This window comes from Alosa alosa, chromosome 1 (genome assembly GCF_017589495.1).
Source record: "Alosa alosa isolate M-15738 ecotype Scorff River chromosome 1, AALO_Geno_1.1, whole genome shotgun sequence".
In the NCBI taxonomy this organism is placed as follows: Eukaryota; Metazoa; Chordata; class Actinopteri; order Clupeiformes; family Clupeidae; genus Alosa; species Alosa alosa.
In genome coordinates, this window is record NC_063189.1 from 13,521,863 (window position 1) to 13,593,951 (window position 72,089).

The window sequence follows — 72,089 nt, forward strand, 5'->3', positions numbered from 1 at the left end:
TCTCTGTCAGTTCCATGCCGTTTTTAACAGCTATCAAAAACAAAGGTCATTTTTGGATGGATGGATTTTTTGTGAATGTTTCTTCTTCTGCATAAGATTTTAGTCATCTTTAGTTCATGTGATACTTTATTGTCAATGCACAAATTAAGTAACAGTAGTATGAAATGAAATGCTGTTTTACATCTAACCAGTGGTGCAAATAACTGACATGTCCAAATGGGCCTTGATGAAATCGTCGCTAGACTGTTCATACACATTTTAACGGGCCAAAGTTGAAGAGCTGTTGTCCGTTGTTGTTAAAGGCAAATGTAGGCTGATTCATGTTCCCTTGCATTGTGTAACTGAGGTCCATGGCTTGTCTGGCTTTCACCAGACCAAGCTCAATCTTTTAAGAAATCAAAAAATAAATAGCGGGCAGATCAGGCTGGGTTCACCCAGCCTAGTCCATGGGCGCCCGATATTGTTTAATTTTCCGATTGAGATATCCACGCTCTGGCTATTCTAAATGCAAAAATGCATCAGGGAGTTATGACAAAACTGTAACTAACAAACTAGATCCTAATAGAAAGCTGTTAGCTTCCCTAAGCTACAGTAGGCCTATAAGGTAGGCCTATTTACAACATAAATTGTCAATAGGCTATGCTGGCGACACAAATAAAATCTCCTTTGGAAGTCCTTCGGACTTAAACTGCCATATTGTGCGAAAAGTTGTAAAACAATTCACGCAGCTCCATGAGTCAAGGAAAGCGCAAATGAAGTAGCCACTTCTAAATGGGACCCACTACACAGTAGCTTAAGGTGTGTTGCTAAAGCAGCCATAATGAAATGAAGGTGTCATTGTTTGGATACTTCACACACACGTGCTTTTTAATCTCACAGACTACAACTACCAAGCTGGAATCAAAACACATCTATTCCCCTCTCACACCCTGCACGCACGCAAATAAACAGGCGTCTCAGTCTCACACATGTATAGGCAAAACTGTATCAGACTGGTGTAACGCTGGTAAATCTTCCATTGCACAGAATGATTTTTGTAGCACGTGCAACAAATGACAGTCGAAAGATACAATTACAGTGCTGCTATCAATTTGCTTGGTATAACCGCATTTATAGTTTTCTACAAATGCAATCAAATTGGCCTCCATCACTAAACCAACGCTAAAGGTAATATTGTACCTAGGTCCTTATTGATATTATAAGATTAACGTACCTGCAGTAAAAACCAAGCATGTCCGATAAACATTCTCAGATTTATTTCGGCTTCAAGAAGAAATGGGAATTACATGTCAACATCGTCCTATCCTTATTAGACGTTCTCTGCGGTAAACTACAGTCCTTGTAGGAAGTGTCCATTGTTTTTCCAACCCACTTTTAAAATTACATCTCACTGCAACGATGCGCCATCTAGTGGACAAACGACTACTTATCGCCAATACTGGAAATGCAGCCATGATGATGAATATTTGGCTTTCTTTTAATCCTACCGAATTTATAATTATGTTTCGGCCGTTCTAATACCGATAGTATGTGCGTGCCTGTGTGTGTGTGCATGTGTATATGTGTGCACCGCCATCTACAGGCCAATGAGTGTACAGTCACTAAATGTACACATAACCTAAAATTTTTTAGACCCCCCCATGGATGAAATTCTTAGACACTTGGCATACACCCAGAGAATGCCAGGTCAATCATACATATACAATTTGGTGCAGTTCTGAACATCTTAACTGAAGATAGGGGCGATTAAAGCAGAATGATATTGCATTTTCATTTTTTACCGGGGGGGTGCAAATCACAAATGAGTGATTATGGGCCAGGTTGATGTGGGCTCTTGAGACCAACATACCATAAAAGATTCTTCATCCTCAGTGCCACGGTTCAGGTAGTTATTTAGGAAAAACTGCTTTTTTGCGGTTCGGGGGGCCCAGCACGGGGGGGAGTGGCCCCCGGGGACGAAACAAAATTTTTCTGCAAAAGTCTAGTAGGGCTACATACCCACCAAATTTCATGTGCACCGGTGTTTTGGTGTCCCAGGTATCGTTGACCAAAAATTCAGGAAGTAGATGACGAAAAAAAAAAAAAAAAACAACTTTGACAATCATTATATGACCACTTCGCTAGCTTTGCTAGCGGCGGTCATAAAAATGCATGGAAACTAAACTCAATTTAATTCGCAATAATGTCACGTTTTTACATGGCATAGGCCTATATGCAGTTGTTTGATTGCACGCATGTTTGCATTTTGCAAGGTCTATTTTCTTACGTCTGTCTGTCCCGCCTTCAACACTTTACATATTGCCTTCAGGTCTGTGCAGCCTCAAGTCAGCTCACTTCACTTGATCAGTTCTTGGCGAACGGTAGTGTCACACGAAGTTAGCTAAACTGCTAGAATGAGCAACAAAAAACAAGCATCTTTAGCATGTCACTGGCCAGAGTATTTGAGTTGCGAGAGCCGCTGCAGAGATTTCTTACAGAAAGAAAGTCACCGTTAGCTGCACATTTTAGTGATGAGGACTGGGTGTCAAAACTCGCTTACCTGTGTGACATATTCGGGTTGCTTAATGACCTCAACCTGTCACTCCAGGGGAGAATGACGACTGTCTTTAAACTGGCAGATAAAGTCGCTGCATTTAAAGCCAAGCTTGATTTGTGGGGATGACGAGTGGACCAGATATGTTCCAACAGTATTGGGGGTTTTGGGAGAGACTGAGGCAGGGCCCTTTCTCTCGAAGCTGGTGCGCGATCACCTTGTTGCGCTTTCAAATGAGTTTGAGCGTTACTTCCCATCTCCAAAGATCCACGGCAAACCAATGAGTGGGTCCGCAACCCATTTGTCAATATCTCGAATAGTCCTAACTTGTCAGCGCAGGAGGAAGAGCAGTTGATCGAAATTGCAAATGATGGTCTTAAGAGTGTGTATGAGGAAACCTCTCTGGCGGGTTTTTGGATCAAAACCAAAGCAGAATATCCCGAGATAGCCGTAAAAGCGCTGAAAACGTTGCTACCATTTCCCACCACGTATATGCGAGGCCAGGTTTTCGACAGTGACTGCAACTAAGACCAAATTGCGCAATCGACTGGACATTTCAAACACACTGAGGGTGTCACTGTCTTCCATCACCCCCAGATGGAACCTTGTTGTTGCAGGGAAACAAGCACAGGGCTCCCACTGATTATATTCGTAATGCACGTTTAGTTGCCATGTTTTGTTCCCATATTTTGTTAAGCATGTTCACACTTGATAGATGTAGCTTCAAGTTGTTCAATATTCATAGTTAATATTGTTCAATTTTCACTTTCACCCGCCGGTCTGTGAAAAAAAAAATGGGAATCAAACCAGTCCATGATACATGAAAAGGTTGGGGACCCCTGCATTACCACACACATACTATACTGACTGTACTTTCAAACACTGTCCACTAACAATCTATGTAATAGGGGACTACTTATACGGAGGACGGATACGGCACTATACTCTCTCTCTCTCTCTCACACACACACACACACACACACACCTATAACCTTGTTTGCTATTTTTGCTGTTTACCCATCTTTTCTTGATAAATGACAGGATATGCAGGGTTGAAATGATCACCTCTGACCATGTCGTAGTCAAGCAAAAGTGTATGACACATTTTCCATATCAAAATCCATGCCAAGTGGACATCCTTTGAAATGAGGGTGAGTAGACAGTATCAGGTCACTTCTGCACTGTGCTCTAACAAGTCTACAAATATAGAAACCAGAAAATCTTCATCTTCATCCCAGAAGATGAACCCCCTCCTATGCCTCTTGACATTTGAAAAGCCACTTTGGTTTACTGCATGAACTTCGTTCCCATTTGTTTGACACTAGATCAGAATGTAACTTTTTATCTCACCGCAATACATACAGTAGTACTTGCTAGTCAGTGGTACATTGTATGTTATGAATAATCATATACTACAAAGGCAGCGGTGTAATGTCTGATAGGCTGGATCACAGCTTTGCTTTCTTCTTTCTGTCCACAACAACGATTCAGTCTTTCTTTATACCCATACTGTGGCTTCCACATTGGAAGCAGTCAAAATAGTCAAATTTGAATTTTATTGTGCTAATACTGAATCAGTTGCTTTGATGTTGTTTTTCTTCATGTGTGCACCAGTGTTTTTGTTGTTGTTGTTGTTGAAGTACCAATGTTCTTGAAATGAAATAGCAATAGTGTGAAGCACTATTAGACAGCATCTAGATTGTCACAGCATCTAGGTTCTGTCTGAACCTGAACAAAAGCCCAAACCTGTGCACATGCCCTCGAGAATGACATACTATTCATATCTCAATGTATGCCGATGACTCTATATATTTAGCAGCAGCAACAGTAGATGATTTAAATGCAAATTTAGCCAGTGAGATGACTAAGGTGGTAGACTGGATCAGTAACAATAAACTGATTTTGAATGTGTCTAAAACAAACTGTAGTAATTGGTACAAATCATTCTTTAAGTTCAAAACCAAAGCTTAGTCTCACAATAAATAAAACAGTCATAAAGCAACTAGAAGAAGTAAAACTTTTGGGAGTCATCATTGACAATACATTATCATGGGATAAACATATACAAAAGGTTGTGACTAATTAAAGGATGTGCTAAATATTTAAAGGAATTATCAGGAGTAAAATGCACTTTAGATCAATTTACAGATGATTGGGAGTACATACGTTGAGTTGACATCAAAATCATGTCATTCGGATGTGTTTTGAGAAAGTTCGATTTTACCGTTTTTAGTCAAAACTCATTAGCCTGGAAGTGACCCGGGCATGTCATTTCGCCGCTACAAAACGCTATTTTTATACCTCTTCCACAGTTCCAAACAACATTACACTTACGTGGTAGTGAGTAGAGGGTCCCTAAAGCCAAACCGAAGTATCCCGAGGTCTTTATGTGGTCGGATAGAGAGTCTAGAATGAATTTCATCAAGCCAGTATCTTTCCGGAAATGTTGCTGCTGCAGCTGCCATCTTTAGGGGAAAGTCCGTAGGAGTCGATTGCCGAGTGTGGAGTAACACACTCTGGAAATTCACAATAAAAAAAAAAAAAAAAACATAGTCCAGTATTTCTTTCGAAATTGAAATGAAGTTGTATGCAACAGCAAACCCTAGCTTACTAACAGGTTGGAATTTTGAAATGTCACGTGACTTGATGTCTCGTGTGAGGTAGCCTCCTGTTGACGGAAGCAGAGAAGAGCAGGAAAGAAAAAACGTAGCAGGATGGCAGACATCACGTCACGTGACATTTCAAAATTCCAAACTGTTAGTTGTTACTTACTGTAGGCTATGTGATAATGGGCTGCTTCTCTGCATTTCATTTCATAAAACTTGATGATGATGATCGTTCGTTTGTTATACATCACAAACTCACCTTTTCCGACAACGTTGAGTCGTCTCATATGACAATCGCGACAATCTCATTCTAGGGCCGCTTATGCAGGCTCATCTCATGTGCCGGTCCCGTGCAGCGCTGCAGCCACGTAAACAGTTTGCCCTTCCCCTACTGACTTTCACTTTCGGTGCCCGAATGGAAGTGAATGAGGCTTTTTAATCTTTTTTTTTTATCTTTTTTTTTTTTTTTTCTTTTTTTTTATCTAGGCCTACGTGAAATTCTGCATCCATTGTACGATTTTATTTATTTATTTTCCCCATTGGAAGGGCAACATGAGTCAAGAAGGGCATGTGGGCAGTTGCCCGGGCAACCTGAGCAACCCCCCTGTGCACGTCCCTGCAACAAGGCATGCAGTTGGAGGTTGTTTCACCTTACCAAGATCTAAGTCAATGATTCAATGTACAGTTATATATAGAGCAATGCAACAGCGGAACTCACTCCCTTATCCTATTACTCAATTAAATATTCATAGCTTTAAAAAACAACTTAAAGTAATTATCTAAATGTTACCTTTAATTGATGCTGCTGTTATGTCTGTTTGTGTTTTTTGTCCTTTTTTTGTATCTGTCTAGTGATGTTAACCATGTTTTATGTCAAATGTAATGTGTGTCCTCTTATTTTATGTATCCATGTAATGTGTGTCATGTCCGTTGTCATCTGTGTATTTCAATATTATTTGTCACATTGATGATAGACCCCAGGAAGAATAGGCCTAGCTGCTGCTTTGCTAAAGCTGGGGATCTAAATAAAAACAAACAAACAAACATACTGTTCTCTCAAAGCTCATAAGAAAGAAGTTCAGCTGTCTGCATTGTTGACTAAAGAAGCCAGTGCCAGTATGAGTTTTACATGAAGCGCATGATAACAGGGGCATGGCATTGTAGTAAAAGAGCATTACATCATCAATTGAGGCAGTGCCTCCACCCAAATGCATATATGCAGATATTTGTACAGGGTTGCAGATATTTGTGTTTCTGCTTCACTTAAGTGGATGCTGTTTTCCCTTCTCATGATGTGAAGTGCAAAATGTGGGTGAAATCAGTGAATTCTGAAGCAGAAACCAAAAATGGTATGTTGTACACTTGGTGAAAGTGACGGTGAACCAGTGGATCTACACACAAGGTCTCTGCTGATGTTGTTTGGGGGTCGGGTCGGTCGGTCGATGATGACACGAAAACTCATTTAAGCAAGGCGCTTTATCATTGTTGTACTTCTTCATTGTTGTTGATAATGAACAGAGCTATGACAAAGGGAGCATTTGGATTTCACCCTGAGAAGGAGCTCCTGTGGGAGAGGTTAGACCTCCTTCAAAACCACTCAGAAGGTTAATTACCTCCCTTGCTCTTTACAATGCAGGAAGCGATCAGTTGGATTTCCAATGTGTACCTTATCTCAGACCCTCTGGACGGTTGGGTGGAGGCAGTGGCCTCAACATTGAATTCAGATGTTACAAAAACCCATGTTGATGTATCGGTCAGATAATGCAAGGTGGTTTTTAATTGGTCCAGAAATGATTTTGTTGGTTTGTGTTCTGAGGTTAAATGCCAGATGTGGCTGCACACAAAAGACTGATGTGATGGGAGGATGAGTAAATGTGCCTAGGTGATTTATCACCGTGTGGAAAAATGCTGTCAGGAGAGGTGCAAAAGAGGAGAACATTTTCTATGAGCGAGTAATCCACTCTGAGGTTTTTACATTGGCAGGGCCTGTGTGGCTGCTGGTTTGACTGTGTAAGAGTGCAGATCCGAATGCAACACGAGGGAATAATAATAATAATAATAATAATAAAACATTACTCATCTGAAAATATATTTGCTTCCTTCGGAGCTTTATTGAACTGCAACTCATTTCAGATATCTGTGGACCCTGGGCAGCTTTTCTGTGTCATCACACACACACACACACACACACACACACACACACACATACTTACATATTCACAAAAAAAACAGTACTGTACAAAGTACAAATATGCCACAATCTTTAGAAGTATTCAATATATTCGGTGAGTTAAACAAAGCACTTTACCTTTTCAAATCCATGAACATCTTTACAGAGTGCAGTAGCCTACACAAAGACACTGAACATGGAACATAAGACAAGCTAGAACACAAAACTACACATAGCTGTATGTAGTCTATCCAAGACCTCTGTCCAGATGAATCTTCACAGACTCTTTACATACAACCCTGTTTCCAAAAAAACTGGGATGTTGAGTAAAATGCAAATAAAAACAGAAAGCTATGATTTTCAAATCATGTAAATCATACATTCAATTTCAAATAGTGCAACAAAAACATCAATTGTTGAAACAGAGAAAATGTATTGTTTTTGGAAAATATATGTCTATTTTGAAATCGATGCCAGTTTTGAGAATGAAAATGTTCATTCTTGCCCAATATATGGTTGCAGCTGCTTAACAGTGTAGGGTCTTCATAATTGTGTTTTTCATTCCTTGATGTACCCAGTGTGGCAGGTCTGGACTGCAGGCAGGCCATTTTAGCAACTGGACTCTTCTATGTAGCCATGTTGTTGTAATCTGTGCAGAATGCAGTTTGGCATTGCTTTCCTGAAATATTTAGGTCTTCCCTGAAAAATATGCTGATGGATGACAGCATATGTTGCTCAAAACCTGTACATATCATTCACCATTAATTGTACCTTTCCAAATGTGCAAGCTGCCCATATCATTGGCACTAATGCACCCCCATCCCATCTTTTTTTTCCCCCCAGCTTTTGAACTGCGCACCAATAACAAGTTGGATGGTCCCTCTCCTCTTTAGCCTGGAGGATGCAGAGTCCATGTCATGATTTACAAAAAGAATTTGGAAATCCAATAAAAAATTTGATCCAAGAACTGGCCTGTCCACAGGACAGTTTTTCACTTCGCCTCGGCCTATCTTACATGAACTTGGGCCCAGAGAAGATGCTGGCATTTCTGTATCATATATCTGTATCAAAATAGGCCAAATATGGTCTATTTTATGCATGGTAGTTTTAACCAACATTGGTGGATGAAGCGTTAAACTGTGTTCATAGACAATGGTTATCGGATGTTCTCCTGAGCCCCTTTACAGAAACAGTTCTGATTTTAATGCAGTGCCACCTGAGGTCCTGAAGATTATGGCCATCTAATATTGTTTTTCAGTCATGTCCTTTGTTTACAAAGATTTTTCTGGAATCTCTGAATATTTTAATGATATTATGTACTATAGATGATTAAATCCCCAAATTCTCTGCAATTTCACATTGAGGGGCATTACTCTTATATTGTTGCATTATTCACAGGTTTTCATAACTGTTTCTCTGCGATGCTCTTTTTATAGGCAATCATGCTGCCAGTGAAATGTTCCTCCTTTCGTAGCTTTCTCCAACATTACAGAACTTTTCCAGCCTTTTGTTGTCCCTGTCCCAACTTTTTTGAGACATGTTGCTGGCATGGAATTCAAAAAGACCATTTATTTTACATGAAATAGTCAAACTTGTCAGTTTCAACATGTCATATATTATCCTTTATGTATCTTAATAAAGGTTTTACAAGATTTGCAGATCACATTTTATTTACATTTTGTACAGCATCCCATTTTTTTGGAAACAGGGCTGAAGATCCTTTTATGAAACAAAATCATCATGTTACTTCAGCACATTACAACAAGCAGAGCATGCACTTGTGTCATCAAGGATTGCACAAAATATATAAAGTTGTTTCTGCTGTAGATTTCTACAAAAAGAAATTCATCAAACACTTAGAGTAGAACACTGTTGCTGTCCATTTAAAATATAAATCAGTTGCATATGTCTTGATGTGTATTTCAGTATTCTTTTTAAATTATTCTACAAATGAATACTATCATTCTGGACCTGGCTGTTTCATTGAAAAGGCTGTCTCTTTTCTCATACATTAACATGTATAAACCTTCACATGTGTAAAATAGTTGAAATTGCTAAATGAGTTTTGTTTGAGGTAGTTTACTTTTGATCTTTTCTAAATCAAACAATATGGGGATTATATATGGATTTCAAAATCCATGGGTAGTACATTCGAATTGCTGTTGTGTGTGACAGGTTTTATTTTAGTCTATACATGGAAGTAAACAGTGTTTTGTGATCTATTAGTGGGTCTAAAATATACTTTGCTCTTAAAACATCTGTGTGCAATGATAGCGCTTATTTTTAAACTCCACTAGACTTCTAGAGACCCTCTCCCTTCCAAAAACAACAAACAGCATCATTAAAAGAGAAAAAAGGGTGATATTTACATATACAACATATTTGCAATGGCCACTCTTATCACAGATATTCAAAACAAACATATTTCTTATCACGCATTTGAAACATAGTCATACATTATGTTTGCATGGTATCAGCCATTTGCAGTTTACAGTAGAAAATAAATAATATTGATTGAACACAATTATATTTTCTGAAATAATATGTGCTGCAAAAAGCATTGTTGGGATGGTATATCCCCAACTGTTGTTTGAAATATACATGACTGTGATTGTTTATACACTTTTGACCTGCAGAAACAGGTCTAAACAGAGTAATCTGTGCTTGCAATTAAGTAGAAATCAGATCTGAGCATAACACAATTATTTTCTCTGTAGGACAAGATATTTCAAATAGAAATGACATACAAGTGTATAAGAGAGTTCCCTCAGGAGGCAGTGTGTGTGTGTGTGTGTGTGTGTGTGAGAGAGAGAGAGAGAGAGGGGTGGGTGGACACCTGCATGTGTGTATACATGCTTGTTTAGAGTAAGTATGGGAAACGACATGAATCTGGTTGTCCAAGAGCAGGGTTGCTGATAACTGGCATAAGACAAAATGGCATTTGGCATCTTATGCACTTCTCATCATAATCAGAATAAGTAACATAAGAACAAATATTTACAAAATTTACATTGGATGGGGGCGGGCGGACATACATTGAGTGCTACACTAAATACAAATGACCAGTGGTGATCCTAATTGTCAGATTGAGGGGGAGATGGTCATCAGTTGCTTTCTGTGGGAATACTGATTCAGAGTGCCAGTCTTTGGTGTGTTTACTGTAGTTTGGAGACTGGGGTCTATAGAGTTAGTGAGGTTGGAAATGGGGGCAGACAGGAATGTAGTGATTATTAGCTCTTAAGCACTTGACACTCACAGCACTGTCTTCTAGCTATTTGCAAAACACAAAGTCCTTTGATGTCAACATGGCTGCACTCTGTAACTCACTGACTGAAAATATCTGAGACTTTTCTCATCGGAGGGCTACCAGCCACTCTCCTGAGATATGGTCAGGCAGGGCCAGGCCATCACTTGATCTCCTCAGCCAGCTTAACACGTTGGGCCTCCTTAGCAATCTCAGTGGTTAATCAATGAAAAGGCATTTGATAAATTAACAACAAATGGCTGCTGTGGAAAGCATTGATGATGTTAGCGTAACAGTACCTTTAGTAGAGCTCCATTAAGCATGCTGACTAGATGGAATTTTATTAATTTACTTGTTTCTCCCCATCAGCAGTAAGAAAGGGTAAAACAAGGTGATGCATCACTTCTTAACCGATATCTTTTAAAATATAGCAGCTGACAGTATTAACAGTGGCAAATGTCATTTGTTTGAGAATAATGACATACTGGCTTACAATATCTCTCCTGTTTTACTGCATACTGTTTGGCTGTTGTGAGTCAGGGCATCATCAGAAAGAATGTTATGGAGACTATAGCGCTGATAATTTAGAACACTGGGAGCATGCAGGACAGAAAAACTGGTTATAATATACAGTTGTGAAAACAATAGAACAAGGCAAACACTGAGCTGAGGTCAACTTAAAAACAAACAAAGTAAATGCTAAAGTAAAAAAAGTAGCTGGTGGAGCCCAGACAAAGCATTTGATCATGACTGACACAATGTCTTTCTGAATTAAAGTATGGAAGGGATTGGTTCCTCCATAACTATAATTAGTATGGTAATAATTAATTGTTCATAATTGTAGCTCTGTGAATGCATCAAGCATTGAGGGTGGGTTATCTATTAAAAAAAAAAAAAATAGATGGAATATGTTTAACATGTTTTTCCTGTTTCGTTGTGAGCTTGTGCGACTAGTGCATTCTAAAATTGGCTCAGTTATACAAACTTAATAGCAATCAGGAATCCTCACAAACATTAGACAAATTGTTGTTGCTGCCTGTTGCTGTTGTTGTTGTTGTTGGATTCATTTCAAACGGAATATGATCAGGCATAGACAACTTGAAAGAGTTCCATTATTCGGAAACAATCACTATTTTGTCCTCTAAAACCTTTTCCCCTCCAACACAATGCCCACAACTCTGCAATTCATCTTCCCCCTATGTTTTCAGATAGAAATGTGATTGCGTTTTAAAAATGTCCTACTGTTTTCAGAAATATGTCGGTATATGGAGTCACAATAATAAGAGTACACAAATATTTTCCTTTAAAGCATTGAGAGAGGAGAGTCACATGAATGTGTGCCCAACCGTGCACATATCAACAGCGCTATTACCAAACATTCATGTCCAGTCTGTCCTTAGACATGTGCAAACTGCAAAAAACACCATTACACAACAGGATGATCCAAATACAGCCATTTCTCTGTTCCAAGTGTCCTGTTTTCTGCAAACGTGGACAAAAGTGGAGCCGTTTCTGGCCGTTATTCAGTGTAGTATACCACAAGTGATACTTTGGCGGGTTTGCTGTCGTCTGAGGAAGGCGGCCCTTCCAGCTGGTTTGGCAGAGCTGTGGTGGCAGGGCCCGCGGTACAGTTATTGTCGTTTGTGCGTCGCAGGACTCTCATGCTCTGCTTGTACACTCGGGATGTGCTCCTGAAGCTAGAACCACGCTCAGGCGCCTGACATTTCAGCATGGCACGGAAACACCGGTAGAACTGGTGGACACGTGGACACACACACACACACACACACACACACACACACGTAAGAGTATCATCACAAGTAGATACACACAATCATATATAAAATGCATATGCAGATGCATGAGAAAGTTAATGCAAACATACAGTAGGTCATCTCATGGAATAACTGAAATGTCTATGCACAAATGCAAATACAGAGATTATTATTTAGAATAGTTCTAGAGAATAGCTTAATTAACCTGAATTGTTTTTGTTACAACTGTGCCATCTGGAAATGAGGGCATTTCCTCATCAATTTCAGGTCTGTTTCTGGTTCTTATGATAATGGTTAGCAGGCTCATAGATCCATTATTGATCACCAACAGGAGGGGACTCCGAGTCATTCAATGCAATGTATTATATAACCTTAAAGAGAGAATCATTACAGGTCATTAGCTGTGAATAAAATAGCTGAATGTGCATGCCATTTTGTATTCATCTCACTGTGAGGGTCAGCTGCAGCTATCTCTGCACACCCATGTAGAACAATACGAGGTCTCGCTAATTACTTGTTCAGTTTTGTTCTACAGGGAGTTAATCATTTATTCTGAGAACCAAAGAAAGCCATTGTAGCATTTCCCTTTTAGCACTGGTCATGATATTAGTGGGGATAATAATGAGTGATAATCACTGTCAATTTGTACACTTTGGGTCAGGACAAAAAAGGCTCACTGAATTCCATTCAGTGGTGGCAGAGTTGCTGGGGTCCATATCTATAAGTAATGATTCAGGGTTATGGCAAAAACATCTTTGCACAACCATTAATAACAATAATTACCCATTCATATATTCTCATAAATTAGCTCTAATCTGAAACATGCTCTGGAAATATGTGCACATAAAATGTAAGGTATATTTAGGGAAATAGTAGGTAGCTAGTGCCCAGCATTCCAGCTACAGCAATTTTCCATTTATTGCATGCATTATGTAAGCAAAACAGTGTTTTGTGTAAATAAAAAAACAATAAAACTGCACATTGACCACAACCGTGTATTAACAGTTTATTTAACATGACGATGTTGAATTTCACACGATTACCATTGTCAAGCTGTCCACATGTGTGAAACCACTCGTTTGTGAGTGTACATTTACATTACATTACATTACATTACAGTAAAGCCGGAAATTGAACCGACAACTTTCAGGCTACTGCACGCTAGCCCAGCTCCTTAACAACTACACTACCACCGCCCCATATTTACACGTGGAACACTACTTAAAAGTGCTTTAAGCGATGTTACGCAGTTTCTAAGCTAAAACAATTTTTGTCACATAAGGTAAACATCTCCTCACCATCCGCTAGCTGCCTGTTCCCTGAATACACTGTAAAAAAAAAGCGCCCTGCGAAGACAGCTCAGGCTCCAAAAACGCGTTCAGGAGAGTTTCAATTGCACAGGAGGGAGGGGCGAGCTAGCTCTCTGTTTTGTTTGAACGTCAACAGAAGTGATGTTACCCAACATCGCTTAGAGCACCTTTAATATTCAGATAGAAGATAGAAACCAATGAACACAGTGCCTAACAGCAAAAAAGCTCTAATAATGTGGCTGCAATTCTTGCAGGTTGCAGCTTATAAAAGTAGTGAATTATTTCACATTAACAAGTTCAGACAGAAACAAGCATCGCTTCTACTTCTAGGCATGTTAAACTTGAAATAAGTCAAGTAGCCAGTAGGGAAATGGTCTGTAATCACACTTGTCACGCACAACACTTTCATGATAAATACAGTACTGTATATATTGAAGAGCATATGCATTTTATACTGAAAAGGCATAATGCCCTTATACCAAGGAAACAAGAAATATTACTTTCTGATTGGCTGATAGGGGGCTGATTTGTATTGGGGCATCTATAAAGTACATCTTGAAAAACAATCAATCACCATTCCATATGAATGCTAAGAAGATTGTAAATGGTGTATAAGTGGCGATGTGTTCTAAAATAGAATAGAGGACAGATCTCCCAAGTACATTCCATTTGTTGATACTGCTGAAGCAGTGAATATGACCATATTAACAGTAGTGAATGGTGTCAGTAAGGTAGAACATCCCTTGAGAAAACGTAGTGTACTTAGTATACTGTGCTTCAGTCATGTATACTTATAGTTTACACTACATTTCCTTAAGAAAAGTAGGCATACCCTAGAATGTTCCCTTATATGGCAGCAGACCATTGTCCCCACTCATTGAATTGAAAAGTCACAAAAGTACATGACAGGCAAGGTATGCTGAGTGAAGATATCAGAGTTCAATTCTGCAGAAGAATGGCAAGTTTCCTTATACAATGCCATGGCAACTGTGGACTCCAGAAGGGAAAAAAGATAGAAAGTGCTTGGCCACTTCAGAACAGTATCCATTTGAGGGGAAACAAAGCACATTTCCCAACAGAGCCTGGTCTGACCCTGTGGCTTATAGCCATTAATATCTGTCAGGCAACCTTACATTAGGAGGCTCCTCACCATAGGGGGTCATTCAGATGTAAATGAACTGTGGCAGTTCAACTGCTTTATTGTAATAGGTAAGGTAGACTGAGGGGCCGTGCACACGGGTTTTGTTAACGGTTATGCCTTGCATGTACACGACGCCGGCAGTTTAGGAGACTGAAACCGATAGCTTTTGAAACCGGCTTCCGAAGTGGGAACTTTTGAAACCGCCGGCTAACTTTCGCCATGTAGACGCCTGTAGGTGCGAAGCCGGCAACTTTATGACTACATAGCCCCACCTCTCAACTCAGCCACGGCACTCGACCTGACATGTTGCTTGTCAAAACAAACCAAACCATTTATTTATCATATTAAAATGTTTTTCTTTCCCCTGTCATGATTTATGTGCACAATGTAGCCTATCAGCTTTTAGTGGCTAAGTTAGAAGCACACGTTAGCTTAACTTATTAGCTTACTGCATGTTAGTGTTTTCTCCAGTGGTGCTCAGACCTAATGCAATGCGTAGGCAAAGCATTTTAAATTTCACATAGCAGTCACATACCTTGAAAATGAACTTTATTAGTTTAACAGTTGAATTGAAAACCGAATTGTCTGTAGTCTCCTTATTTCATGCGACTGCTTAACCAGAGCACTTATTAGACATTTTCTGGCTTAACAAACACCCGGCGGTGTCGTGTAAACGGCCTCTGAAAGTGTAGGCTACATTCTGCCTTGCATCACAGTCCTGCTGTGGGCCAAGAGCAAGAGGTGAACGTTTTTGTTAACTGATGACAGCACCGTCGGGGAGTAAGAGGTCTGTGTTGATGGTGGCATTGGTGAATTCCGTGCCAAAAAAGTTGATGTGAATTGAGATTAATTTCCGGGACTCATGCCTTAAACAAAATGAGCAGTCAGGAAAACTAGGAAGAAACTGCCGTTTCTCACTTTTCTGTAACATTAACAGAGGTTTTACTGACTAAAAAAAACTCCATCACTTTCACTACAAGCGAAAGTGTTCAAGACTCCCTTAACACTGCTGGATATCAATGTCCTGTGGCTACAAAAAATGCCCTCACTAAAGGAGAGGTGAATAGTGTCTGTGAAACCAATTGCAGAACATTTTCAATTGAATTTCAATACCACTGAATACCATACAGTGGAATAATCCAAGAAACCTCTATGTCTTAAAATTGTATGGGGTTATAGAACATCAACAGACTGAATGTGTACAAAACTGATCTATGTATTTTCTCTTATCATCTGTTTCTGATCCTTTCATAAGATATTTATGGCACATAATTATTATTTTACATCGCACAAATCTAATTTTGTTTTCCGTGTTGCCTTAATAGTCCCATTGATAGCCATCTCTCTCTTAACAAGAGGCAATACAGTACTTACCCATCATCCCAATCTGTCCTGTAGCAGTTTCCACCCTGCTGTCCATGAGGTCTTGGGTGGACACTGAATGCAATTCGTATCTGTACAGCATTTTTAGTCTTCAACTCGCCTCAACTCACTGTTTCCATAGTTACGGGCTGGGAGGAATTGAAGACTGAAAATGACATACAGGAGTATCTGTCTTCAGCGTCTAATTAGTGACATAATTTCCTGAAAATTCAAAATATTGCTTTGGGGGAGGAGAATTCTTAATTGAAAACGAAATTTCATTAATAACCATTAAATTCAATTTTAACAGAACGCTGCAATGAAAATAATGGCAAACGAACCATTACATTACATGCTGTTGCTGTCATCTCAGACAATTTAATTAAACCTGCATGCATACAGTACATAACCCATTCTTTTCACAGTGATCTGTTCACTGATCTCAAACATCATTAATTTGCCTTAATTACCTCCCATTTAATTGTCGCATGTAATCCTCAATTACTAGCCCCAGAATTTAACAGAGCTCAACTAAGCTTGTGAGTACAGTAGCAACAACAAAAGAGTAAGAAGCACTCTGACACCTCTTCCATGTTGTCTACTATCTGTGGTGTAATACTAATAATATATAATAATGTCTTTATAATCTTTATTTATAGAACACTTTTTGGAATCCATGTTACAAAGTCTAGACTCAGTATTTGCAAGAGTCAATGAGGTCTCCTGATAACGCTGTGCTTATCATATATCTGAATCACTCCAACATGTGTACAGTCCCCAGTGGTGTTTAACACATCAGAACAAGAGGAGAGTTCATACATGGAGGGATTAAAGGCTCGCTCTGCTCCTTCCCTTATTATAAAGGAGCGAGAGGCTGAAGCTCCTGAGGGAATGATACTAAAGGCCTACAATTAATGTTAACAAATTCACCATATCAATTATTATTGTTTTTCTGAGGGGAGTAGCCAGCTACTTTTAGCACACGACAGGTCCAGAGAAAGTAAGGGGAAGACAACAAAAATAACCTAACATAATATGTTTTGGCAGAACACAGTAAGGAATACTGATGAGATCACAGCTGAAAGGTGAATGGCCAGCTACTAGACATAGTACAGGGTCTGCTAAAGAGAAAACACAAACTGACAAACCAGAAACTGCTGGCAAAGAGGCCAGCAAGGGGCAACCCTGGTCTGTCTAAAAGTTCTGTGACTACTCACTGACTCTTGGACGAATGGAACACCAACAACCAAGCTGCCCGAAGTTCAAAATGCCACACAAGAGAGAGAGAGAGAGAGAGAGAGAGAGAGAGAGAGAGAGAGATGTATAAGAGAGAGAGAGAAAGAAATAGAGAACAAGTTTGAGACACACTGCGGCTGTCTGAGAAGGGAATTGATTGGGCTCAAGACAGAGTGAAGTATACTGTGGGCCTCGAGATTTCGCCTTTTTCTCTTTCCTAGAGAAATGATGATGATGATGTTCTGCACAAGGCCTTGCCCTCTGGTCCTTTGAGACCTCTACAGGCCTCTACGCTGCTGTCCGAGGGTCAGCAAATCATGTCTAACGCATCTCACACACTGAAACGTAACACACACTACTGGCAGCCCAGAAGACGTAAGACCATGAAACATTTATTTAGCGAGAACATTCAGTATTGATATCAGTTACAAGAGTTTTGCTCCAACTAATCCACAGTTAAGTAAAACCAAATTAATAAAATGTATCTGGCCACGTGTGGCCAACACACTTGCCCTACAGAACGTTTCCTTTTTTTCCTCATGTTCTGATGGTGTCATTCTTATTTGATTTGAATTATCTTGCTCTCACTTTTGTTATCAGTTGCCAAACAGATTTGCCTGTGCACGCCAGACAAGGGACAGCAGGGATAGTCTAGCCCATAATCTCTGCTGAATCACATTACAGAGTTAGATTCCATTTAGTCAACCTCATCACACCAACAGTGCCTTGTATCTGATAAGGCAGTATCCCTGGTGTATTTGTGCATTACGGTCTGCGCTGAGAGTTTGGCAATGGACAGACTACCGCCTGCTCCACGCTGGCTCAGACTACCATCTGTGGCCACACCGGCTCTCTCACTGAGCTGCGCTCACACACACCACAAGGCCAAAGCCTGTCCAGCACTCCTGCAGGTGACATGCAGAAACAACTTAATTTGTTTATCAGTGTCGATGCTCAGACTTGAGTGATTCATCTCCTCTGCTCTCCCAAAGCGAAAAGGTGCCCGGGAATAAAAGTGTTGAATGGAGATGCAAACATAAGCACCATGCACTCACATGCTTGAGCTGCGCACACACTTTCTCACTCGCACACCACAGGTACACCCACATCTAAATAGAGGTCACACAAAGAAAGTTTGTGTCTGCAAGTCCCTTTCTATCGCAGAGCTGATTAAGTTAGGGAGCATGCGAACAGAGTCTGCCTTCTCCTCCCCCCCTGTCGGTACCTTGATGTCCCAGTATAAATAGAAAACCCCTGACAACCCAAACAAGCAGGAGATGTTATTTACAACTGCTGAGAACACTGCTGACACATTGACAGATGGCTTGATGAGCACAACGAATGAGATTACACATGAGAGCGTGCAACTATGTGCCACCAGTAAGTTATGTCCTCAGATTCCCCCAACGACAATGATGCAGCTTAATATGATTGTGTCCTGTGCGTGCGTGTGCGTGCGTGCGTGTGTGTGTGTGTGTGTGTGTGTTGTCTCACATACCATATTGCAAAGACAGGTGGTCCCTGTGTGTTGGCATTGTCTTACCTGTTTGTTCATGAATATGTAGATGATGGGGTTGATGACCGTGCTGGTCTTGGCGAGAATGGAGGGGATGATGCTGGCCTCGGGCGTTATCAGGTCTGGAGGACCAAAAGTGGCCAGGAGAGCCATGATGCCGTAGGGCAGCCAGCAGACCAGGTAGCACCCCACCATGATAATGACCATGGCCAGGACACGCTGCTCACGTTTACGACCCAGCGCTCTGTTCACACCACTCACCTGCACGCATGAGAGAGAGGGAGAGAGAGAATGGACTGCATGAGAAAGGTGTGAAATGTGATATACAACTGAAAGTAGGAGGGAGACAACGCGACAGTAAACAGGTCATTTGGGGGGAAAAGCTGCCAAAGGGAATAGACAGTGGTTGAGAGAGAGAGAGAGAAAGAGGGAGAGAGAGAGAGAGAGAGAGCAAGGGAAGACAATGATGAAAAAGACTGAAGGTATAGTCAAAAAGACAGCAGCGCTTCACAGTGCTTACATGAATATTTCCACCTGCCCCATTTTCCTACCCATCACTCCATCATTACCGACACTCTTTTCACCATTTCTCTGAATACTCTGGGTAAAAGCAAGACTGTTAAAAAAGAAACATTTTTCCACAGCGCAGGGTGGGGGGGAGAGAGAGAAAGACTCAAGGGTTGAATGGCAGCTGGATCCTGCAGTGGGACTCGCACCGTCCCCTCTCAGACCCCTGCTCCAACCAGAGCGTGTTTTCATCTGACTATCTCCACGTTAAATCAGTGCTCTCCTGTGACCCACGTCACTCAAGACACCATGGAAGCAGACACGTTGTCAGCCAGTGCTTTCAAATGGTAACTGAGTTGACATTGTTTGTGAGATAGATGGCTAATGCACACACACACAGAAAGAGAGAGAGAGAGACAGAGACAAAGAGAAACACACAGATTTGTACACAAACTTACACACCCTCAATCACACCCACCAATCGAATGAAAATTAAAATCTTGTCATTTGTCCATGGCTGAAATGTTTGCTTCTTGACAATGATGTGAGGTGGATCTTCTACTGACAGCTCTTTTAACCATGGCCAGTGAAGGGCACCATTTTATCTTTCACATTCCGACCACATACACAACTCGCAGACAGTATAAGTAACAGCTGTACTCAAGACACTTTTCTCTAGCATTGAGCCACACTGACACATTTCTCCTTGACCATAATCATTTTCTTTGTAATAAGTAACTAAATCAACAAACACTAACATCACTGGATTGATGTTATTCAGTGCTTTCCACTCCAATGTTTTGCTATTATTCAGCAAACTCTGCCTGAATGGAAGCCATTTCAGGGTTTCATTTGTAAAATATTAGGTGGGGGAGCTCAGTAGAATATGCCCAAGCAGCACATAAATTGGTACTGTATGCATAAATAAATAAGGTCTATCTAAATATTTTTTCATAGAGCACAGAACCATTAAACTTCTATCCATTAGACTGCTAAACCAAATAACTTGCCAATGCAGTGGCGAATATACTGTAACACAGGCAAACATCAGAATGTTGTGTTTCCCTACAACTCAGGGGATACATCTTTATTTTTTTACAAATACTAGTGATGCATTCATTATGATTGAGTAAAAATAATGTTTATAAGAAATGGTGTGGCAGTGAGAGTCTCCTGTCATACTCACACTGTGAGGTAGATTTGACTGACTTGGAGAGCAAGAAAAGGACAATCACTTCATTACAGTTCATTAAGATCACCTCACCAAACCTGTCCACCCTTGAAAACAAAAAAACAGCCAGGGAAGTTGCAAACCATTTGTCACACACCTTTATGGCCAGTAATAGCCTGCCTACATGGCCAGTGAGCAGAAACACTCATGCATAATTCTATAAAAAGTACCCAGGCCCTAGTTATAGACCAAAAACAGCTAGGAAACACCTACTTAGATGTGTCTTCAATGTTTCAGTAGTCATTCTGGCACTGAATGGTTTTCTGAATGCCTGTTTGAGTAGGAGGAGCAGAGGAGGAAATCTATGTTTTCTATATTCTTTATTTTTAGATGGAATTTTCTCTCCAGGAGCATGTGCTCACCTCAGTCTAATTGCAATAGTATGATATAACGTTGGAAGTCATTATTGCGATCACCCTGTCAGGGTGTATGCGAGAGAAAACAGCTGACAAGGTTGTGTGTGGAAATATTGGCAGAAGTCCACAATGCAAAACAGGGTCCATTATTGTACATGCTATAACTCAAAGACCATTAATGTCCTTACAAGACAGTCAAAACCAAGCATTCAGTTTTGTAAAGTGTCCATTTTGTCACCAAAAGGCAGCCCTTTGACATGTATATTGGTTTGCGCTACACTAGTGAATGCGTAACTATACTGATCTGCGTATACTGTAGGTGGGCAAGAGGCTTGTGTCTGCCACTAGCTCATAGTGAGGAATCTCAACCAAAGAATGCAAACTGCCTCAAAAGAAATACAATGCTCAGTTACATTAGCCACATTCTTTCCACTGACTGGAATCTAATATGCCTTTATGCTTGGTTATGCTGATTTCTGTTGGTATGCCATAACTGTAAGGTAGTGGAAAGTTACTAATATAATACAGATTGCACAATAATCTTGTTGTAGGTATTTTCAATAACCAGGGCTCTGGTGGCAAAAGGCCAGGGTCATCGATGGCTTGAGGGTCTGGCACCAATCTGAATGTATGCAGTGCACAACAACGACCCTGTGAAATCGGGTTGTTTGCTGAGGAAAAGCAAACATGTTGTCTCCACCATTTGGGAGTGCTCTGTTCAAACTTCTCCTCTCAAGACATCAGGCATGTACACAAGCTAAATCAATGGAGGTGACGATCATCCAAACAAACACAGAGACATGATTGTGTTTCCAAGCAGAGCCAACTGCTTTTACCTTCACCAAAATCCCTAAAAATCCCTAAAAAAATAATGTTTGAAAGCTTAAAAGAAGAAATAGTTTTTCCAGTGTAATCTGGTAAACATACTGAGACACACACATTCACAGAGAGTAGTGTGTCATTTTCCTTTCAATATGTTATGATGAGCATAAGTTTTCTGGTGAATCATACAGTTATGTTTTTATAGGCTGTACTATGCAGTTCTGAACACATACCTTTTATGGATGTGGATTTAAAAGGTAAACACTTTAAATCAAGAAAAGACAGAGGAAAGGGTAAAGAGATTTTTAGGCTTACAGCATTTAATTACTGTTGAAGTCACCTCTGTTGTCCTTCCACCACTAGTCAGTGAAAATTGTATAGATAAAATGCAGCCGTAAAGGTGCTACACTTAGAGCACTTTTTGTTTTTAATGTACTGTATGTTTATGTGAGAAAGGCAGAGAAGTTTATCCCACCTCAACCCCTTTGCCCAATGGTATCCTTTACCTACTAAGCTTGAAATCCAGAGCTTGTTTGCTACCAAACCATTCTGAATACTCAACTGAACTCAAGGGGTAAGCAGGTTTGTTTAAATTGTTTAATTTTTTCTAATATGACAATAAGGATGTAGACCGATCAATTTGTAATTAACTGAGTATAACAGTGCCCTACAATGTAAGTTGTAATGGACTCCAGTTTCATAGTTTCATCTACTTCTTTCAAAGGCTTTTAATGGTGTGACAAACCACTGTCATTTGACAAAGAAAATTTACATGGTGGCAGCAGCACCCAGCACCACATCCATGCGCATCCATTTGGCCCTGTCCTGCCCTACCCTGCCCCGCCTGTCCACCCCCACACACACACGCCATACTTACAGATCCCCGCCACCCCACAACTTCCTTGCTCACTCTCACGTACATCCATATTTTTCCATCTCGGCATTGTGAGCCCATAAGGAGCTCCTGCCAGCCCTGGTGTTCCGGGTAAATGTGATTGATTGTATGCTTTGTGCCTACTGCATTAGTTGAGGAGAAGCACAGTGCCCTGGCAGGGCTTGCTTGTCACCAGCAAAGCGCTGTCTTGGCAAGAAGTGTCGGCATTCCACTGGGCCCTTCACAAAGACTCTGGCAATCCTGTAAACCATTTTCTACTCTCGCTCTGCAGCGAGGGCCTGCTATCACAGATTGAATAGAGAGAGCAATCCTAGGAAAGATCTAGAAAGAGAATCTGAAGTTCAGCCGCTTTTTTGTGCGTCTCTTTAATGCATTGCAAGCCTAAGAAAGACAGCAGAAGAGAAGGAACAAAATGGGCTTTACAAATCTTTCTGCCTCCCATCACAAAAACTTTCAAAGGCCACTTATGATGTGTAGTAGGCATAACATAATGCAAGAAGTTAAGGGGAAGTCATATCTTCCTGTTGCAATTTTGTAATAAATAAACTATTATTATCATCAAGTAATTGATGATACAATTTTCATTTTGGGGGTTATGTTATAAATGAAACCTGTTATATACTAAACAAACCCATGGTTCAAGGTTGTTTCAACCCCTGCATGGTTCAGTTGGGTAGGCCTACACTCTGGATTCCTAGTGTGCTATAATTGAATTAGGTGCATGCAGAACAGCTGGTGGTGAATTGTCATGGAAGAAGTTGGGATATCAAAAAGGAAAAACAAGGTGACAGAAAGCTGAGAGAGAGAACAATGACAGTTACCCATTCCCAAATAAAGATCACTAACTTTGGCATTCCTCTGGTATGCACTGTTACATTATGTACATGGCATGATAGCTACATCCAATATTAGTGGATTGAGGTTAACCACTGCCTGGATGATATTGCGATCTAATAAGTTAACAGTGCAGTGTCAATGTCACTTTACCTAAATAATCAGGTTAACTCTGAAAACAAGATAAGTGCAATTTTAGTAATGAATAGAGTTCAGTGGATTTGTAGCCAGCTAACTACCATACGTCACCTAACTAGGCTGTTTAGTAATCAGATCCCTTGTCATGCACATGCAGCTTTAGGATTAGGCATTTTATTTTTGCATATGCTATAAACTATAATTCTATATAACACTCTAAATACGGACACCCAGTATTCAAAAGTAACAGCAGAGAAGCTACACTATATCGTAGATCTCCATCTTTTGTGTGACCATATTTCATGGTGTTTGAGAACATTTGGAAACATGTTGCCCATGTCAAATACCACTGAATTTTAAAGAATCCCTCGAAACTGTTTCTGAATTCATGTCTTGCTAGAAATTATACATGCCACTCAAGCAGGCCTACTTCTGACTAGGCTACCTGTTTTCAGTTTTGTTAATCGTTTAGTTGGCTATTATCTGTCACTTACTACAACCACTCGTGTGGTTGTTTGTTTGTTTTAGTTATAACTTTGGGATTACATACTTAACAGTCAGCCCTATTATTAATTTTGAGTCATACAGAAAATTAGTGGCACAGCTTTGCAAAATGCTTAATGGTGCCATATTTTTCTATAGCCACTGCCCCCCTGTTGTGCTTTGCCCCTGATGATAGATGTTCATTTCTGATCTGGTCATAAAAATCAAGGTCCATACAAACTCCCATTCTGACTAATCTCCAAAAATAGGCCTCTCCTCCACCTGGGGTTGTAATATACATAATTATTATTAACGGTCCAGTAAAAATGCAACTCAGTTTTGCTCAGCTACATCAAGAGCACATTTTTCATGTGCATAAATATTCTATTTGAAGGAGGATATGATTGTAGTCACACGCTGAAAAATTGATATTGAGTTGAATTTACAGATGGGACATGTGCAGCTTTATTGTCTTTTTACATATTGCATGCAATTTACACGAAAAACTGTGGTTCAACTCCAACTCTTAATCCAAACACAGTGGAGTGATTCAAATATGAATACAGTGGATTCAGGATGGTAACAACCAGGCTAGATTCAAATATGAATACATGCCAACTGCCCATGTTCACCACTGCTACTTGTAAGCACACAATTCTGTGTTATGTGTATGATTTATTATTTTTTTATGTGTATGATTTATTTAACAGTCATGGAATATTTGAGCATTGAACATGTTGACCACATAACAATATAGCACAGCATATGATTCATTTATCCTTTTTCTGTTTGTAGAACATTAGCGGGTATTATGATATCTCTGTCTTCATTTGGAAATACAACAGTGTAGACTTAACGATCAGGGAAATTATTTTAGTTTCAACCCTTCTGTGGTTTTATTGTGGTGTGGTTTTGCACGCAATCAGCATTCTCTGGGCCAAAAATTAGCCACACACATTCCCTTCTGTACTGATAAAGCTTCCTCAACAGGCCAGCATTGAAAACAAATGTATATCTATTGATATGAGCACATGTAGTGAATGCAGTGTGTGAAAGTGGGCCAGTGTGAGTAATTTGTCCAGGGGAAGCTCTGCTCCAGATCACTTACACAACTCTGTAGGGCTGAGATGTGTACTCCCAGAGAGAGAACCAGGGCAAGATTCATGACACAAGCACACCAAAGACACCTAAGCCGCAGACATTTATTTACCGACGTATGCTGTATTTATGAGGGCAACAAGCCATTGCCCGCCCGCACTCCCTGCACCCTGCTCCATCTGTGATCTATGGGACTAAAGGGAACAAAATGTTCAGGATAATATCTGGTCTACTGTATGTTATCAGGACGCCAGGAAAATCACAGGTTCACAATTTTCCACTCTGTGGGTTTCTTGTCCTCCTTTGACCATGTTGTGGAGCTGGAGGCACCCTAAATGAATTAGGCAGAAGTCGGTCACTAATTACTACAAATTATAGCCCACATGATGATCAGATGCACAATTTTCTTTAGATGAAGATCACAGTCTAAATCCAGCTCCTTAAACAAGCATATTAGCGACAATACATTGACGCTAATAAAAGCCAAACTCAGTTACTCTCCACCCATTGTTGGATGCTTTGGTATGGAAAATGCCCGCACCCTTGGGTATTAACAAACAGAAGCAGCAAAAACACCGGCTGCAGTGCTGTTGGGAACACATCTTAACTGTTAGGTGGCATCAATGGCTTGGTCCCTCCTGAATGTAAAAGCTAAGACCAACAGTTGTCCTGATAGAAAGGTTATTCACAGCTAAAAGATAATTTATGTGGAGGCTCTCTAAACTGGGTCTAAATTGTAACATTGTAAGAAGGAGAAACAGTCCCATCCTGAATGTAGTCATGCTTCATTTTGTTGCCTCATTCAGTGATATAGTGGTGAAATACTTTGTTTGGGCTAAGACCAGACTTCGGGTCAATTGCATGGCTATAGATGGATGCACCAGAAGTGCTGGATGGCTGGCATAATTACGGACCGGGAAACTGTCCATATGTTGTTAAGACTAATGGATGGTGGTGGCGTAGATTTTTGAGCAAGACACCGCTTGAGACGCCGTGTGTATGTCAGTCATGGGCCGAATTATGTGTGGCAACTCCGAAGTCTGGAGTTGCTGATGGATGAACTCTGCAACTTCAGCAACATCAGTTTTATTGCGCCAATGCCAGAGGTGTTTTCTTTGCAAGGTTCTCTGTAAAGTGCGGAGGCTTATTTCAATATTATGCCCTTCATGTAAAAGCGTTTGTATCTCAGTGTTTGTAAAACCACGTCGAAAATAGTTTTCAATGATTGAATTCATCTTGAATGACCACGGAAATATAAGGGGCAAAGCATTTCCTTTTTAGTCATAGCGAAATATGTCAGAATAACGAGATAGGTATCTCAGAATAATGAGATACTATCTCACAATAACAAGATAATGAGATACTATCACAATAACAAGATAATGAGATACTATCTCACAATAACGAGATACTATCTCACAATAATGAGATACTATGTCACAATAACGAGATAGTATCTCACAATAACGAGATACTATGTCACAATAACGAGATACTATCTCACAATAATGAGATACTATCTCAGAATAACGAGATAGTATCTCGTTGAGATACTATGTCAGAATAATGACATAGTATTAGGGATGGGCATCGTTAAGAAATTATCGATATCAATGCCATTGTCGAACTTGCTTATCGATGCGATTCCTTATCGATTCCCATATCGATTCCTGTACCATTTGCTGCTCAACATCAATACAGAACTGCAATATCAATACAGAACAGTGTTTCCCCTAGATTTTTTTCCAGCAGCGGTGCTGTTGATCGTAGGAAGCCTCCCCCCCAGAAGATTTTGAAAAAGAGACTCCTTAAATGATGACTTCTGGTGGATTTTGTTGAAAGAAATTGACAGATTGAGTTACAAATTATGACAAAAAATAAAGCTTAATCACAGGCCACTGTACAAACTATTACTATTTAGAATGTACAGTGCTGTGCACAAGTTAAGACATTTATTAATAACATTTTACATGATACATGATACATTCACAAAAAATTGTGCTTGTCCTTAAAGGCTTGATTTTTCCTCTTTTTTAAATTAAGCCATTAAGATCAATTTCCAAAAGATTATTTGTATTCCTCCTTTTAGTCAATTTTAGCATGGTGTCTTAACTTTTGCACAGCACTGTATAAACTATATAGACTTCTCTTTCATGTCATTACAATGTATTGGTGCGGTGCAGGTCAAATTGAGTGTCTGTCACTTTAAGGCCGAGACGGCCAGAGAGGCTTGCTTGATTCTCACGGTTTTAAGCTAACTTAGCGTTGTTGTGCATGGTGCATAAGGATATATGGATGAAATGAATTGTGTTTTCCATGTCATTTGGTAAAATAAATGCTCAAAAGCCTAACAACTCGAAGCAAATCTATCTTGGATTATAGCAGATAAGTGTTATGTATCATTTCTATGATTTTGGTGAGCTCTACAGGAAATTACAAACTATCTCCAGATGAAAATGGTTGCATATACTATTACCGAAATTCAATTAAACCCACCAATAGGCTAGACCTTAGTTTCACAGCCTAGGTATGTTAGCAACACAGGGCTTAAAAGCATTGACTGTATAACAAACAAAAACGAAACAATGCGTGGAATTTATCTGGGAATAGGCTACTGAAGGTAGGGGCGAGCTACCTCGCTGGCGTGTTTAATTTGGTTCCTTGGTTAACATAATGTAGGCTACGTTTTTTTGCACAAAATTGCGTCTGCTAATAAAGTTAAAACATAAACACAAACAAACGTGATTGTCACACAGAGCTCTTGCGGTACCAGGCACCAATGCACCACACCACACACAAACACCTGACTCCATCATTACACACCGTGCATGTTGAGCTACTGCTAGTTACCAGCCAAGCTAACTTTGTGGGTGCACACACAGGTTGTGTAGTAGCAGTTTTTCATAAAAGTACCTCATAGTTAATAATCAGACATGGGTATCAATATTGTCTTTAATAACTTATCTGAGCGTGGTGAGTGGGAGCCATGTTTGTTTGTTTGTTTGTCTTCTCTCTCTCTGGCAGCACTTCCGGGTGACTAAAGGACCCGAGCTGTGGAAGCCAGCTGTAGTGCCAGCCTCGTTATGATCTGTGATTTCATCCAATTGTTGTTAATTAAGTGTAAATTAAGAGTTGTGAAGAAATCAGGGTTTTGTAATGTGAATGGATGTGTTGTATGTAAAATGGGTAACCTTTTGGCTATTTTGAAATCTTGCCATTGTTTTGCAAATGGGAGATTAATGGGGTTTTGTATGTGTACAGCTGTTTGGGGTTAATTGTAGGGGAGGGGCTTGTGGTATTTAAGACCTCAGAAAGAGGTAGCTGTCTGCCCATTTTCATTGCAGTCTGGTTTGTGGGGCTGGGCTATGCAGTTTTGCTCTTCAGACTGGCAAGTTTTTCCTTTTCTTCTTTAGATACATTTTGTTTTTCTTTTCTTAGTTCATAGGCTACAATATTTTGTACAGTTTGGAAACTTCAACTTTATTTTTGTTTCTTTTATTTTTGGTCACTTGCTCACTTTTGGAGAACCTTGGACTGTAAATAAAACATTCCTAGCACTGGAGTTGCAAATCTTGGCTGAGTCGTCATTTCGTCACAGAACCCATGTGACAGTGATCTCCTGTGGAATCCCTGACTGCGCCTTCAACGTTAGCCTACTATTATTTGTTGACATCGAACCTGAACAAACGGCAGCTGTTCCCTAAGTTCACTTGCGTGCGTTTTTTTAATTAGGCAATTTTTTGCAGCAGCGCTTGAATTCTACGAGTGGCGCTGCTGACTAGCCTACATTGTAGGGGAAACACTGCAGAAGTTTAATGCTTTAAAATTTCTAAATTTTGCATACTGTGACGTCGTGCCGCGACATGGGAATGGATGTTCGGAATTGTTAGTGGAATCGTTAACGTCTGTACGTGTACGATTCCGATGGATCGGAACGTTTGGAACCGGTTCCAAACCGGAAACTGGAACGATTCCCAAGCCTACATAGTATCTCACAATAATAAGATATAATAGATCAGAATTTTTTTTTATGTGGCGCAAACGGGCTTCCATAAGGATTTGATCTTATATTTAATTTAATTGAAATTAAATTAAACATAGAATATTAATATGTGGCGGCCGATTTTGATTTAATGGCGCACCGCCACAGATTAGTCAATGTATGGGAAACACTGGAGTGTCAGTCAGGATTTCTGGCTCCTGCTGGGAATGAAAGGCCCATGGCATAGTTTCCTCACTATGCAATCCACCCTCACAGAAACCCAATAGTTGAGAAAGAGGTGCTCGTGAGCAATGTTATGATGTTCCCAGGAAAAAGGTATTTTTGACCGCCCTCGTTTAACTTCTCTCTCTCTCTCTTTCTCTCTCTCTCTCTTTCTTTTACTCTGTGTGTGTGTGTGTGTGTGTGTGTCCCGCTTCCTGGCAGTCCTGGACATTGACCTATGTGTGGCGAATAATAATGTCTGTGGCTCAAGGCCAGACTTTCTGAAGTAAATCCCCTCCTCTCTGCCATGATGTGAAGGCCCACCTGCAGGGTTCTGACTTGCCTGCTGTGATGTCATCCCAGCCAAAGGAGACACATGGCAAGTGCATTCCCCAGAGGGCAAACAATTAACTCAACTTTAGGGGAGTAACTTACCAAAAAAAAGATTAATTTAGACAGGAGTAATTGGGAAAGATTATATATAGGGGTATAACCTTTCTCTAGAGCCCACATTACATCTGTAAGTATATACTGTACTGTAGGCCTACCGTATGCTGTGTCTATGTCTAATCATTGATATAATCATACTAAACAGCAGAGCTTACCTACTGTCAGAACCCATGCAATCCTGTTTTTCTCAAATGTAAAAATCAATCTTTCAATCCACAGTTTACCATAACAGTATGAGTTAGCAGTGCAAAAACATTGTTTGTGTACAGGTAAGGTGATTCACTTGGTAGATATGCCTTGACGCTGTACTCATCTTTGTTCTATTTTGGTTTAAATTGTTCTATTGTGGGTTTTTTTGGCCATGAAGAATCGTGCTCACAATGAGCTCCTTGGAACAGACACGAGTGGGCAACCGACACGGTGAACCTTGCAAAGTTTCCCAAACTTTCCACTAATTCAACAGTTTTATCAGGCTGAATCCTAATGAGCCATTGTTTTGTACAGTCACGACAGCTTAAGTCCCATCAGATGACTGCAGCTCACAGATCCTGAACTGACAAAAGCAACTGTTTGTGAGCAGGATAAAGAGATTCAGCCACAGATGGTAGACTCCACCTAATAATTGTTCCCTGCTTAATCCTCATATGCAAAAACTGCTCTTTCATCCCAGCCCAGCATTACGGTTTTACTGTGACATGGGGAGCTGTCCTAAAGTCCACTGTCATCTCCACAGTCTTCTTGGGGTTTAACTCCAGATGGTTCTGACTGCACCATTGGGCCAGCTGTTCCACCTCCTGTCTGTAAGCAGACTGACTATCCTGGATCAAACCAATGACGGTGGTGTCATCTGCAAACTTCAGGAGTTTTAGAGACCGGCTCTTTGGGGTGCAGTCATTAGTGTAGTAGAGGGAGAAGAGCAGTGGGGAGAGGACACACCCCTGTGGGGCGCCATGTACTGATGGACCGGGTTTTGGATGAGATGCTCCCCAGTCTGACATGCTGCTGCCTGTCAATCAGGAAGCTGATGATCCACTGACAGGTGGTGGCAGGCACAGAGAACTGGGTGAGCTTCTGATGTAGGAGTTCAGGGATGATGGTGTTGAACGCCGGGCCGAAGTCCACAAACAGGATCCTGGCATAAGTCCCTGGGGAGTCGTGGTGGTGTAGGATGTATTGCCACCCCATATTGACAGCATCATCTGCCGACCTGTTTGCCCTGTAGGCAAATTGCAAGGGGTCCAGCAGAGGTCCTGTTATGTCCTTCAGATGGCTTAACACCAGTCATTCAAAGGATTTCATGACCACAGATGTCAGGGCGATGGGCCTGTAGTCATTTAATCCTGTGGGAGGGTTTTTTGGGGACTGAGATGATGGTGGAACGTTTGAAGCAGGAGGGCACTTCACACATCTCCAGGGACGCACATCTCCAGAATATCTGCATAAAGATTGGTGCCAGCTGTTCAGCAAAGACACACAGACAAGACGGGGACACTCCATCAGGTTCCTCACTTCCTCAACCATTAACCTGAACACCGGCGTACCACAGGGATGTGTGCTGAGCCCTCTCCTTTACTCCCTCTTCACCTACAACTGCACACCTGTACATGGCTCTAACACCATTGTCAAGTTTGCAGATGTCACTACGGTGATTGGTCTCCTCTGCAACAATTATCAGATAGTCTACAGGGAGGAGGTCCAGCACCTAACATCGTGGTGCACTGACAACAACCTGGCTCTCAATACCAAGAAGACCAAAGAGTTCATTGTGGACTTCAGAAAGTCTAAAGCTAGCACACACCCCCATTCTCATCAACAGGACTGAGATGGAGCGTGTCACCAGCTTCAAGTTTCTGGGTGTCCACATCTCTGAGAACCTCTCTTGGACCCTCAGCACCTCTACCCTGATCAAGAAGCCTCACCAGCATCTCTTCTTCATGAGGAGACTAAAGAAGGTCCACCTGTCTCCTCAGATCCTGATGAACTTCTACTGCTGCACCATCGAGCGCATCCTCACCAACTATTACAGAATGTTATGGCAACTGCCCTGCCTCCGACCGGAAAGCATTGCAGACGGTGGTGAAAACTGCCCAACACATCACCGGTTCCTCACTCCCCTCCTTCGAGACCATCCAGGGCAACCGATGCTTGTGCATCATCAAAGACTGTTCTCACTCTAACCACAGACTGTTCACACTCCACTCCCCTCCGGGAGGCATTACAGTTCTCTCCGCACCCAGCCTACTAAGCGCCAGCCCCCCACCCCCGACACCACTCACCACTCCCTGCCAATGCATCCTTGCCTGTGCCTGCTGAGATGTCCACCTTGACAGGGACAACAATGAGGCGAACATTTTACAGACTTTTTTGACCATCAACAGCCCCCTCCCCCCGGACAATTGCCTGTCAATTGCCTTGAGTCGTGGATCTGCTCGAGGTTTCTTCCTACATGTATCTCCAATTCTAGGGAGTTTTTCCTCGCCCCTGTTACTCATGGGCCTTCTTTGATTGTTTAAAACTCTGTAAAGCGCCATGAGACATGTGCAATGTTTTGGTGCTCTATAAGTTATATAAAAAATTTGAAAATTGCATTGAATTGAATGTTGCAGTAAAAAGAGCATTTTACATTAAAGGGCTTTAGAAGGGGGCTAAAATGGACTCACAACTAATGAAAAGCCATCAGAGGAAACATAGCAATTTTCTTGGTAGAGCTCAATATTTCATTATTGACTTATGCCTGGTGTGTGTGCGTGTGTGTGTGTGTGTGTGTGTGTGTGTGTGTGTGTGTGCATTTACAAGTAGGAAACTATTTCCTATGGTGCTTTTTGACCTACAGTACATGTAGCTTATTTAATGCGTTAGGTCTGTGGATGTCAATAATTCAAAGTGCAATGTTATTTCTGTTTTCAAATGGCCAGACATCTTTTGGATGAGTTCTCTGATTCTGAAGTTTTATGAACTAGGTGTTCTAATATTCCTGTGAAGTCTTTATTTCTGTTTCAGGCATATTGTGCATTTGTTTCCATAGTGCATTAAACATGTGCAACCCATAAATACCTTAAAAAGAAATAGGATCGAAAACCTAAATGTCCATGAATTCCATTATTTTGATAATCTACAAAATCTACACATTCCACCATTTTATCATTACCATTATACACTAGTATAAATTGGATACTCACTCAGTACAGATTCACACTCACACTTATGTACCTTCACTTAGGATTCCACACATGAGTTCCTGATCATCCTGTAATATCCTAAAGTTTATGTACAAGGGACCAGAGATACTACACATCACCAGGCTACTCTAGCTAACTGGGTCAATTTGGAACAATTGTCTAGTGGGCAAACAAGGATAAATAATGCAGATTACTATCATGGCTAGGAGGACATTTCACTGATATGAAATTATTTGGAGGTATCACAGAACAAAGTGCCACTGTCCCATTCCAACCCATCATGCATTAAATATTAAAACCCCCTGTATGCCAGAGCACTTAGAAAACTTTACATCACAATTAATTACCGCCTGGTTTATATATTAGAATAGTTATTTTTCAAAACTGGTATGTCATTGTGAAAAGTATGATTCAACGGATCTCATTTAGAGACTTAAAGCTATGCACAGATTTTTGTGCAACGTAGAGTATCTGGTTCCATCACATTAGCTTGTTCAAGTTGGAGTATATATCTACTACCGGCTAAGCCTCACTGACTTACCACTACCACCCTTAGTCTTTAACTCAACAGACAGTCTTGTGATTTTCCCCCCTTGTAATTCCAGGGAACATATGTCCACAGTCACTGAAATATGTTGTTTATTTATTGATTACCTAACCAAGCTGGAACTTTTTGGTACGCAGAATGGACCCTGGATGCCATGCGCAACAAGAGATGCATCGCAAACTCATCAACTGTAGAGGTCTGTCTGGCTCCTAGCATCAATAGGTCGTGCAGTCCCAGGAACAGCGGGGCAAAAGAAACAGATCACACATAGTTGAGGCAGTGGTTATGATAGCTACACTCTGAAGGTTGAGCTAATTCACTGTAAAAATGATAACTATTGTTGGTCTCGTAAAAGTTTTCAAATGAATCTGACACCGAAACAAGCTTTGTCATTTGCAAGTACCGGTAACAAGATACTGTCTGTCAAGCAAACTGGTGATGTTCAAAACAGAATAACAAGTAGTAGTTGCAATTAGGATAGACTCATCTTCCCTGATGGAATCCCCATATATCAGTGATCTGCAGTTTCTTCCTATCCCGTTTCATGTCTCCTGTAAATTATGAAGGTGACTCCAGTCTTTCCTTGCTTATGGCCATACCACACTAAGCGTATCTGATGTTGGAATCTAAGCAGTGTCGTGCCTGATTTGTACTTGAATTCTCCACCCCCCCCCCCCCATTTTTACAGCTTCAAGACAACAATGTGTCAAAGACAGAGAGAGAGGGCTTGCTCTTTACCAAGGTCTCTGAATTTCTCAACAAAAAAATAACTACCAGAGGCTCAATGAAAATGTATTCACCAACCAAAGACTGAGAAGACACAAAGAGTCAACTTAAGTGAGTGACTTTTATGCTTCCAGAAATTTCATCTGACATCTCCAAGTAGCTGCTTGCATAGAGGCAAGGCTTGTATCAAAGTGAACTTAACAAGAGTTGGTATTAAAGCAACACACCAGGGAGGAAGCATCCTCCAACCCCCTTTCCCTAACTTCTCTTTTCTGCCTCTTTGTCGTTGATGGGAAATGTCAGTGGATGTCAGAATTTCAGAAGTTTGTGTTTTGTCTTTGTGCTCTTCTGTCCCACTGAGGTTAAGACAAAGCAAGAGCACTTCATTAAACGGGGGATTTGATGCTGTCAGCAACCATTTTTTAGTCATTACACGGCTCTGTGGGGGCACAGCGTCATATTTGCCTTCAGATTACAGAGGCGAAAACACCCAACAAGGGCTGTGCTCATTAAGTGACAGGAAACAGGGGCTATTAATCTCATTGATCCCAGCAGGCCTTCATTTTTGTGCATTCCCTGTGTTGGAAGAGGGATGGAGGAGCTGAGTGTGTCAGTGTGTGAGTAATAGACTGCAAGCAAAGTGTGGGATGTTATCAAGGGGAAATCGCCTTAGATTAACTCCCTCTCTCTCTCTTTCTCACACACACACACACTCACACACACACACACACACACACACACACACACACACACACACACACACACACACACACACACACACACACACACACACACACACACACACACACTCACACACACACACACATGCACACACACACACACACACACACACACATTGCTCTGCAACAGGAGGACAGAACAATAGAGAGAAAGAGGGGGAATACTAATCTCATTTACAGACTTGTAGTGTAGCAGATCAACATCATGGAACACTTTTATTCACAATGCTAACTAGGGTTGCACATTGTGAATTCTGAGGCACCCTTGTGGGTTATACTCAGGGGCGGCAGCAGCAAGGTTGTACTGTTGATTCCGTTCCCTAGGGACCACAAGCTATGAAGTACAGCATACATGAGAGAGGGTAGATAGAGGGTGTCATGGCAATATGTTTCTATCTGAATTTATCATTCTGGCAAGCTGATATACAGCCTGTTTACTCATGTGCTGTATGCTATCACCCATATCAATCATAATTTCAACTGTATGTCAGATATCAAGGGTTTTCAAATTTCACTGGGTGGAAAGGCTCAAGTTTCACTGGGAAGAAAAGACTGAATGTGTGAGAGTGAATCAATCAATGACGAGTGTGTTTTCCCCTTAGCTAATACACCATAGTACATTTGGCCTAACTTCCTTCACATTCTTGGTTGGTAGAACAGTTTGCTAGAAAGAGCAGTTCCAACGACCAATCGCAAACATGGTTGGAAAGTTTTTACATAGCATGTAAAAACTGCACACATACAGTTAGCTTACTCGCTCAGTGGTGCCCATACCCTCTTACCATGGGGCCACTGCACAGGCCGTAACATATATTGAGACACGGAAAAAAAAAATCTTACACTCATTATAACACATTCTTACACAATGCTCAACAACTACTGAAGTCACTCCATAGATGCACTACTAAATGTGTAGGAATGTGTAATTTGAGCAAAAGTTGTATATTACCATCATTGCTCAGCAACTACTTCTTAGAACTAGATTCTTCTGATCTGTCTTTAGACCTCAAAGACCAGAGTAACTACATCAAAGCTTTGTAAAATACCAGTAACAGTTAGCTGTCTTAAATATTGTGGACATATGACATAAAAGACCAAAGAGTGTTTAACCAAAGAGTGAATATACACATTGGCACCATTTCCATGCTCTACTACTTAACGTGCCACATGGTAAACCAGTGGAAATAAACTCACATAAAGACCTAGAGGTAGGCAGGAGATTTTTTTTTTTTCATTATGTGAAACTGCCCATTACATGTTTTCATGGATAATGAAGTAATCAGTACATAAGTACTGTCTGGGCCAACATGCAATTTCCATCTGGGAATGCCTCTCCATGGTGGATGATTGGGAGATATATCACTTCACCTCACTACAACATAATTTCAATATTAAAAAGGTCACAGGAGATGATGGATTGTATTATATTTATTTTCTATTATTTCCCTTACATACACATTGTTTTCAAGAAATGTTGGGTAATTCATATCATTATAATAATAATAATAATAATAATAATAATAATAATAATAATAATTATCATTGCTGTTGTTGTTGTTGCATTGAGACAATGGTAATTGGATTTCTAACATTATTTATGGTGCTTTGCCAGTTATGTCGGGGTTGCTGTGATTTTGACACACTTAGACATAGAGTTTTTTACAGATTAAGAGAAAAAGTGACATCTCTGTGATGTAACAGCACTTGAAGCAGCAGAGCCATCAGAGCGTCTGAATACATAGGCCACTGAGAGTCCAATAAGTAACAAGTAGTTCAGTGAAGAAAGCAGACTAGCATTCAGGAGCATTATGGGACACATGCGATTCCGCTGCACTGAAAACATGTACATTGTGCAAGTGCAAATGTATGTCTTCCCTAACAATGAACCAATGGGTAGATACAATTGTCAGAATGTAGTTTATCTATGCACTGCATAGCCTGGTGTCCACATGTCAGATCAGTTTCATACAGTATATCAGACACAGCACACAAATAGGAGAGGCACTGTGCTTACTGCCTCACCTGTTTTATTGCATACAGGAGCTTCCCGTAGCAGAACACTATGACGACGAAAGGGACGAGAAGGCAGAAGATGAACAGACAGATGATGTAGGAGATGTTGTTGGTCGTCTTGGCGGTCCAGTTCACGGAACAGGTGGTGCCTGGACCTTCTGGGCCATACTGGCTCCAGCCAAACAGAGGTGGAATGGTCCAGACAAGGGAGTAGACCCAGGACAGCGCCACTCCAAAGGACACCTTCCTGTAGTTGGTGGAGTCGGCCTCTGTGGGTCCCAGCATTGTGCTGTAGCGCTCGTATGACAGCACGGCCAGGGATATCAGGGACACGATGCCTGCAAAAGACACACCAGGGGCCACTAGGTGAGACAGACCAAAGGAACTGTTCTGGGTGTCCACACTACTGCATTTCAAATGATTACCCCACTATTGCATCAGAATTGAAAAATACAGCGGTTACTGCAAAAAGAAGTACATATAAGTATTCATATGTGACATACAGTATATGATCAATGGGTAAAGCCTGAGAAAATCACTTTTACACTTCTTCCTGGAGCAGCCTGGGGAGAGCTGATGTCTCATTTAATCCCTGAACTGATTTGAACTTCGCACATATCCACTATTCTGTTCAACTCAGTGTCTCATCACCAGTGTTTTACAGGACTAACATTACCATAACTTCTGATCATGATTTAACATTCTAATACATTTTGTAGGCTACAGGTATTCATGTTCCCTACTGCAGTATTTGTGCATTAATTGCCACACTCGGTTTTGGTATCAACTACTGCGCCTGTGTTTTGTTTACACACCACATGGGTATAATCTGATGCTCTTGCCAGCTTCATGCAAGTGTGTACACATTTTTCTGACATCACAATTAACCACAGCTCCCACCAGTAATTAAAAAATGAGAGGGACCTGCTTCTTTCAGGCAGCAGACTGAACACATAAATAAAAATGAGGGCCACGGCCCAGAATTAATCTCTGTAGATAAGCCAACTGTTCCATCATAAGGTAACAGAAACATGGCTGCCCAAGCGTGTCAGGCATAGATAATGCAAGTGCTCTCGAGCAGGGCAAAAGCTTGTCGGTTTGAACTACCAAGGGTTTTTCTCACTTCTTATTTCCTGCAAGCATCAACCCATGTCTGTTGCCCAAATACCGGTAACTACCAGCTACTGGCACACCAGTGGGTTAAAGCAATATGCACAAGACAGGTGCATTTACACATTATATACTTATTACTTGCTGTAACTGGACACAAAATAATTGCTATGCATAACCGAATATAATGGTGTCTATAGGGCTGAACTGAGTGTGTCTAATCATTCATTAGACTATGTGTCAAGTCAGCATGACATTTTGCAAGTATAACTAATGGTGATACTGAAAAAATATGTAAAGGCCACAGGATATCCACACTACTGTCAACAGGGGGTGGCTCTACAGATTATGCTCGTCTGTGACTCCATGTTTTACTCTCAATAATGCCCCATAAGAGGAATGGTTTCATGGAAACTACAGTGATTTGAGCCAATTACAACAGCTTCAAAATCCCATTAAAGTAAGCATCTGTGGGAAGCCAGCGGAGTGGTTAAGAGCCTACCTGCCCATCTGAAACAAACTGTCACCATGACAAATACACATGGACCACATGTTTCTTGACACCTTTCAGCACAAAAACAGTGGAATGATGGATGGAGTGTGGTGGGATGACATGTGTTATGGTCAATCGCCTACTGTAGTATAGCTCCGGACTTTTACGGCACAGCATAAAGCTGCAGCCCAGGAGCTATCGTCCCATGGCACACACTCCACTGCAGCATCCCTGTGTGCTCCTCTGTCTGGAGGCTTCGCTACCGCCCCTGCTTCAGTCAATAGTTCCAGCCATAAACCCTAACCGCCTGGACTATAAACTGTACTGTACCACTGCTGCCCTACACGCCAGCGTTCAATATATCTTCTCCCCAAGTCGACACGCTCACGCACCCAGTATCGCACACTCGGCCACCAAAAATACACCCAGCTCCAACCCGCCGGATCTTTATACATGAGGGTTATGAGTGACTGGACTAGAGCTTGTGTCCATGACTAGAGAAGTCTGTAACATGAATATAAAATGTGCATACTACTATATGTGGACACATGGTCTGCTAAGAGGGCATTAGAGTAGACCTGGGGTTACAGAATGTTCTGGATGGGTGGTAGAGAGGAGGAACTTTTACACTATTACACCGTTTATTTACAATCAAAAAGGTAAGTATATTCAATTAGTGACACCTGTCCTCATTAGCTCCGTATGAATTCAACAGGCGCTCCGACACATCAGGCCTCCCCGGCCGTTCATCAGTCGGAGCGCTTGGTGTCTCCAAAATGCAACACACTCATTTACATTGTAACAACGCACCACCACATATCGTATAGTCAGACAATGATAAATACATAAGACAATAAACATATAAGTAACACTCAGAATGACACAATCACAGAAATGACGACAGATCAAAGTCTTCATTCATTCCCTCTGGTGACATAGAACGTAGGCGATACATCCAGAAAGACTCCCTCTGAAGGAGCTTTTTGTCTGTATCTCCTCCTCTGCGTGGTCTTTGTACGTGCTCTATACCAGTGCATTTCAGATCTTCTAAAGTGTGATTTTTTTCTATGAAGTGTCTTGCTACAGGTGAAGTTATATCGTTCCTACGAATGGCTGATTTATGTTCACTCAGTCTTGTTCTTAATTGTCGCGATGTTTTCCCAACATATAATAACTGGCAAGGGCATTGCAAAAGATAAATTACGTTTTTCGTAGAACAATTTATTAATGAATCTATTTTGTACAATTCTCCCGTGTGAAAGCAGCTGAACGTATTGGTTTTTAACATGTGTGGACAAGCAGCACAATTTCTGCAAGGGAAGCATCCCTTGATGAAGGAGGGCTTCCCTGTGCGGATGACGTCCGACCTAACCAATAAATTATTTAAGTTACTCGACCTTTTATGAGTGAAGAGAGGTGGTGTAGCAAATGTGTTATTCAAAGAGGTGTCTGTTGTTAGAATATGCCAATGTGTATTCACAATTGATTTGATAGGTCTTGATAATTTGTTGTATGTGAGTGCGTAGTTCACTGAAAAAGGACGTGTCTGTTTTTTTCCTTTCTTCGATAGTAATTCTGATCTTTGCGATGATCTTACTTTCTCATAAGCTGGGGTCAACCTTTCTTCAGGGTACCCCCGTGATCGGAATCGGTTAAGCAACGTTATTGACTGTTTTTCGAATTCGTCGTCTGTATCGCAGATGCGTCGGACCCGGTATAATTGGCTAAGCGGCAACCCTCTTTTCAGCGGCACTGGATGGTGGCTGTCTGCACTCAACAACGTGTTTTTGTCGGTCTCTTTACGAAATACTGTGGTGGATATCCGATTGTGTTGTTTCAATATTAAAACATCTAAAAAATGTATTGACTCCAAATCCCTCTCTGATGAAAATGTGATGGTCTCTAGTCTTGAGTTCAAAAAATTTGTGAACTCCAATAGCTCGGTCTCATTACCTTTCCAAATCAAAAAACAGTCATCAATGTATCTCACCCAAAGTTTTACAAGATGTCATTTTGGAGACACCAAGCGCTCAGACTGATGAACGGCCGGGGAGGCCTGATGTGTCGGAGCGCCTGTTGAATTCATACGGAGCTAATGAGGACAGGTGTCACTAATTGAATATACTTGTCTTTTTATAACTAGGAAGTAGCCATAGGGACGAAACACACTGACGAAGGCCATCAGGCCGAAACGTTTGTCAATTAACCCCTGTGCTAAAATGGATTAAAAGAAAGAAAAAGATTTTTGGAGTGCGACCATTTGCTATTTTTTATGAGTTCCCTGGATTACGCACCCACAAAGAAACGAGAAGAATCGGGAGAGCGCGGTGTAGGCCAAGAAAAAGACAATCAAAAAGGTACCCAGCTGTATTGGGATGAAACAACAGGCCAACCCTTCAGCTCATGATGTAACACTAACTACATATATATAACATATTATGAGAATTTCTATTGTCAATGTGATATGTTCTCTATTCAATATTGGGCTTCATTTTGCAGGTCTGATTAATTGCACTAGACAGAGACTGAGACATGTTGTGGTCAATTATAGAGTAATTCATATTGACAGTATTTTTAACAAAATAAGAAATGAGAGCTAAATACGCCCGGGCAGAGCATGTGGCCCAGTCAGTGTGAGGGAGCTCACATCCAAGGCCTGACCGCTCATTTGTTTATGTTTGTAATATACTTTGAAATGAACTTGATCAATGAGGCTGTCCTTCAATAAAATAGATTTTCAATAGACTCAACCAGCTATTTAAAATAATGCATATCACATATGCACACACTGAAATACACACACACACACACACACACATGACTCAAAAGGAAGACAACTAAGACTTAGGCAGGTGCAGCAATGTCACACTGCACACTAGTTTTTGGCTGCATGTCTGGCTTGATCACATGAAGGGGACTTGTTTGGCAGCAGACCCACATATTTCCATCAGTACTTAATGAGAAAAACATGACTTTTGTGAAATCAGTGCAGGAGACTATGCTGTTAGTCAAACAACAGATATCTCTTTAACTAATACCATATCAGTAGAACAAATATTCGATTTTGTGTGTTTGATAGAGATATGTTATCCACTTGAGTTTTACCGGCATGGTGTCAAAAGCTAAATCTGGCAAATGATGCAAAAACTGAGGATGGGGTCACCCGAAACATTTGCACTTGCACTTTAGTTTTTTATATGGAGTCTGGTGAGGTCAATAAATCACTATTTGATGATCTTCTCATTTGTTTTAAGTCTACCTTTTGAGTGTGATCTCCAGTCTTGTTCTTTCTACAGTCTTTATTGGGAGCCTATGCACCAACACTGACAATAGCCACTCTGTTCTTTTTTTTATGTTTACACCTTTTGTCTTGAAATCTTTTGGCATCATTGCTTACTTTACACTACAGCCTATCTTTACATACTTACAATGTTAAATTCAGCATAACTTTTCTCACACATCAGCTGTTGGTCATCAGCTATAATCTGTGTGTTAAATGACAACAAACCGCATATTGATGAAATCCAAGACATGACAGACATAACTACCAGCAACCACAGGCATGGTACTGACAGGGAGAGATACACACAACCATTCACCTCAGAATGGAGAGCTCAAACTTTGCTGTGATGGCTGGGTGATTTGCTGATTTGCTCTGATTCTGACCTGTATATTACATGTCGGTAACAAAGGCTGCTGGATGAAGTGGTAATTGATGCTATAAGCAGTGAAAGGAAAGTCATGCTTCTCTGAGTCAGGGTCAATACAGCTGAAAGACAGAGACAATGCGATTGTCTCTAATGTCCAGCTTAGTCTGAACTCTTCATACTGTATTTGTTGACTAATTGACTGACTGACTGATTGGTTGATTGATTGATTGATTGATTGATCATTCATTTATTCATTCATTAACCTACTGCCTGCTATCTACTGGTGTTTTATCAGTGTCCACATGCATTTTTTTAGAATCAATTCTCTCTAGGAGAATTTAATCTCCACTGGTCTAGAGTATGTTAATTTCCCCTGGTCTTACATGCGTGCACTTCCCATCACAGTAGCCTATGTCTACACATACAACGAGACCAAACACCTCCGATGAAAGTTACAACAAAAGGTAGAGAGAAACCCAAATATGTTTTGAGCCAAACATGGCAACACGTCAATAAGGAATGAATAAATGAATGTGGTGAAACCTCAATAATACTAAAACATAAAATGCATAACATACATAAAATGCTCTATTGATAATTATTGAAACAAATGAAATCTAACTGCAACATGGTACAGGTGTATTGATGAAAATCACGCATCATTCTTCCATTCCATAAGTAACTTTTTTTTTTCAAATTAAGCTAAATGATAGGCTTACTGTCCTTTTCGAGATCCCAACCTTGTGACACTGACTGGTATACGTCCGCGAATCTCTACATTGCCTACCGTATCAGAATCTAGGCTACAATGAACATTTTAAAATCAACTTACCGAACAGAGTATTGGCGAAAGCGTACCACACACAACCGCTTTCCCCGATAAGCCATCGTCCTTGTGTGCTAGCGGCGAAGCTGAACGGAGTTCCCAACACACACACCAGAAGATCACTGAAAGATATATTAATCAGCAGCAGATTGATGGGGGAACGCAGCAGTTTGTAGCGGCAAAACAGCACAAGCACCAGCAGGTTGTTAAGGAATCCAAAAGTTCCTATGAACCCCAGACACACCGCGACTACCAAGTGCCCAGTCGGGCTGAGGGTGCGATTTGAAGTAGCCTCTAGAAATCCGTCCCCGGCACTGGAGCACAACACGCTCTTAGACCGCGCGCAAGTGCTGAGGCTGAGGTTGGACACGATCATTGCAATCCAGTTTGGGCGCGCAACCGCGCAGCACCCAACAAATCTGGAGTAAGGGGTTTTGGATGTTATGAAAAGCCAACAATGTAATTTTAGATGGATAACTTTCGAGATGTTACAATCCATGAAGAATAGGCTAATATTAGTGTTTTTGTTGCGTTATCTTTCTCAGTAATTTCCTCTGTCTTTTGCTTTGTTTTTGGAGAAGTTAAAAGAGAAAATATTTACTGCTATCACTGGAAAACAAAACTTAGTTTGTCTTAGTTCATCTGCTGAACTCAGACTAAACTTTGGAGCAGCTTTGCTCCACCGTGTGGTGATTAAAATCCCCACAAGTGAACACACCAGACCCTGTCTGTGTCTATCTATGAGTGTTATTGTACCTCCTTCTCTGCTGACGTATAAACGGTACGTCCTCATTGAGGAAAGTGTGCCCATGAAATAGGGCTTAGGGGGAAAGTGTGTGTTTGCTAATCGTTTTTGCTCCACTAAACCACTAACTGCTATGTCTGTGCCGCTGTTTATCCATAAACGAACTACAGTACTCCAATTAAAATATTAGGCGAACCATCCACATTGCTGTTACTAATTGGTGTGTTTTTTACTTTACAGTATGCGGAATGTGCTCTCCATGGTCCTGATTTGACTACTGTAATCTATTGTGTTCTGTTCCTCGGACCTAGCCAGTAAAATGTAATTTGTTGTGTCATCATAAAAGGGACTTGAGTATGGAAGTTAATTATAACTATGGTTTAATGTACAGTTAATTAATGGGGCTGGGAAGGTGCCACAATCTACAGTTTAATGCACAGTTAACAAAAAAATCAGTTTATTTGCACCTGGCCAATATCGAACAACATTTACTTCAGAACATCATATGATTCTATCAGTGTCTTGGAAGATCTACAACAGTGTCTTATGCAACAATTGTGATAGTGAAGCAACAACTGAATTGTGTCTGCTTTTCAAATATTTTTTGATTTTTACTATCCTCAAGAATTGGACCAAAACTGTCAAATAACACATGAAGATTCAGATGACCACCCTACAAAATCAGTTTACTAGATGTCTTTGTATCTGAGATAAATGCCAAATGTGGTGAGTCAGCTACTCAGAAATATCTCACAATGCTTCATGGTTTGGAGGGCTCCACAGCATAGCTCCTCAAACATCAACAAGTCAGTCGTTGTATTGCTCAGATGATCTACTGTGTATGTTTAGAGTACTACAACTGTGAAGAGGCATGATGTAAATCTTTCTGTGGTTATCCACTGAACCCATCATGAGTAAAATTAATGTTAAAAATAAAAGTTACTGCTGTAGCTCTCCCAAGCTAAGCCACATCTGCTCTGACAGTGTGAAAACACAACACTTATTAGGAATGGAGATGTCAATCACTGTATTGCAGCACCAAGAGTACAGTATATCATGCAGAACATGCCCCAAGACACTGTATGTATGATGACCGCTCAGCTCTCTCTTACCCTGCAATGCTTAAAGATACTGTCCCTTTAACATGATTATTAACATGTAACACCTTTTGTCACATTCTGTGAATATCTCCTTGGGACCTGATGGCTGTCCATTCTCTGAGTACACACAAAAAAAAGTGGTCTTCATACACAATCCTGGCTCTGTGAACTGGAAACAAACATAGTGGAGCCAGCCTGTTCCAGACACTGTGTGGAGTTTCTCGGGGGGCACTGTTTAGCGTTTGGTTCAAATATAATGGGAAAAAGTGTCTGTTAAAAAAACCCTACACATAAACATCAACAAATGTGACCTCCAGCACTGCTTACAGACTTAGGACTCTTGTGCCTACTGTAGAAGTCGGAAGTAGAAAAAAAATCAAATGAATGCTGCAATCTGATCCTGAAGTCATTTATCCATTATTGGAAGGGAAAGATACTAGTTATTTCTAAGGATTTAAAAATGGATACCAAGATGAACACTGGCCTTGTAACAAAGTGAGTTTTAGCAGTCATGAGGGACATGTAAGTTACATGAATATGTTTAATGAGCTGCAGATGTAGCCATGGCTAAATGTCGACCAGTAGTGGATTCCTATATATTGTCTGTGTTTATCCTAACATCATGTTTTTATTTAGTCCACTTCATATTGTGCTTATTAGAGGCTGAGGTATTTTGTTTTCCATTGAAAATGTATAGACACACAGTTTAATTTCACTATTTTGACAGTCGGCTAGCCTAGGCCTAGGCCTACTAAACAACGCATTTCATTTGAAAAAGCAACACGATCAATCGCTAACAACTAAGTGCAACTTCAGCTCTTTTAATACATCCAAAAGGGCACTGCACTTTTGCCTGTTTAGGCTATTTGTTTGTTTTTGTTCTCTCGTGGGTCGTGACTTTTCCAGGCTGCGTTAAATGCTATAAAGCCTTTATTTTTTAGGGCTAAAGTTTAAGCATAAGTTTAAGCATAAGCAAAGTGTATGCTTATACTTTAGCCCCCAAAAATAAAGGCTTTTTAACATTTACGATCCTACCGAGTGCCTGAATGTTTTCCTTTATCTTCTCAATTCTATTTGAGTTATATAAATTACTGTCAAAATCTACACTCTCTCCAGTCTTCGAAGATATCATGCTGAGTCTATGCTCTCTCAAAAGTATTGTGCAAGTCTATACACCTTTGAAGTAAAAAAAAAGAATAATTCTTGGATAGGATTCAGCAGCCAGTCATTCAAAAATAAGGCCCCTATAAAACGTCAGCCTCATCCAGCCCTTTCCCTCAACAGGCAGTGTTTGTGCTTAAAAGCCTCCTGTCAACCTGAAATGTGTTTGAAGTGGTGAGCATTTCAGTCTGAAAGTCTCCTGGAATCTAGAAACAGGTTTTGTTTCTTCCAACACATAATGAAAAAGAAACCCTTAATTGGCGAGTCTCACACCGCATGGGGCCCCAAAGACTGTGAGGGTGGCGGACGGGACAAAGCTCTCTCACGCACCGACAGCTTCGAAGCCTGTACAGCTTCTCAGGTGTAGAACGGCTGAGGTGGCTCCATTGTTGATGGTGAGTGCTACCCAGGGCCAAGTCTGACACCTCCAAGTAAAATGTGTGATGTGATAACCCATTAGCACATTTATGTATATTTATGTACTGTATATTATGTATGTACATTTATAAATCTCTTTGTAAATGGATGGGGCAAAGGTGCATCAGTAACATTCTGTCATCATCAGAAGCATTTGAAATGTCCAGGGATGGGCAGGATAAATATATTAATAAAATGGACCACTGATTAATTGGAAATGATAGGGCTTATTTTTTTTTACAAAACAGTAACCATTTCAATTGATCAGTGTAACTGTATTCTGAATACTACCAATTCAAATTGTAATATATTTACATTTATTCCATTACTCTCAAACACTGATTGGCAGAGACAGCATATTCAGATATATTTTGATTAATGTGGCCAGACTCTAAGCATGACATTGTGTGGGGTATCTGGTAAATCTATGTTAGTTTCTTCATTGAAATTGTCAAATCCCTCAAGCAAAACCAGCAACAGTTTGTGCTGTCTCCATGTTTCATGTATTGGTACTTTACATAAGCAGAGTATTCACAAAAAAAAATGAGGATGAGGTATCTCACCACTTCAGTGGTCTCTCTTGCTCACATTGTATGCATGCAGTTCATTACATCTCCATATCCCTGAGAGACACGAGCACCACACATACACATATGGACCCTTTCAAGAGAGTTCCATTATCAGCATCATAGTTGGCCCCACAAGGCTTCCGTTTTAACATTCCATATGTTATCTTAATGCAGAGGAAGTAGATTGGGGCCCAAATAGAACATTCAAGCATTGTTTTTGTTTTTATTGATGAAAGGGTCTATACATCCAGATGCAGAAATATCAACTGGTATGTACCTTTACACATTTGACAGTGTCTTGAATTGTGGACTTAACAGACCCACAGAAAGACACACACACACACACACACACACAAACCACCATCACTGCTGCCACCACTACCACTACATAAACACTGACCACTGACAGTTCTTCCCATGGGGCCATAGTACAGAGAGAGCTTAAGAAAGGCACCTCCCGCCGTGCAGCTGTGAAGCCTCCCTGGTCTCCTCAACTCTCTCCCCAAGCTGAAGTCCATTTCTCTTTGACAGTGACCTTGAGCTATCAAGGCCACAGAAGAAAAATGCAAAATTCTACAAAGCCACAGTATACACTCACTCACACACACACACACACACACCCCTCGCCGTCAGTATGGATTCCACGTACCTTCTCCTTGTATATGGGGAAAAGAATAGTGAGTGTATTTGTGTGAACGTATTTGTCATATGGGGTGCTTCATGGAATGCTTGATTTGTTCTGTGTTATGTGATCTGCTCCAGAAATGTATCATACAGGAAGCCCAGGATTTCGAATACTGTACATACTAGTTTGCTTTGTTTTAGGAACACTGAAAAAATGTACTTCTAAATGGTATTTAATTGAATATTTATTGTTTGCTTTGTTTTAGGAACACAATAGAAAATTGTCATATAGGCTTTCTGTGTGACACTCGAAAGTAATCTAGGCATGAACAATTGGGCTGTCCTCTGTATAATTTATTTCAGTGTTTTTTTTTGTTGTTGTTGTTGTTTTGCTGTGCACAAATAAATCTAAGAGGCACACACTAAGTGTATATCAAGAGAATCAGAGGAATTAGAAAAGCTCTGACAAGTTATTCATCTGACAAAGGCATTATTTATAAAGCTGGATGTAACATTGTTAATTTAGCCTCACACCTCGTGGATGTAAGTCTTTTAAATGGAGCAGAGCTGCAGTCATTACTCATTGTCAATGGGACTTCAAGTGAACAGGCCAGAACAACAAATCATTAAAGTCTCAATGGCCTCGACCATTACAAGACGAAGCTTGTCAAAGCTGACATGACAGAAATGTATAGACCATATAGATGCCAATGCAAAGCATTATTGCATCTGAACCCAGATGAATTCTTTATTCGGTGTACATGAGCACATAACACCATGGGGATCAATCTGCTGTGATAGACATTCACAAAATCGGAACATTTCTCTAGGAGAAAAAAGAAACACATACACGCATGCACGCACATACACAGAATGCAATCAAAAATGCAGTTCATGATATAATAATATATCCGTTCAGAAACAGCCAAAACTCACACAAACACATGGACGCCAGCAGATATAAACTGGCTATGACTGGCTGGCTGACTTATTTTATCATATCAAGTGCAGTAGTAGAAAATCCACTGACTTGTGAAGACAGTGAGCTCAGGTTTAATCATGGTATGCTTCTTTTAACCAAATGGGCTGGTAAATGTTTACTATGAGGGACTGGACAGAAGCCTACTGCAACTGGTTGTAATTCATCCTTATACTTTTACTTTTTTAACCTTGAATATCTTTATTACTCAAAGAGCTTGTATTTTCACTCATGTCCATTTGTTTGTTGGTCTGCTGGTTTTGTTTGTTTGTTCGGGTGAGCCAAAACCTACTGGTTCAATTTCATGATGTCTGTTGGATAGCATGAATAAAGGAAGAACCCATGACATGTCTGACACAAGCATGGATCTAGTTTAGCCATCACTTTCGTTGTTGAGATTGTATAAGGCTGAGTGAGAGCATTAGTCCCACTGGTATCAGAACAAAGAGGGAAATGGAATGCTTCAGAAACATCAGATTTCAGGTCACTATGTTGTGAATGACGGCATTTTCATTTTTAGAATATACTGTATTTGTGTTATGGTAGAATGAGTTGCTTTGCGTTTACGTTTTGCGTTGGAATTAACTCTGCCCGATTAATTTCACAGCATGACATGGCATCTACGACTGTTTCAGCTTAGCCGCTGCAAGTGCCAGCTTTAATTTCTGACTCAGAGCTGTTTCAGTCCTCAGAGAAGGGAACTCTGCCAGAAGGACCCAGGAGACCGAAATAAAATAAAAGAATTTCATTCTGGATAGGATGTACAGAACCATTAAAGAAACATAAGAGGAACAAAAAATGATCTGGATTTAGAGACAGTCTTTCATGTAGGCCCCCATCTATAGATTGGCATAGATTGGCAAGTTTCTCTGGTAGAACTTTGCTGAAGCTATGATCTTGAGGTGCCCCTTAAGGTTTTACGGTTTTACGGCACAGGTGTAGGCCTAGATTAACCAGTGACAGTTCACAGTTGTGAACAGGAGTGCCAGCTCCCACTTTCCCACACCTCTAATCATCTCCTTGGGATGAGACAATAGAGAGAACACATTTACTGTAAACAAGCCATGTAAGGGATAATGGACGACACAGGTCTGTTAACAAAAATTAATGCACAGTCGAGGTTGTAATACGGCCCGACGCACAGCGGAGTGCATTAAGTGCATTATTTTCTGTTAACAGACCAACCGTATCCCGCTTATTCCACTGTTGCCAATGCCACAATGTTGTGTTCATTTCCTGTTATAATTTAAACATTTTAATCGCTAAAACTGTCTTGTTTGTAGAACTATATTTTTCCAACACATATCAACTCATTTCTCAACTTGCAGGACAAACTGCCATTACTAGTTCTAAATGGATAGTTGGCCAAAGGCCAGTCTTTAGTTCTATCTCTCCCACTGTCAAGCGGGCATGTCCCAGGATTTTGATGAACCTTATCTTTGAAACATCACTATTTTACTTAGCCTACTGCCATCCAACTTGCTAAAAGCCACCTCCGTCGTTTGCTAAATGTTGCTATGTTCTGAACATCTATATTTTAAGGCTTGGATGCAACACAGTTCATTTAAACTTCACAAGTTCGGCGAATTAGTATACAAGTGTGATTCGGCCAAAAAAAAAAAAATCTACTTCATACACTGTAGGTGTTCAAATAACATATGTTAAAGGAGAATTCCGGAGTGATATTGACCTAAAGTAGCAGCAACTGGAATCCATGCATTTCCACAGAATCATTTTTGGAATCTGATCTTATCATACCTGTTCATTCGTACTCGTCGCTCGACTTATCCTGACTAAATTCAAGATGGCGGCGAACGGTAAACTTCCTGAAGGTATTGTCTGTATAAATCGTCTTGTAAATAAACTACCAGTGCTTTTTCAAAGTTCTCAATGTCTCGTTTTAAATGTCAGGGCCCTCAGAAGTCTACCAATGAAGTGTGGAGCTACTTTGAGCCTCGTAAATGGAGTAAAACAGGGATTTATTTGCATGGCTAGGCCGATGCTCGAGGCACCCCCTTTGAAAACCTGTCGGTAGCATCAGCTAACTAGCGCCAGATTTCGGAGTGCAGGGGATAAGCCGAGATGAGCAATGAGACATACACTCACACTCGGTATCATGTTCAACACACTTTGTCAATATTACACCGGAATTCTCCTTCAAAGGTGCTCTAAGCAATGCCATGCATTTTTTAGGCTAAAACATTTTATGTCACTTACTGCAAACATCACCTAACTAACCGCTAGCTGTATGTGTCCTGAATACACTGTAAAAAAAACGCAATCTCTGTGGACAGCCCAGGCTCCAAAAACGGCAACAAAAACAAACTGGGCAAACCTAGCCCTTAAAAACATAACAAACTGTCACAGCAAATCACAGTCAAGAAAATGAGAATTTCAATTGCATGGGAGCAACACGGGAGGGAGGGGGAGGAAGTAGCGAGCGAGCTCTCTGTTTTGTTTGAAAGTCAACAGAAGTGACGTTACCCAGCATCGCTTAGAGCACCTTTAATGCACATTCTAAATTACACAGGACAATGAGAAATTCAACCAAGCAGTGGAATAAGTAAGGGACCGAGTAAATTCAACCAAGCAATGGAATAAGTAACGGCCGGTTATTAATGGACGAGGGCGAGGGGCAAAGAACTCCCCGACACGCAGCGGAGTATAACTAGACACACCTCGAAGGCTGTTTTCCCGCTTATCACCCGATTGCCACTGTAAAGCAAAGAAAAAAAACACGCGGTTTGGTTTAAAAAGAAGCTCAATAGTTCAGCTTGTTGTACAGCGATAGCATGGACAGTTTGTATATGCTTGTTTACAGTTGATTCCATTGTTGCGAAGCCTGCCTCCAGGCTCAACCGTCGTCCTACTATCGTTGTTATAGTTACCATTCATAAGCATTGATGTGGAACAGCGATTAAACTTTTTTTACCAGATCTACTTCATAGGTGTCCCATTATTCAGAATTAAAAGCCACCCTGCCAGCCAGTGACGGACTGGGATTAAAAAACGGCCCTGGCATTTTCACCAACCAGCGGCCCACACGGAGTTGTCTATGACGTCATCAGCATCCAGATTCATTAGGACCTCTTTCTCTGTCACCATAAGCATAAAGGCCTCCAAATTATCCTGTGACAATCGTGTCCTTAGGCGATTCTTGATGAATTTAAGAGTGGAAAAACTCATGCCACTTGAGTACATGACAGTGTTAGTAGGAATTTATATGCTAACCATATATTGTTGTAGGCACAGGTAAAGAGGTTTAACTGCTGGAGAAGGAAATAGCAACAGATTGCACAATTCTTGCAGGTAGCACATTTCTTGCTCACTAGGTTTATTTCTGTATCTTCCTCTATCTCCACGGCATCATCAAAGTCCGACGCTCTGACTGTGTACTCGTTTAGATGCATTCGGTTTTGAAATTCCCAGAAGTCATTTCTTCATATAACTTTTGTAAACCAATAATAAAATAAAAGATACAGGCATATTTATTAATTATTTATTAATGTATCAATTAATTTCAAACAATGCACTTTTTAAACATTTGATTGAATAAGGCTACAAAAGAATGTAGACTAATGTAAATATTGAGAGTCACCATGACTGTAGTATAGAGACTCATATCTGGTATAAATACTGATCAGTTTCCTTAACATAGGAAGAAGAGGGTGTTAGAGATAAATGGCTAATTTGAAGCCATGTAACACTATTGATGCTTGACAGTGGGCCGAGAGATCATGTGGAACCGGCCTTAAAGGGGCCCCGCAAACCTGACAAACATGCCGTCCCGTGATTGGCCGGCCTGCTGCCAATCAATCAAAAAGGAGTATTTCTTCTCTCCGGGTGATAACAAGGAACAACAGATGTAGAATGTTCTGAAAAAGGTTCTGATTCAACCAGCAAGTGTGGTGCCGTATGGTTAAAAATAAAAAGTTAAAAACCTATGGATCCTTTAAAAATCCCCATTATTAAACACAGGTAAGCTTTTAAGAGTTTGGGCACAACAAACACATTTCAAGTCACTTCATTGTTCCAGCACCCACACAATGTTCTACAGTATCTCTTATCTATACAAAAAAATAATTTCTACCTGTTAGTAATGTAGGGAGTGTAACTTTGAGCAGAGGGTCAAGGTGAGCACACTGCGCTCTGGCTGACCTGACTGAGTGTGCAGGGAGGGTCCTCGGTTGACCAGCCTGTAATAGATTTGTGAGGGACTGAGTCTGACTGATGTCCCCTGTCTCCAGCACTGATAGGGTGGCTCAGAGGTTATGATTGAGGGAGTGCGCAACCTTTGCCGTCAGCTACACTAAACCATCCGTTACGCTGAAGCCACGGAGCAGACGCTAGATCCTTCTCCCGCGGCACGCGGAGTTTAATCGCACGGACACCGCTCGCTTCAGACCGGCCGCACGTGGCAGATGGTTAAAAAGTGATGCTGACAGCATGCGAGCTAATAAAGTCGAGCAGCTCCTCGAATCGCAGCAGCCCGTCGCCAAGAGTGCCCTACATTCAAATCACTTCTGCCAGCAGTTTGGATACTTTCCTGCCTCATTGCATTCAGAAAAACATGTGATCTTCCCCCAAGGAGCACATGGGGAAAGGGGCACCTCCAGATAGCGACCACACCATCACCACCACAGCAGTCCCAGCAGATGTAAGAAAGGGTTACGATCATTGGAATTCTCTTTAAGGCCGAGCTTTTTTCCTATGCCCAACTGAAGTAAACAGGAGAGGGGGGTGGGTTTTTTTTTTGTTGGTTTGGTCCGCATGCTGTGCTTGCAGCTTTGATGTGGTTCAGGGGGTTGTGGCACGTCAGCCCTGGGCCATCGGACAGGATTGGCAGGCACAAAGCACATCAATGTTAAACAGCTGTCTGCCTCCTCACATGCCCTACAAAGGCAGACGACGACACTGGTATCCTGCTCTAAGGCAAAGGCCATCACAGAGCAGTGCCTTTTTGTGAATTTTTCTGTTTGGATGTGTGCTACTTTCTTGTCAAAGTGTCTGTCTACGTGTGAGTGTGTAAGTGTGTGTGTGTGAGAGAGAGAGAGAGAGAGAGAGAGAGAGTGTGTGTGTGTGTGTGTGTGTGTGTGTGTCTGTGAGTTTGTGTGTGTCCACAGTGGAGTCGGGAGATGAAAGGGTCGAGAGGATGTGCTTTTGGCGAGTGTGTGTGTGTGTGCTTGTAGCCTGAGAAATGTGCAGACAGTGCAGCTGCAGCATACTAAGCACACCTGGGGACTCTCTCCACCTTTTCCCCGCACACCACAGGACTGAGGACTCCTAATTCCTATCAGTATTAAGCCAAAGCTTTCACATGAAAATCTTAAGGGGGAAAACATGGACCTCTTTACAGAAAGGTCTTTCACAGGTCAGGTAAAGGTGATTGAAGTCAGTGGTGGCTTTGGACAAATGTGATGTATATGAGACACTCGTGTAATGTGAGAAGTAAAGTAGAAAAGACAACACTTAGACAGTATAGAAAAATAGGTCAGACTTTGGCAGTTTGAAGAAGCCCTTTTTTTTTGCCTCTCTCCCCTACTTTATCTTTCAATCACTCGAGGTGCTAAATCTCCCTGGCATACAGATCTGGACACGTCGCACTCTGCTGTAAATATACGAACGGCATAGCAGTCACCACATAACACTCCGAAGGTTACCAGGGTACCGCACAGCCATTCATCAAAGTCCTGCTCCATATGTAAATATTGAGGGGAGTACAAGAACACACTGGCACAGTACTCTCCAGAGGCTACCTGCAACAGACACCAACGTGACACTTGCTCAGCCACTTCAGACAAGAAATAATTTATCGTATTGTCTCCCAGCTTTCTCTTTTTTACACCTTCTGAATGAGAAACGTGTTTTTTTTTTTTGTAGGGTTGTTATGTGTAGGAAATCCTGAACATAAAGTGCTCCACTTGTTACCTTGGTAATTGTCTGTGGAGGGTTGCGTGTAGCCCACACTGATCAATGGTCAAAATCCTGTTTTTGGCAATGTAATTTTGTCAGGTATTGATTTTAATCTCTTAAATGCAACACATGCCCAGGTTACCATGGGAATATTTCGTTATTAGTCACACTCGCTTTCCACTGAGGATATAATATAATTTATTCTAAAGTAAAAATAAACAAAAGGGCATACATACAGTACATATAAGCAACAAAGACAACAACATTTGTAAAGTTAAAGTGAAAAGGCATACTGTTTTACATATTTTCCATTTTCTATTAAATGGTCAGTTAAGGTTGGTCTAGTTTCAAAATATAATTAACATGATAATAATATGATAATCAACAGCAAAACAAAAAAGCTAGAAACTAGATGACAATCATATCCTAAAACAGAAACTGATACAGTCTAATGCTAATCTATCTCACAAACATCTATATTCCCATTTTAGAATTATGACTGCTGCTAGCATAGCTAGCGAAGCGGTCATATAGGGATTGTCAAAGTTTTTTTTCATCTACTTCCTGAATTTTTGGTAAACGATACTGTACCTGGGACACTGAAACACCGGGGCACATGAAATTTGGTGGCCATGTAGCTCCACTAGACTTTTACGGAAAAAAATTGTTTTGTCGCCGGGCCAAATCCTCTGGGGGTATGCCAAGTTTCGTAGAATTTCATCCATGGGGGGGTATAAAACAAATGACTTTATGTGTACATTTACACTCATCAGTCTGTAGATGGTGGTGTTGAGCGAAGGGTTACTGGTGGAGGATGATGAGAGGAGCTACACTGCGGGACTGTCTTACACACACTCTCGCAAAAAACACACACACACACACACACACACATGTACACACAATCACATTCTGATTTCCAGTATTGGTGTTACATAGTTTGTCCACCAGACGGCGCAGCAAGAGACATTCATTACTCCACTTCACTTCCGAAAACCACAATGGATAGGTTACAGTTTCATAGCATTGTGGTCCTCTCTGTCTCCATTATGCAGATCTAACTTGAATGTTAAGCATTGTTTTAATTGGGAATGAGAGGGAGAGAGAGTGGCAGGTTCCAGCTGGCTTGTCATTGTTGATAATTGATTTCACCTTTTTAATATAAGAAACTTTTAAAAGGAAAACAAAAACAATGCTAGAGGAGATTGCGGAGTTATCCGGTTCCCATTAGCCTACTGACCATTTATAAAATGTGAGGGGGCATTTTTGACATAGGCTGCAGGCACTGTTATTTGGACTGATAGAATATGAAGAGTGGTCTTTGCCTTTGTGTAATGTAAAGTCTTCAATAATCCGTTTCCCTTAAACTAAGCATTTACATGAAGCACATAATACGCCAATGGAAACACATTCCACATAGCTAGGTGGCTACCAAGTTCATAATTCACTTTTAATGGCAAACAAAAAATATCTACCTAGCATCATGTCACTACATACTTCTATTTCCAAAGGAATGAAGGTTGTTTATACCAACTTAATAGTATACTTATCATGGTTAATATTGTGCTATAAATGTGGCACAAACAATGTTAGAGTTTGTGGACTAGCCATAGGATATATTTGAATGGAGCTGGCAAAATATTATGAATACCGTGTAGCCTAGACAATGCTCTCAAAGTGACAGTGCACCATTTGTAAATGAGTTAAACAGCATCAAATCGGTAGCATTTCTTAAGAAATTTATATTTTTTACTTTGCCATTATTACCATTTTGTTTGGGGGGGGGGGGGGGGTGAAGTGTCCCTCATTTGGGGTTGAGGAAGTTGGCAACCCTAGTCCTTGGTGGCCCTGTCAGCTGCTTTGTAAAATGTTGCATTTTGACCACAAAAAGTCAATAAATGTGAGCAACTGAGTTTTCATTCCCAAACACTCACTAGACTACGAGCAGTGCCAAGTTTGACGATGTTTGGATAAGTAGGCCTAATGCATGTATCGTTAAATATATCAGTAAAAGTAGCACACATTGGCTTTGTCCGCTCTACTACCCCTCTTACACAGCACAGCACGTGGACAGAGCCTAAGGGGGTAGTGGAGTTTTGGCAGCACTGAAAATGCAACATGTTTGGATGATTATCATGTCCAACATCAACAATTAAAGCTGCAGTTGGCAAGATATTTTTGATCACATTCACTGAAACCGACACTATGCTCCAGAACAACATAAATCAGCCGGTTTTAGAAAAAACCTGTACTTCACCTCCACCTAGAGCCTGTTATTTGTTTTGTAAAAATCCACAGCTCCCGGTTCTTCTGGTCCAATCAGAGCAAGGCTGTGTGAGATCTGACTGTCAATCGCAGTCTGGTGCGCACTGACGAGCACAAACTCGATGATGAGGGTGCTCGGTGGTAGTGAGGGAGGGACATGAGAGTTGTAAACATCCAAAAATTTGGGTAAGTCCCCTCAATCTGTCAGACTGGCCAACTGCAGCTTTAAAGGGGAACTTGCATGGGATTCATGAGTTGTAGCCAGGCTTGGAATTTCACCATTCTGGGGACAAGGCCACTTGGCCTTCAGTTGGGCATATTTGGTGGGGGGCACAAAGGCCACATGTCAGGGCACCAAGGCCAGGGCTCCGAACCGGTTCCAGGAACGAAAACGAAAACCGAAAACGAACGGAATTTTACGAGGAACGGAAACGGAAACGAAAACAAAATGGTCTTCAACTGTTCCGGAACAGAAACGTCCTTCTGAAATCCACAAAACCGGTTAATAACGTTTTTTTTTTCGTTCTCTATATAACAGCCTAATAATTTGATTAGTTTGAAAAAATAAAATTATTCTGAAAAAATAATTCTGCAGTTTGAAAAAAAAAACGAATAAATGGACCTTTGGTCCAAATGTGTATATTTTGTCTTGCTGTTGTAATGTAACCTATCCGTCTGCCACTTCGGATGTTAGGCCAGCTCGTAGCGTAGGCTACTGAAACTGATTTGAAAATTGTTTGTAGCCTATGCGTAATAGCTTATTTTGCCTGTCCACGCCTTGTTGTTTCAAAGTCGGGATTTGAAATGTTCGCGCAATTATAGCCTATTCTATGTAGAAGAGTTAAACGGGAAATTTGAGATAGGCCTTGTCAGCAACAGAAAGGTTCGTTGGAATTATAGCGCAAGCCTTTGAAGATCTCCATATGGATAAAACTTAGGCTACAACCAGGTAAGGAGTTTAGCACGTATCCAGAAATATTTTTGATAAGAAATTATTTATAGGCATCGGTTAGGCCTACAGTAGTCTGTAGGCTATGAGATGGATAGCCCATCTGAATGTTTTTGGATGCCGCCTGTTTTTATTTTTGGGCATAGCTACAGTATAGGCTAAATCAAGGGGAAATAATGAGTACGGCTATTCTAAGGTAAAGTCCACAAAAATAGACTTGATAGGCCTGCCAAACACTGCCAGAACTTTAAGAACGAATGATATTTTGCGTTCCGAACCGGTTCAGGACCGATATGTTGGTGGCGGAACGCATGCAAGAACGAAAACGTTAAACATAGGCCTACCTGAACCGTTCGGAACGGAACATTTGAAAAATTATTTCGTTTTCAAGCCCTGACCAAGGACAAAGTTAACTATACAGTAGTAGCATATAAAAATGATCAAAGTTGTATTTAGCCTATTCACTGCAGTAGACCTGCATCACTGTATGAAACATTACAAAAACATGAAATATTACATAGAACTGTAAATCATCTGATCATCTAATAATTACAGATATCTAGGCTATATATAACATTTATTTTATGTTTTTGCGTGCAGAGGGAATTTGAAAGACAACCGATTATCCCGCCCCTCGGACTGAGCACTGTGAATGGTGAGTCACCAGACCCTGCATCTTTATGTGGGTCTGGCTCGTCAGGCTAGGGTGGAGTAGGAGATGGAGACAAATTGACAAGCAGGAGAGGATGAACATAACTGAGCGGCGGTCATATTTTGTACCACTATGCGGTACATCTAGTTAACACTAATGTTTCCCTATGTGAAGTGTCTATAATACACATTTCCTAAGGGAACTCTATAATAGATGTTGCCAGAAATACTTGAGCATACAGGGGAGGATGCCTTGAAATATTACTTTCAATCAACAGTCTTTGGACTCTCTGGGCCTATATTTGAATTTCATATTTTCTACTCCCTAGGGATTAAGCAGGTATCAACACACCACGCTGATTAACCTTTCAAGAACCTGCATCAAAGTTTGTGCAAAAGCCGCTTTTTGTTGATTATCTCATTACCTGTGGTTTTTATAACATGTTGAAAAACCACTGCACTTCAAACACTGCCACTCAAACCAAGAGCAGGGCATCCTAAAGTTAAACGCTTGACAGTCTATAAGAAATCACAGAATCACGTTGTGTGTGCGTTCAGGGGTCTTTGTGTGCAAATTTGCACAAGTATAAACGTCCCTGTAATAAAACAAGCAGTTTACGTTTCCAGGAAGGCTGCTTTCAGGAACTAGGAGAACCTCTCAGCTTTATCCAGCGCAGTCTCAGAGGGGAAATGTGTGGTTATCTGCAGGCTAAGGGTCTGCAGGAGCCAACCAGCCTATGTTAGGACCTGCCGAGGGGAAATAAATTCAGCCTAGCACTCACCACGGCACCCAGGCACCAGGCAGTGCGGCGGCCAGAGGAGCAAAGCCTGTCTCTAAGCCAGTGGAGAAAAAACACTGAATCCTGTCTCTAAGCCAGTGGAGAAAAAACACTGAATGACAGCGGCATGTTGGCCCTGTCCTCCGCAGAGTCCAAATTAAAGATTTACCTCTCAGACTAATTTATGCAGTGTTGTAATGTAACGGAGTACAACTACTTCGTTACTGTACTTAAGTAGAAATTGCACGTATCTGTACTTTACTTCGCTATTTAAATTTATGTCAACTTTCACTTTTACTCCACTACATTTCCTAGATAAAATGTTTACTTTTACTCCGTTATATTTCCACTAAGCATCTTCGTTACTCGTTACGAAAACATAAAATTAGAAGAAATTTGTGCGACTGCAATAAGGGAGGTTTGGCGAATCACTGCTCCTAGATTGCATTACGCACGCTCCGCACGCTGCGCGCTCTATTTGTTGCTAAAGGAGGAGGACGCACAACTGAAACCCATGGAAGCACGAGCACCTACTAGAGGACCTCGATCTCGATGTTTCGATGTCTCTACAGCTGTTAAAGACCTGGCCTTATCTGATCATTTCTGCGTGTTCTTTGATGTGTCTATGTCCCCACACACTCAAAACACAGCTATGATGGTAAAAAGGAGAATCATAAATGATCAGACAAGTGCTCTCTTTGAGCAAGCACTTTCACTAAAGTCAAGTCAACTGTCAGACTCTGAAGACTTATTTGATCACTTTAATGCAAATATGGCAAACATTATGGATGACATTGCTCCATTACAATTCAAGAAAGTTAAGGACAAACAGAAAGCACCATGGAGGCAAAATCCAGCAGTTAAACTTCTAAAAAGAGAGTGTAGGAAGACTGAAAGAAAATGGCGTAAATACAAACTTCATATCCACTATGAAATCCATAAAGAGATGCTCCGCACATATAACTCTGAAATATACAAAGCAAGACAGTCTTTCTTTTCTAACATTATCAATAGAAGTTCAAATAACACTCATATTCTATTTTCAACTGTTGATAAGTTAACAAATCCCCCCTCACAATTAGCCTGAACTTCTCTCAACTAATAAATGCAATGAGTTTTCATCTTTTTTTTTAAAGGTAAAATTGACAAAATCAGACTCAACATATCTGCTCAATTACAAATTCAACAACCTGAACTTCCAGCAACAAACAGAGGGAAACTAAACTTGATGTCAGAGTTCAGCTTGATAGACTCTGAAACACTTGAAAAAAGCGGTACAGAATCTCAGCTCTTCCACATGTGTCTTAGACACTCTGCCTACCAATTTCTTCAAAACTGTTTTTCACCTCATAGCGGATGTCCTTCAAATTGTAAATGTATCACTGCTGTCTGGCACTTTTCCTAAGTCACTGAAAACAGCTGTTGTAAAGCCACTTCTCAAGAAGAATAACCTGGATGCCTCCATGCTAAACAATTACAGGCCCATATCCAATCTACCTTTTATTGGCAAAATTATTGAAAAAGTAGTCTTTAATCAATTAACCACCTTCCTAACATCAAATGGGTATTTTGATTACTTTCAGTCTGGTTTTCGGGCAAATCAACACAGATTGAGGTAAAACATCAGTCCTAGTGCTACTGGACCTTAGTGCAGCATTTGACACTGTTGATCACAATATTTTACTACACAGACTAGAACACTGGGTTGGATTTACAGGCATAGTTATCAGCTGGCTAAAATCATATCTACAAGAAAGGAGCTTCTTTGTTGCCATCGGAAACTGTACCTCATCACCAACGTCCTTGACCTGTGGTGTTCCACAGGGGTCGATCTTGGGGCCACTATTATTCAACCTCTATATGCTCCCACTTGGACAAATCATTCAAAATAATTTGATTTCATATCATAGCTATACAGATGACACACAAATTTACTTAGCTCTATCACCAAACGACTATGGTCCTCTTGAGTCTATGTGTCAGTGTATAGAACAAATCAACACCTGGATGTCTCAAAATTTTCTTCAGCTGAACAAAGAAAAAACTGAAGTAATAATGAATAAAAATGAGGAAAGACTTAGGGTTGCCACTCTTCTAGACACAAAAGGGTTGAAGGCAAAGGATACTGTTAAAAATCTTGGTGTATTTATTGACAGTGATCTAAATTTCAACAGCCACATGAAAGCGATAACTAAATCAGCTTTTTACCACCTCAAAAATATTGCCAAACTCAGAGGGCTGATGTCAAAACATGACTTAGAAAAACTCATTCATGCATTTATCTCCAGCAGGGTTGATTACTGCAATGGACTGTTCACAGGCCTTCCTAAAAAAAGACTATTAAACAGCTTCAGGTGATACAAAATGCAGCAGCTAGGAGCTAAAAAAAACTAAAAGACCCACATTACTCCAATTCTTAAGTCCTTGCACTGGCTTCCAGTAAGTCACAGAATTGACTTTAAAGCATTGCTTGTTTATAAATCAGTAAATGGAGCAGGACCTAAATACTTGTCAGACATGCTTCAGCAGTACACACCTTCTCGTCCTCTCAGGTCCCAGGTGAAAAACCTGCTAGTAAAACCTACAGTTAGAACTAAACATGGTGAAGCAGCTTTTAGCTGCTATGCGCCTCAACTGTGGAACCAACTTTCGGATGACATTAAAAAAAGCCCCCAACTGTAGCCAGTTTTAAATCTAGACTTAAGACCAAACTGTTCTCAGATGCTTTCTGCTAACTGTGCCGAGTTACAAATTCTGAATCTGCATTGATAATTATTCTACTTTGTCTTTCATTACTTTTTTTTACTACTTTTGCCTTTGTTTTTGTTTACTAATTATTCTTTATTTTTAAATGATTTTACCTTGTTTTATGTTTTCTTTTTATTATGATCTTTACCTTTTAACTATTCTTTGACTATATTGCCCTTCTATGCTTTTATTTGTTATTATTGTTTGGTTTTGTTTATGTAAAGCACATTGAATGACCTCTGTATGAAATGTGCTATATAAATAAACTTGACTTGACTTGACTTGACCTCCCGTCGATAGTCCACCCCGACGATAGTGGTGAACTCGGTGAACAGGGTAGTGGTGAAGATAACGTCATACACGCGTGGCCGTATTTGCAAGAAATGTTTCTGTACATTGACAGCTTTCGGTGAAGCTTGACATTTGTCACGTTATCTTTTCAGTAGGACACGTTCCGCATTCTGTGCATGACACCAATGCAATGCCTCTGCATGGGTGCCTACGTGAGGGATTGTGTGACAATGTAATTGTCTCTAAGAGGTATAGACAGAGACACAGAGAGGATCCATTTCATCTGGATATTACATCCCATCTTCCAGTGCATCCCTTCTCTCTTGTCTCCTGGGGAAATTGATCAGCCTCTTAGCTACAGTACTCCTACACCTGCAAGTGTAATACTGGAAACAATTTAATTTAATGTTCAGTGAACTCCTACATTGCAAGACAGGTTAATATATTGATCTATTTCGACCTCCCTCAGACCGTCACCACGGTCTACACCTTGAATGATGCCATCCTTCTACCTTTTCTCGAGACCATAATATCAACAATGTCATGTGACTGACCTGGAGGCTGTCCCGCAGTAATATAATGCATTCAGGGACATGCCTCTTCCTCTTTGCCTTTCTCGCCTCAATTCTGAGACCGGTGAGTATGATTTCATTAGAAGCCAGTAATCCGCCACGTTATCGTGCAGGTGCCTTTGGTCCCTGAGGGTTCAAACTGGTTTTCCTTTTGACATTCGTTCTAGTGAGGCGTTTACTTTCGCCTTCACGGTAGAACGTTACCGGCGGCTTGTTGAATGCAAGCTAGTGTAGATGGTCGCGCATGCACTTCTGGTCTTCCGACTTAAATCAACAGTAAATGGGAAAAGATGTTCTTTCGCGCACAGTTAGTCTTTCTGTTCCTCCAGCATAAACGGCGTGTTCACATGCAGTATAAGAAAAGTTGTTTTGTCTAAGCAGTGCATTCGTGCACAGTGAGTCTTTCGGTTTGCTGGCCTAAACAGCGCATTTGTGCGCAGTGGGTATACAGCTTGTTTTTTCTGTCGGAGTAATGTGTTCGCGCATAATAAGGATGCAGTGGGAGAAAAGTTTGTTATCCAATCTAAGCGGTGCATTGTCCCACCTTTGAAGGTTTAAGAATTTCTGACTAGCATAGTTTTAAAAATATTTAAGCTTCTATAACACACAATGCTCTGGCCATTAAATAGCCTTAGTTGCTGAAATGGCCTTAAATAAAAATAAAAATAAAAAAAATAAAAAAAACTAGCCTAAGCGGTGCATTGTGCACAGTGAGTCTTTCTGCTCATCCAGCCTAAACGGCGGTGTTCACAGGCAGTAGGAGGAAAGCTGTTCCCCTGCCTAAGCAGTGCGTTCGCGCACAGTAACCCTTTTTGGTCCTGCAGCCTAAAATAACTCAGGATACATGACATACAGCAGTAATAAAAAGGAAGCAGTGTGTTCGCGCACAGTAAGTCTCTCAGTTTACTGGCCTATAAGGCGTGTTCGCGCGCGGTGGGTTGCAGCTTGTCTTTCGTTTCTAGTCTGCTAACCTTAACATTTCCCAGTTTAAGCTGTGCGTTCGCGCACGGTAAGCCTTTTTGGTCCGGCGGCCTGAACCGGCGGCTCAAATACAGCAGGAGTAAAGAAAGCAGTGTGTTCAGCGCTGGTAAGTCTTTTTGTTTACTGGGCAGTATGCATCACTGTCTGAGCAGTGTGTTCACAAGACAGCACGCCTCTCAGTTTACTGGCCTATCACGCGTGGTTTTTGCTGCGGGGTTTAGGCTTGTCTTTCATTCTAGTCGGCTAACCTTAACATTTCCGTATGTAAGCAGTGCGTTCGCGCACAATAAGCCTTTTTGGTCCTGCGGCCTAAACAGCCTTTTCAAATGCAGCAGGAGTAGCTAGAGCTGTGTGTTCATGCATAGTAAGTCTCTCTGTTTACTAGCCTAAACAGGGTGTTTAGACGCAGTGGGGATGTTTGTCTGCCTAGGCAGTGTGTTCACGCATGGTGAGTGTTTCTGTTTTCTCAGCCTAAATGGTGTGCAGGCCAAGTGTTCACATGTAGTGGGAAATCTTTGTTCTCCTGTCTAGCAGTACGTCCGTGTACTGAGAGTCTTTCTGTTCTCCCATCCTAAATGGTGTGTTCACATGAAGTAGAAGAAGTTGTTCTCCAGTTTAGTGTGTTCCTGCACAGTGAGTCATTTTGGCTCTGCCGGCCTAGACGGTGTGTTCACATGTGGTGGGAGAAGATTCACTTTACTTTGTTTTCCAGCGTTAGGGCCCAAGCACCGGAGGTGCAAATCCCTTTTGTTAGGTTAAATTACTATCTCCCTTAACTGTTGTGCGCAACTGGTGAGATTGTGGCTATATTCCCCTCGCACATCCGTGTGCAGGAGTGGATGTCTATTGCCCCTTTGTATGTTCACATACAAGAGTGGAGGTGTGTGATGTAATTGTAATTGTAACTGTTCATATTTTTACACTGTGCGCAGCTGTTAAATTGGTTGCCATGTTCCCCTCATACATTCTTGTTATGGTTATGGTTATGGATTTAGCCATAACTTTTTAGCCATTTCTTGTGAGTGGAGGTTGTATTTCTCCCGTGTATGTACACATACATGAGTTGTGAGTTTACACAATCATGGACAGACAGGAAGTGTTAACCATGTTTGGGCAAAGTGCATCTCACAGAAGATGTGGAATGCCCATGTCCGGCTGGTATCGACCATTTGAGGAGTGTAATCTGGCCTGGTTGAACATCCTCATGCAGTGACTGTTCCTCCTCCCACCTATGATGGAGAGCAGGACAGTATCCATGACCGTCACTCACGCAGACAGCATTGTGTGCACTCCTATAGGTATAGGAGGAAAAGAGCCATAGAGGGCCGTAGCTTAATTCCCCCCTCAAGGCAATTAGTAGGGGAAGAGGACATGCAGTTAAAGATTCTGGCCTCTATTTGGGGCCTGATTGACTGAGTGGCCAGGGGACGCTCACTCCCAAGGGCCAGCTCCATCCATGGCAGGTTAGGCAGCAGGAACTTTCCCTGTCCACCTGGCACCTTTCCAGGAACCACATATGGCTGATAGAGTCCATCTTCCTCTGTACACTGGCTCTCCTATTGAGAAGAGAGGCCGGATGTAGCTGGGTTTTTGCTTAACTTTGGTTCCTTCCAGCTTCAGAGCTCTGGGTCTGCTAGTGACAATGTGTATAGTGAAGCCTGCACTGAGACTGCTTTGGCTGTTTTATTAGCAGCTATCAGAAAGTCTGGTAGCGCTAGTGGTCCAGACACCAAGAACTTGTTGGATGCGGCTGTCAACCCATTCCTAACTCACCCGTGATATTGGAATGGCCATGTCCTCATATTGACTAGGAGGCTTGTCTGGCTGGGGGCTGCTGTTGCCTGGCCCACATCTTTGGCCACTACGTTGCCGCTCCCCCACCCATTGGAGTTTCCAATTTCGGCCTCCATCTTGTTTTAGGGTCCCTATAACAGTAAGGGGCCTCAGACCAGGCAAATGCTTTGGCAGAGGAAATAGCAACGCCATTTCAGAGGGGCGCCATTGTCACAGTAAAGTCTAAGCGAACAGCAGGCTGCCTTTTACTCAGCATATTTCCTTGATTCCAAAACGGGAGGGGCGGGCTCAGCCCCTTCAACACGTACATCAAATCTTACCCGTCAAAATACTAAGTGGTTCACCACTACCAACTTGCGATACACTTTTTGGGTACAGGTCATGTAGTACACAGACACTGTGCTGTACCATGTTCAGTCCCTCAGCTAAAACCTTAACTGAAGGAAAGAAACCTTCAACCAATTCAGGAGGCAGTTTTTTAGGGCTCCACCTGAACCCACTCACAATGAGGGCCACTCTTACCCCTTAAAGTATAGCAAGAGTTCTGGCAGTCCTACATGACATTTGCCTCAGCAAACATTAGATTCGACTGGCTTTTAGAGAATCCAGGGGATGATCTCTGCAGCAGTGATGGTGTTCCCACACAGTCTCTTCAGAGCCAGATCTCTGCAGCACTGGCTGACTGCCTCAAACCGGCGTTCATGGGAAAAACAGGCATGTTAAGATTCCACATGTGATGGTCATGTCTGCAAGCTCTGCCCCCATGACTGGGCAGCAGAATGTGTGTACAAGAACTTGGGCAGTCTAGTACATTTGTGTCAATAGATACCTCCCAGACAGGCTGGGGAGCAGTTTGGGAGGGCAGAACTGTGAGCGGTCTCTGCGAGCCCCCATGGAACATGGGGCACATCAGTCTTCTGGAGCTGGGGGCAGTGCATTTCACCCTGAGGGCTCTCTTCTCTTGTATACAGGGCAAGCATGTCTTTGTGCGGACAGACAGCTCTGCTGCTATGTACCATATCAACCACAAAACAGGCTTAAGGGCTCAGCGTGGCTGCTAAGTTACTCAGAAACCTCGGCTGTGGACATTTCCATGCCTGGCCTCACTCAAAGCAGTGCCAGAAGCTCTGAATCTCGAATTCCAGTCAAGCTGTCATCTGGTCCGGCTATCCTCAGCCCTTCTCAGGGTTAAAACTGGCTGTAACTGAGCCAATGAGTATTGCCAAGTATTTCCAGCAGAGATGGGAATAGTTCTCCTCATGGTGGCAGGGCCTGGAGTTAGATCCAGTGACATCCAATGCTTGGTGCTACACTTTCTTCACTCCCTTTGGGATGTGGGAAGGGCAGCTGATCCAGTATCCTGTAAGTCCATGCCTTGGTGTCCCATGGCACTGTAGAAGGTTTGTCTGTTGGAGAAGACCCTATGGGGTCGCAGTTCCTGAAAAAGCTGGCTACCTGCATCCAGGCAGATTTTTGAGAGCTCAATCCTGCAACTTCCCCTGGGTGGTGAGGCCTTTGAGCACAACCCCAGGTGGACCCCTGGGGCATCAAGTTTGGCCACATGCAAAAATAAAACTGCATCTTTGGCCACATGCTCTGCCAAGATGGCAAGTGAGCTATGTGCACCCTCCATGAGTACTACATGCTTGAGGTGGAAACCATTATTCTTCCCTTAGGGGATGAACCCTCAGTCAGTTAACCATGTCATTGAACTGGAGCTATTTTGCCCTGAGCCAGCTTGCCAAAAATGCTCTATGCCCAGTCAAGGCATTGGGAGCTTGTGTTGATCACACGTGGCTGCGTTGACCCACACACAGCTTTCGGTGCTATGGGGTAAGTAGCTGGTTCACCCAGTGTCTACACACCGTTTGACCCACCAATTGGTGGAGACAATTTTTCAGGCCTTCTCTGGGCAGTGTTTCCTAATCTCTTAAAGCCTGGCGGCTCATTCCACCGGAGTCACGGCCGTCTCATGCGTACCATTGAAAGGGGTTGCTCTTGGTGGTATGTGCAGCGGCATCCTGGAGTACTCCATGGATCCCTGCCAGACTTTAACGAGTCAATGTGACATCCGCCACTATCGGCTCCACTGTTATGTTGGTGGCCCCTGACTGGTGATGAGTAGTCTTGTGTCCTCGCTGTTGGGACTAGTCATCAAGGTGTAGAACGGTCTGAGGGAGAGTCGAAATAGATGCGTAGTTATGTCCATAACTATGGATCTATGAGACCGACCGATGACCTCATCCAGTCGGGAACGAGCTGAGTCGTTCCAGGCAAGAGGAAGAGGCATGTCCCTGAATGCATTATATTACTGCGGGACAGCCTCCAGGTCAGTCACATGACATTGTTGATATAATGGTTTCGAGAAAAGGTAGAAGGATGGCATCATTCAAGGTGTAGACCATGGTGACGGTCATCGGTCGGTCTCATAGATCCATAGTTATGGACATAACTTAACGTTACGTATCAAGATCATCAAGATTACAGTAATAATCCTCACCGGATTGCTGACAGTGTCTGAAAAAGGTGATTTCTTTGTCCCTTTGTACTCGCTTTGTGCTTTGTATACACTAGGAAAAACAACAATAACAAAGAATTAAGTGGGCAGTCGTGGCCTACTGGTTAGGGCTTTGTGCTTGGAACTGAAGGATTGCCAGTTCGATCCCTGACCAGTGGGAACCGCTGAAGTGCCCTTGAGCAAGGCACCTAACCCCTCACTGCTCCCTGAGCGCCGCTGTAGCAAGGTAGCTCGACTGCTCTGGGTTAGTGTGTGCTTCACCTCACTGTGTGTTCGCTGTGACAAGATATAGGATAGTGGCCATGTTGTACTAGGTGGGTTTGTTCAATTGTGCCATTAATATTTAACATTGTATCTATATGCGATTTCAGAATCTTCTTGATATTTGTTGGACTCTACTACAGATCTATTGGATTTACACACGCCTGTTGGTAAACACCACACAAATCAAAACTAGTGACACCAAACCCTTATGAGGCCTGTCGGCTTAACACAAATACTGTACAGTACATTGTGACAGGTAAATTACCCCTATGTCATGTCAGCCACTGTGACCCGTAAAACTCATGATAAATTACAATCTCCAGCAAAATAGCCATTTCAGACGCAAAGGGTCAGGACCGAGCGCTGAAAAACAGCACAGCTGTTATGTTAAGATACTGTATCTCCACACTTCACCAAGCCTTTTTGCCTGGGTTTCTTCACCACATTTGGCTAAATAAATATGCCACATATATATCTGTTTTGATTTCTAGTCTGTGCCACTTTGTGACATTTATCCAGGCATGTCATCAGCTGGGGCTGGCTTGGTTTGTCTTATGGTTATTGTGTGTCCTCCTCTGCTTTGTCTGTTAACACAGTTTACTTTTTTTTTGTCCATTCACAGCCCACACTGAGACCTTGCAGCTCAAGTCCCTTTTGCCCACCACTAGATCTGGTTCACCCAGACACACCCTAGCGATCATGTTCAGAGAGGAGGACACTGCTAGCATTCTCACTCACTCATGGAGAAAGAAGAAGAGAAGAGTGATTGAAAGGCAAGAGAGAGGGAGAGTATAGTAAGAGAGAAGAGAGAGAGAGACAGTGGAGAAGAGAGAAATAGTGTGGGTGGCAAGAGAGAAGAGGGTCGGAGAGGGAAGGCAGTGAAATATTAGTAGATGACCTTCCTTTTTTCACATTCATGGTGGCATCTGCTGAGGTGGGTGACATTCTGAGGGGGTGATGACATTCACCATTTTCCTAGTGAGCCGGCCCTTCCTATGTGAGCTGACTGTTCCAGTCTCCCAAGCCTGTCACCTTGAATGAGAGCCAGTCCCAATGCAACACCTTTGGACTTTTTTTCATCACCTTTCATTCTACTTTAGGTCCTCTATCCTTAGTACATTAAGCTTCAAATAGTCTCACAACTGCAACTCCAGACCTTTGAGTCTGAGAATGTATAGTTTGAGGTACGTGATACCAGGGGCGCAGGAGATATTTTGAAAGTGAGGGGGGCCAAATTGTGAACACAAACCCATAGTGAGATCAGATTTCCAGATATCGGATCGCCACCTCTGGCCCACTTTCGACCATCATATTTTAAACTTGCCAGAATATTAAGATAATACCATTGATTGTTTTCAAACAATTGTTTTCACTACTTGGGCCAATGGTAGAATACTGGTCACTACTTGGGCCAATGGTAGAAAAAAGCAACATGGGATGTTGATATTTTATGAAGCCATGAATGAATCATCATGCCTATGATCCAAACATAGACTACATGATCAAATAGCCTAGTTAGGCCTACTTAAATTGTCTGGTATAAACCAAATCAACTCTCCACTGTGTGTTTGCAGTTAATATTTATGCAACGTTAGAACTTAACAAGTGTTGGTTTCACAAGTTACCAGTCCAGAACACACAGAAAATTTCAACAGAAAGTTGCCTTTATAATCAACTATTTGTTCCAACAGCATTTAAACAAAGCATTTATACAATTGAAAAAAATATATACATAGGAAGTAAAATAAAATACTGTTACTGTAGTGACTGTATCACATTATCCCAAGCTTCAAAGAGCTCCCCACGTCTGTGACAGGCAGACGTGACACCACTAAATTCTCAGCTTGTTTATACCCCACACTGAACGCATAAGAAAGCTAGGCCTATCACTCTGGGGTGTGGTAGCCTACTCTCTGGGATTTATGCACCAAGGTAACTGAAGTATCCAATTTGTGTCTTGAAATTATGTTTGAAATAAATGTCTTAGAACAAAAACGTTGATAGACTTGTATTTTAGGCTAGTGAAAACGGCTACAGCAACAGCTAACGTCATGTTGAGCAGGAGAAGTTGAACACTAGGCTACCGTAAATCCTCAAATTATGAACGGGATTGATTCTATTTATAGCAGGACAAATAAAGGCAGGTTCCCATACAAGACGGGGTAACAATTGCCTACCATACCAACAATTGCCATTAGTCCACTAGAAGACATTGTTCGATTTAAGTCAATGAAATAACCTCTTCTTAATATTTTATTATATGTTGTATTGTATTGTATTATGTTGGTTGGATTAATAGCCTACGGTTGGCAAAGAAAAGTCGTTTTCCTACCATGGGTCTCCAACACACATTCTCAAGCTCATTCTCTTGCTGCCCCTTTCGAGCTAATTGCCAGAGGCTGAAGCCTATTAAACATAATTGTTGCGACTCAAGGCATTCCAGCCTACGAATTTTATTTTAAAAAAATTACTAAATCATGCATAATTAAACAATAACTCAATTTAGGCTACTTGTCTACGCAAAAAGGTTTCCATTACAGCACAACCCCTATTCAATGAAGGGCTGCCTTGTCTCGCAATAAACAGCAGTGGAAATCCCGACACTTTTTCAACTGCATGAAACTTAACAGTGAACCATCAAATATCTCCCAGATTTCAGTGCCCATCAGTCCCAACATTTAGCAATATAATCAAACAGTCCAAAAGTAAATTAAATCCCAAATCAAACCGAAAATGCTTTTGATAGCCTACCGGTATGTATGCCGCTCCAAACGAAATGCATGTCTAAATGCAGGTTAGACATATTTAAAAAAGCCTGCCTCGAATACCAGCCTGCCTCAAATAAAGATGATGATAAATGATTTATGCTAAACAAGTAGCCTGGATTATTTTATGATTGTTAGTAGACAAACTGGCTTCAGATATCCAACAGAGTGAATATGAGATTGTGCAGTCTTACAGTACTGTAGATGGCTGTGGTAAGTGATGTGATGCTGTTAATGGGGAGTTTTACAGTTAGCGCAAATCCTATATGTTATTATTTATTTAGCGTACCTATAAGGCTTTTTTTCCTTATCAAAAGTGAGGGGGACGACGGCCGTCTCTTCAGCACTGCATGGGACATGTCCCCCACGTCTCCCGTGCCTCCTGCGCCCCTGCATGATACAGTTTTTGATCATATTTTAACAGTCAATTTAATGTTGGTTCATGCTGAGGGTAATGTTTTGTTCACCTTACCAATGCAATATTATGGACTATCATCAATCCATCGACATATAAATCAAGATATCAACAAGCAATCAGCAAGCACATCACATTATTTGTATACGTTTAGATTTAGTAAGACTAGTAAGTAAATCCTAATTATTTATGACTAAGACGATGCTAGACTTTGATGCATTACCATTACCATTACTGAAACTATCAACCAAATCCCCCAATAAAGATGTGACAAAAAGCTCAAATGTGAAATGTTTCCAATACACCTATCCCTCTTTACTACATAAAATATTGCAGCCCAAAGGGGTACCTGTCGGCTCTAAAGAAAAGAGCTTAGTCAAGAGCACAAAAGCAATGG

At 41.3% G+C, this 72,089-nt stretch overlaps 1 protein-coding gene across 2 annotated transcripts; it reads right to left on the reverse strand.

Moving 5' to 3' along the window:
* Positions 1-7,226: 7,226 nt before the first annotated feature.
* tmtopsa (teleost multiple tissue opsin a) lies at positions 7,227-43,699 on the reverse strand. Of its 2 annotated transcripts, none has more exons than XM_048262665.1 (4): positions 43,202-43,699; positions 37,126-37,454; positions 18,921-19,154; positions 7,227-12,306 (listed from the first exon to the last, which is right to left on the reverse strand). In XM_048262665.1, exons 1-4 carry the CDS (start codon positions 43,692-43,694, stop codon positions 12,073-12,075), a joined length of 1,290 nt encoding a protein of 429 aa, XP_048118622.1. In that variant the 5' UTR covers positions 43,695-43,699; the 3' UTR covers positions 7,227-12,072. The 2 variants fall into 2 exon arrangements, with proteins under 2 accessions (XP_048118622.1, XP_048118628.1); XM_048262671.1 differs by lacking the exon at positions 7,227-12,306 and adding an exon at positions 12,602-12,699.
* Between the last annotated feature and the right edge of the window lie 28,390 nt (positions 43,700-72,089).

Excerpts from the sequence above, each read along its gene's own strand:
- tmtopsa (XM_048262665.1), bottom strand. The coding sequence starts at position 43,694 with ATGGATTGTAACATCTCGAAAGTTATCCATCTAAAATTACATTGTTGG. Across the intron at positions 37,455-43,201 it reads TTTCGCCAATACTCTGTTCG|GCATCGTGTCCCTGATATCC; the intron begins GTAAGTTGATTT and ends TGTCTTTTGCAG. Across the intron at positions 12,307-18,920 it reads ACATATTCATGAACAAACAG|TTCTACCGGTGTTTCCGTGC; the intron begins GTAAGACAATGC and ends CGTGTCCACCAG.